Raw genomic sequence first — 72,089 nt, 5'->3', positions numbered from 1 at the left:
AAAGACTGAAGAGGCATTTCCTCCTTTCATTCCAAGTTCTCAGGCATCCCTACATGAGTGGGGGCCTCATGGAGGTGTCTGGGATCAATCCCTAAGATGTGCAGTGGCCTCACAGGGAACTCTTGTAACTGTAATATAAATCTTGCTCCACAGGGGATGTAAAAAATAAAGGGTGTATAGCCAGGGGAGACACCCAGGCACATATTGAGTTAGAAATGACCAAAGGTGTAACAGCCTTTGGGAGCCCCACTCACAAATGTACACTTTTGACCCACCACATGGATTCCTTAGTCTTTTCTGCCTCTAAACCTGACCAAGAGAGAAATAAGTTTAAATCATTGGACTGTTGTAAGCTTGCAGCATCTCCCTCTGCCCCAGGCACCTCCAGCAACTTAATCTGCATTTGAATACCCTTTGCCCCTTGGGCATGGACAGGCTCACCCTAGACACATCTATACCTCTTATTTGGCATGAACTTTTTTATTATTGTTTTTCAAGTTTATTGGGGTGACAATTGTTAGTAAAATTAAATAGATTTCAGGTGTACAATTCTGTATTACATCATCTATAAATCCCACTGTGTGTTCACCACCCAGAGTCAGTTCTCCTTCCATCACCAAATGGCATGAACTTTTTATTTCCTCCCAGATTCTTAGCGTTCCCAAGGAGACTTGCAGCCAGAAGGGCAGTGGGCAGCAGCAGCTGGACCTAGGCTTACCCCCTGATACTCTTTAGGGACCCCCTTTTCTTTCTCTGACTTCCAGGTGAGTGAGAAGCAGCCCCGCCTACGCTCTCTCCTGTTACTTTCTCCACCTTAAGTCTTTTCTTGGTTTCACTGTCCCCAGAGGCAATCACACTCCCACCCCTGTGGCACATCCCAAACAGGTTTAGTTCAACAGAGACGGAGGCAAGAGTTTAACCTTCAGCAGAGATTCTTGACTTTTTCAGGCCTCTTTCTTTTAACTATGCTTTTTCACTCAAATTTGCCTCACTCGCAAGTCTTCAATCCCTTTCCTGACTACTCTATTTACATGTCTACCACCCCCATGTCTATCTTGCTACAGAGTAATTGCCATGTTTGTTTTCAAGCTGAGCAGCAATCTGATCCCCTAAGGCCATGATTGTTTTGAATACTATTGTCCAACAGTAAGCTAATACCAGCAGACCAGGATATGGAGGAACAAAGGGACAACTGCTTTAACAAGGGCTTGAGTACTTCCTTCTGGGTAGAATAATAAAAACAGTACCCTGGCCGTTCCCTGTTAGCCCTCTATAATTTCCCACTCCTCACTGAGCCTTCTTCAACTCCCAGAAAAATGTGGGAACTACCAGGACTCTTTCTCAACTCCCAGAAATCCAGAAAAGGGGTGGGGCAGTCTTGCCACTGTCTTGAGGGGCAGTCCTGCCACTGCCCATTCCCTGGGGTGACTTGCCTCACCCCAGTGAATCATGTGGTGTTTTTCCTCTTCTAGATAGGGAATTAAGAGTTTATTTCTACTGGCACACTCTTGAGATGTATCCTAATTGGTCACAATTTGATTCTCAAAATTTAAAAGAAAGCCAACTAATCTTTTTCTTGTAACACAGCTTGGCCCCAATACCAACTAGGAGAAAGGGAGGTTTTTCCCCTTAGTGGGACTCTAAACTATAACACAATTCTACAACTCAGCCTCTTTTCTTTTCTAATTGGAGAATATTGGGGGACAGTGTATTTTTCCAGGACCCATCAGCTCCAAGTCAACTCGTTTTCCTTCAGTCTAGTTGTGGAGGGCAAGCTCAGCTCCAAGTCCAGTTGCGGTTTTTCAATCTAGTTGCAGTGAGTGAAGCCCACCATCCCATGTGGGAATTGAACTGGGAATCGTGTTGTTAACAGCTCGCACTCTAAACAACTGAGCCATCCAGCCACCCCACCAGCAGCTCAGTGGCAGCTCATTGTCTTCGATATAGTTGTGGAGGGTGCAGCTCACTGGCCCATGTGGGAATCGAACCAGCAACCCTGTTGTTCAGAGCTCGTGCTCTAACCAATTGAGCCATCTGGCCGCCCCCTCAGCCTCTTTTATAAATGTCTTGGAAAATGGTTAGAGATTCCTTATATACAAGTATTTTTGAAATTTTATTTGAGGTGCTGTAGAGATGTATGTAAAAAGTGTAAACTTAGCCCTGCTAATGAGGTAGTTATTGATCACCAAATGCTCACTTAACCAACCCTAACCACACGGACCCAAGAGAAGACCCTTTCATTGTCTTCTTCACTACCCAGGATCCCCAGGACAACTGCTGGGCCCTGCTTCTCTTGGCCCTATACTTCTCCAACAGCTAAGCTCTTACCCCTGATAGAAATAACAGGATAATTCCACCCCCAACTAATACACAGATCCTTCTCCCTCATTGAGCTCAGGCAAATTAAAGCTGACCTTGGTGTGGGGACAGAGCCCCAGAAAGCAGTTTCCAGGCTCTTGGCCTCATGTGGAAAGGTGCTGGCTCAGGTAGTAGATGGCCATCAGCTGTGGCTGGTTGGCCGTCAGCTGTAACCATTGAGCCATTGGCCACTAATATAACTGCCGCGGCTACGGAGGGAAGTCGAGGAGAGAGGAGGAGAGAGGAGGAGACTGAAGGAGAGTGGAGGAGAGTGGAGGAGAGTCGGTCGGTTGGCTGCAAAGTGGACAGCAGGTCGCACGTCGTGTAAACCCAGCCTCCAGTGAGACCATAGTGGTATGACTTCCCTACCTATGGCTCCGTGGGTGTTCCTTTTTGGCCTAGCCATATCCTCCGTTCTTGTGTGGGAAGCGGGACCAGAGACCCTGCCTGACACCCCGCATTACACATGGCGCAGCGAGCAGGGTACGGTGCCGGCCAAAGCTCTCCGAAGGGAGGTGGAGCAGTTTGTACGTGTGAGAGCCCAGCTTCAGGAGGCCCGTGAGGAGCGACACCGGGAACGGGAGGCACGGTCTGCCTGGGAGACTCAAGCCTCCAGCTGGCACACCACCTTCTTGGCCATGGAAGGCGTTGCCTTAATTTTGATGATCTGCTGCGGCCTTACGATCCGATGGTTGTGGACATCTTATAAGGAGGCCTCCACCCACTCAGGCACCTGTCACGGTGAGCAAGATTCCGACCAGGTAGGAATGGAGTCTGACTCTGGGCAGGAGGACGTGTGGCCCCCACACAGTGTGTGGTGTCCGGTGGCCACTGTTCTCAGGAGTTGGACCCCCAAGGAGAGGTGGGAGGACATGGATGGCTCTCCAGCCAGCGTAGAGAGTGCCCTGAAGGCTCTGGCTGAGCGGTTGCTGGAGGAGGAGAAGGCTACAGCCGGCCGCGTGGGCTGGCTGTTCCTCACGGCCTTGAGTCTCAATACGGAAAATGCGCTTCATGAAATGGCCCAGGTGCTGGACCAGGTATCCCGGTTTGAAGCACTGGAAGCTCGGGTCCGCTTGTTGGAAGTGGGGCCCCACAGTGGAGACTCAGGGGCAGAGGCAGAGGAAGCCAGTGGAGACAATGTAGCTCCCAACCCCCAAGCCTGGCCAATCTTGAAGCAAAGAGTAAAACGTGAGCAACCTTTGGGCCCCGGGGGTGTTGTTGCAGGCAACCCAGCTGTGACTGAGTTCACAACCTACACCCCTTACACTCCCACTGAGTTGCAGGAGCTGGGGAGGCAGTACAGACAGAGCCCTGGAGAGCCAGTCTCGGCTTGGCTATTACGTTTATGGGATGAGGGGGCAGACAGCATTCTCTGCTCCCTGGGCGAGATGGAAAAGCTAGCCTTTGTGACAGTGCATCCATCCCTGCAACAAAGGTTACAGAACTGCCATAGGTTGGCCCACGGCCAGGGCAACCATTCTCTAATGGAGTGTCTCACTGCTGCGGTACGCACAGTATGGGGACAGGCTGGCGAGCTGCCAGACACTGTGAGTCAATGGCAGTAATATATGGAACTTACGCAAATCATCCGTGAAATGGGTATGAGACATGCTATTTTTAACCTTAACATGCAGGGGCCGGATGACGAGCTTTTTACAGCCAGCATGAGAGATCTGGTTTTGGATACTGCACCTGCGAGTGCTTTTGGATCCTTGGATGCTATTCTTACACCTTATGTAGGGCGACGGATCCATGAAGTTACAACTGCCATGGCCACCCTAGGGGATGTTGAAAGCCAGAGGCGAAGGAAATTAAGACAGGAGGTTTGCACAGTTGAGACCTGGAAGCCCAAACCAAAGGTAAAGGGGCGAGGTCGCAGACCTCAGAGAGTAACATGCGCACAGATGTGGCGTGATCTTGTGGCAGCAGGGGTCGATCGGGAGAAAATAGACGGAAAACCCAATGCACTCCTGCTGGAACTTTGGAAACAGTTGCGTCCGGAACAACAATTCCGGAGAAGCATAAAGGAGACGTCTGGGCAAGCGTGACCCGTGTCCCTCCAGGACTTCATGCAGCCACTTGAGGACAACTCCTTTCAGCTTGATTAGAGATGGGGCCAAGGTACGCGGTCAGAGGGGATGAGCAGGAACCGGAGGCCCCATATGGAACTATCCATACATTGGTCCCCTTCTACTGTGCAGAGGGTTTTTTGGAAATAGTTGCATCCGGAACAACAATTCCGGAGAAGCATAAAGGAGACGTCTGGGCAAGCGCGACCCGTGTCCCTCCAGGACTTCATGCAGCCACTTGAGGACAACTCCTTTCAGCTTGATTAGAGATGGGGCCAAGGTACGCGGTCAGAGGGGATGAGAAGGGACCGGAGGCCCCATATGGAACTATCCATACATTGGTCCCCTTCTACTGTGCAGAGGGTTTTAGCCCTAGTTGACACTGGCACAAACTGCAGTCTTGTTTATGGGAACCCAGAACTGTTCCCTGGACCAGCAATCTGCATTGATGGCTACGGGAGAAAGACTGTGACTGTGAAAGCCATTTCCTTACCACTGGGTATAGAAAGGCTTCCCCCTCGTACCTACAAGGTTTATGTCTCCCCCGTTCCGGAGTATATTCTAGGGGTGGACGTGCTACATGGCCTCAGCTTACAGACAACGGTAGGAGAGTTCCGTCTCCGGATCCGGGTGGTGAAAGCGGTGACACGCGGGCATGCTCACCACTCTCCTCAAGTGTTGCCAAAGCCCTGGCACGTGGTTACAGTGCGACAGTACCGCCTGCCAGGAGGGCAGGAGGAGATTGGTCGTACAATATTGGAACTGGAGAAGGCACATATTGTGAGGCCAACGCACAGTCCCTTTAACTCCCCAGTATGGCCTGTCAAGAAGCCAGATGGGACCTGGCGAATGACTGTGGACTATAGGGAGTTAAATAAGGTGACGCCACCCTTGCACGCTGCAGTGCCTTCAATACATGATTTAATGGATCGTCTGTCCGCCTGGGGACATATCACTATGTAGTGGACTTGGCCAATGCTTTTTTCTCCATTGACATTGCACCCGAGTGTCAAGAGCAGTTTGCTTTTACTTGGGATGGGCGGCAGTGAACTTTTCAAGTCCTTCCGCAAGGATACTTGCACAGCCCCACTATCTGCCACGGGCTCGTGGCCCAGGATTTGGCACAGTGTTATCGCCCATCCTCTGTGGCCTTGTTTCATTATGTCGATGATATTCTGTTAACATCAGATTCTCTTTCTGATTTAGAGCAAGCAGCTCCCTCTCTTCTCCGCCACCTGAAGTCACGCGGCTGGGCGGTGAATGAGGAAAAAGTCCAAGGCCCTGGCTTATCCGTCAAGTTTTTGGGTGTTGTGTGGTCGGGTAAGACAAAGGTTATACCTGAGGCAATCATTGATAAGATACAAGCCTTTCCCCGGCCGACCAAGGTCTCCCAACTGCAGACATATTTGGGTCTGCTAGGATATTGGCGGGCATTTGTACCCCATTTAGCACAAATGGCAAGGCCCTTGTACAATATGATAAAGAAGGGGGCCTCATGGGATTGGACAGAGGCTGTAGAGCAACCTTCGTTGCCACAAAACGGGCAGTGCAGCAGGCACAGGCTCTGCAAGTAGTGGACCCCGGCCGCCCATTTGAACTTGATGTTCACGTAACCCAAGAGGGGTACGGATGGGGCCTCTGGCAACGGCAGGAGCGTCTCCGGTTGCCAGTGGGATTTTGGTCCCAATTATGGAAAGGAGCAGAGGTCCGCTACTCACTAATAGAGAAACAGCTGGCCGCTGCGTATGCAGCCCTAGTGGCCACAGAAGCCATCACAGGAATGGCACGGGTGTTGATTCGAACAACCTATCCTGTCCAGGGGTAGGTCCGTACGTGGACCCAGGGACCCAAAACGGGGGTGGCACAGATCACCACCCTCGCCAAGTGGGGTGCCTACTTGGAGCAACGTAGCACCCTTAGTTCAAGCCCTATGAGGACAGAGCTACAACAGGTCCTGGGGCCTGTGGAGCTTGTAGCCCAGGCTGAGCCAAGTGCTCTGCCTAGAGGGGAAGACTTGGAGCCCTCGCCCTATAAAGAAGGACAGTCCCCAGTACCTGAGGATGCCTGGTTTACCGATGGTTCTAGCCGAGGGGCTGCAGCTGTTTGGACGGCTATTGTTGTGCAGCCCAAAACAGACACCATTTGGTTTGATACTGGGGTGGGCCAGAGTAGCCAGTGGGCTGAGCTACGGGCTGTGTGGATGGTAATCAGCCACGAGCCCGGGCCCCTAGTTATTTGTACTGACAGCTGGGCGGTGTTCCGGAGCCTAACGCTGTGGCTCCCTACGTGGAAACACCAAAACTGGTTGGTAGGACACCGTCCACTGTGGGGTCAAGCCATGTGGCAGGACCTTTGGGACCTAAGGCAGAGAAAAGAGGTGACCCTAATGCATGTCACAGGTCACTTCCCCTTAGTGTCCCCAGGTAATGATGAAGCAGATGCCCTAGCACGGGTCCGATGGTTAGAACAGGCTCCTGCCACTGATGTGGCCCATTGGCTGCATAGGAAATTGCAGCACGCCGGAAGCCGAACCATGTGTTAGGTGAGCAGACGCTGGGGTCTGCCTTTGAAATGGCAGGAGATAGCAGATGCCTGTTATGACTGTGCCATCTGTGCCCAGGACAACCCCCAAAGGCGGAGGCTCCCCTGGGAGACACAGCAGATCACGTGAGGGAGGGTGCCCCTCACTCGCTGGCAAGTGGATTACATTGGACCCCTGCCTAAGGCCCGCAATGCGATATACGCATTTACAGCAGTGGACACTGCTACGGGATTGATGTTTGCTTGGCCGTGTCCAGCTGCGGATCAGCGGCATACAGTGGTCGCTCTTACACGGCTGTGCGCCCTCTATGGGCGCCCCCAAATCATTGAAAGTGACAGGGGTACCCATTTTACGGGGCAAGAAGTGCAGCACTGGGCTGCCAGGATGGACGTGCAATGGTTGTTTCATGCTCCGTATAACCCACAAGCAGCTGGCATGATTGAACGCTATAACGGCCTTTTGAAGCAAGGTCTCCGGGTGTCAAAATACCCTCCCACAATGCTTGACTGGGCCTCGCGTTTATGGGATGTCCTGAGAGTCCTGAATGAGAGACCACGGAAGGGAGGGCCCGCACCAGTAGAAGCTCTGCTACATCGAACAGCTGCTCCCATTCAGTTACAAGTTACCACCAGTGAGACTCTGTTAAAGCCAGGCTACGGCAGGAATGGAAACATTTTTCTGCCAGCCCCCACATGCTTGAAAGCAGGGGAACGGCAGCAATGGACTTGGCCCTGGCAGGTCAAAAGCGCCCACTGTCGCTGGTTGGGCCTGATAGCCCCATGGGGGGCCGGTTTGACTCATGATTTGCAAGTGACGCCAGGGGTGGTGGCTGAGTGGCCACCGTAAGTGACTGTAGTATACGAAGGTCCCGATACCGGGATGATTTTGCGGGGAGACTATGTGCTCTCACTATGGCCTATTATGGGGTCCCCTGTTCTGTTACATGTTGAAACTATGCAAGGGACCCCAAGCACTGCCATAAAGGTTTGGTACCATAAACCGGGAAAGGTGCCAGTGGCAGCAACCCTCCTTTCCCAGGACAGAAAGCTAGCGTGTATCCTCCCAGATGGAAGGGATTTGCCACTGTTGGTTCCTAAGACTACCGTTTCTTTTCGTCTGTAGGTTTCAATAGGCTAATATGGCACAGGGACCCTCGCAGAAGACGCTTGTCGCGTAGATTATGAGGCGAGAACCTGTAGGGGTGGAGTGTGGGGACAGAGCCCCAGAAAGCAGTTTTCAGGCTCTCGGCCTCATGTGGAAAGGTGCTGGCTCAGGTAGTAGATGGCCATCAGCTGTGGCTGGTTGGCCGTCAGCTGTAACCATTGAGCCATTGGCCACTAATATAACTGCCGCGGCTACGGAGGGAAGTCGAGGAGAGAGGAGGAGAGAGGAGGAGACTGAAGGAGAGTGGAGGAGAGTGGAGGAGAGTCGGTCGGTTGGCTGCAAAGTGGACAGCAGGTCGCACGTCGTGTAAACCCAGCCTCCAGTGAGACCATAGTGGTATGACTTCCCTACCTATGGCTCCGTGGGTGTTCCTTTTTGGCCTAGCCATATCCTGCGTTCTTGTGTGGGGAGTGGGACCAGAGACCCTGCCTGACACCCCGCACGACACATGGCGTAGTCGGCAGGATCCCCCGCAGGCTGCCCCGCATGATACTTGGGAACTATTCAAACAATCTGGACAAATATATAGATGCTTTCCAACACCTTTGTCATACAGGGTGTCATGCGGGTTCTCTGGTCCCTCTCCCCACATAAGGACACAGGATATGGTGAGGCCAAAAAGGAACACCCACGGAGCCATAGGTAGGGGAGTCATACCACTATAGTTTCACTGGAGGCTGGATTCACACGACGACGTGTGACCTGCTGTCCACTTTTCTGCCAACCGACCGACTCCCCATTTGCTAGCTGCAATCTGCCTCTCTGCAATTCGCAATCCACACTCTGCCGCTTGCTAGCTCAGCCACTATCTTCTTGCTAGCCCCCATTTCCTGCTAGCGTAGCCACGACAGTTATATTAGTGGCCAATGGCTCACTGGTTACAGCTGACAGCCAACTAGCCACAGCTGATGGCCAGCCAATCACAGTTGATGGCCATTTACTACCTGAGCCAGCACCTTTCTATGTGAGGCCGAGAGCCTGGAAACTGCTCTCTGGGGCTCTGTCCCCACACCTTATTTTAGCATATGAACTGACCAGGAAAGATATGATGATAGATCTGGGACAAACTTTATCTGACATTGAACAGGAAAAAGTAATTAAGAAGGATAGAAAATTTGCTAACAATTTACATCTGACAACAAATACTCTATAAGAGAAACAGTGGTCCCACCCATGGACTCAGAAAGGGATTATAGTAGCAATTCCCAAAAGTGAGGGAGAAACAATTTGTTACTCTATAAAGGCAGGACACAAGGCAGGCCATCAAAAAGTCATTAGTTTTTCTAAGGTGTCTGCCATTAGCCAGGGCCTGGATGACAATCCTGTTACCTTCTGGGAAAGGTTGAGTAAAGGTCTCATTAAACACACTAACTTAGATCTATAATGTTACAAGGTGCAAGTAATATTAAATGACAAATTTCTAACCCAATCTGCTTCTCACATTAAGGAAAGTTACAAAACATTTTTCCAGGGACCTGGGGTTTTCTTGGGTGAAAGCTGACCATAGCCAATGTGGTGTTTTACAACCATGACTAGGAGAGTGAGGCCAGGGCTCAGAAGAAGGAGGAATGGAAGGAGACTAGGCATACCCAAGTTTTAACCTAGCTTGCAGGACATTCACAGTCATATGCTGTAGGTCCTAAATGGCTTGCTCCAAAAGATACTAAGTGTCATGCAGGGTGTCATGTGGGGTCTCTGACCCCACTCCCCTCATAAGAACGCAGGATATGGTGAGGCCAAAAAGGAACACCAACGGAGCCATAGATATGGTAATCACACTCGCTGGCAGCTGGGTTGGAGACACAGGAAACAGGATCCACATGATCTTCAACCTGCCGTCCAGTTCTCTGCCACCAACCAACCCCACTTGATAGCTGCATTCTGCCCTGCTAACTGCAATCCGCACTTGGTAGCTGAAGCACCATCTGCTACTAGCATAGCCACAGCAGTTATATTAGTGGCTAATGGCTCATTGGTTACAGCTGACAGCCAAATAGCCACAGCTGATGGCCATCCGATCACAGTTGATGGCCATTTACTACCCGAGCCAGCACCTTTCCACGTGAGGCCAAGAGCTTGGAAACTGCACTTTTGGCTCTATCCCCACACTAAGTGTCATGAGTGCTGAGAGGCGGGGCATTGGGCCAAGGAGTATTCTAATGGTAATAAGCCTACTCACAAGCCCAACTATAAATGCAGGATTGCAGGCCATTGGACAGCCCTCTGTCCCTTGGGCTGAAGGGCCCCCAGGCCTGAGGCTGTGACTGCCATGCATATAGTAACTCAGCACTGAAGCTGTCTGCCCCAGTCAGCCCCACCTCAAGAGGTCACCATTACTGGACTGGACCTAGGGTATGCATGGATGTGCAGGTAGGACAATAACCTTTTTATTGGATACTGGGGCCATCTACTCTGTCATTGCCTTCTCCAGACCACTTTCTTCCCAAACTTGCATTGTTCTGGGTGTGGCAGGAAACCCCAACACTAAGAATTTCACTTCTCTTTTGGGATGTCTTTGGGATGGATAGTATTTCATTCATTCTTTTCTTGTAATCACTGAATGCCCAACTCCCCTCCTCAGGAAGGACCTCGAATTGTTAGGAACCAAAATAGTTATAAGAGAAAATCCTGCCCTAAGACCTCCCCTACACAAACTGAAGACCATCTGAATAATCTCACCCCTAATTGGGAGAGTCAAATTGACCCAGTGGCCTGGGACACTGGGATTCCTGGTCAGGCTAAAAATGCTACTCCAGTCCTCATTAGTCTAAAAAATATCTCACAGTTTCCCCACCAGAAGCAGTAACCTCTAAAACCTGAGGCAAGGGCTGGACTTCAGCTTATAATTTCTAACTTTCTTTCACATGGGCTATTTAAACCCACTAGTTCTCCTTGTAACACTCCTCTATTGGCAGTCAGGAAAAAATGACAGCTCCTATAGACTAGTCCAAGATGTAAGAATCATTAATGAGGTGGTAGTTCCACTGCACCCTGTTGTCTCCAAACCATACACCCTTTGGGGGGACAATTCCTGCAGATTCTGCATGGATTACTGTGTTAGATCTCAATGATGTATTCTTTTGCATCCCACTGGACACAAAGTCCATACATTTCGGACTAAACACAGCAACTTACTAATTTTTTTCTTTTCTAGAATAGGCATTATAAAGCTACAAATGATCATCATGAACAACCATGGAATCCTGGGACCCCAGGCTCCAGAAATCTATCATAGTCCAATAGATGGACAGACACTTCCCTCCACCTCCTGCAATCAATAGTTAGCAAACAGACAGAACCCAAAGAAGTCTCGACGTCTCTCTACAGCAGGGAGCAGCCAGAATGGTTGTTGCCCCAAAGTCCCCAAAGATTTGGGTTCCTAATGGTTGAGGGGGGAAAATGTTAGGTAGAAGTGAGAAAATGTATTATAGGAGAAGGAAGAGGGATGGGAGGGGATCCATAGTGCCTACAGGTAAAGCTCATAAATAGCTTTGATAAACTGACTCCAGTCATGTATCTCTTTTTACAACAGATGAGAAGAGGTGGTCTAGAGCAAGATAAGGATCTGAGTTAACAGACCTCCTCCCATCTTAGGAGGTCATGGAAGAGCATCCACCACCTTTTCCTGCCAAATCAATATCTAACTCCCTCACCTCGGGACAAGGCACTCCCCCTCTCTCTCCCTGCACCTCACATAGGCCTCTCTCTCCCACTTCAGCTAGGCCTGTCTATTCTCTTCCCTGAGAACATATCACTGATAAACCTTGCTTGCATACTAATCAGCTTGCTGACCTTTGATTCTTCACTGTTTTGACAAGAAGAAACAAGACTCCCGTAACATATCAATTTCCTTTGCCAAGTTAGGGAAGTTTTCTGTCGTTATTACTTCAAATACATTTTCAATTCCTTGCTCTCTCTCCTCCTTCTGGTATCTCTATGATGTGAATGTTGGTAAACCTGATGTTGTTCCAGAGATCTCTCAGATATTTTTGTGTGTTGCACAGGCAATCCTTTATTGAATTGTATCTGTTCAACTTGTAAATTCAAGGAAATAAATCAAGGAGGGCCCCTCACACTGCCATGTTTCTGACATCTTTTAATTAGTTTATTCATTTATTCATTGAATTAGTCAACAAATATACCTACATATATTCTATGTAAAGTGGAAAGAAACTTATTACAAAGATTAAGTAGAGTAAGAGAATAGAAACAGCATTTGTTTGTAGTAGGGAGGAATTCTATTTTCTGTAGGGTGATTGTAGAAGTGTTCTCTAATATATAGTCAATTGATCTTTAATAAAGTGTAAAGAGTATTCAATGCAGAAAGGAAAGCCTTTTTAGCAACAAATGGTGTTGAACACTCACGTGCAAAACAAATAGAATTTAGAAACTGACTTACACAAGTCACAAAATCTAAATGAAAATGGACAATAGAACAGAAGGCAAAACACTATGCCATGAAACTTCCAGAAATAACATGAGGATTTTAGTTAACCTGTGTTTGGCACTAAGTGTTTGTAGATACAACATCGAAAACATAATAAAATTGGTAATGTGGACTTCATTAAAATGTGTACGGCGTTGAAGTCACTATTAAGAGAATGGAAAGCCAAACCACACATTGGCAGAAAATATTTGCAAATATTTGTTAATAGGATTTGTATCTAAAATATATCAATAAATCTTAAAACTTAAAGATCAGAAAATAACCTAGTTAAAAAATGGAATGGGCAAAAGATCTGAAAAACATTTCCTCAAAGAAGATATACAAATGGCAAAGGGAAAAAAATCTTCAGCTTCCTATGCCACTATGGAATTTCAAATTAAAACAACAATAAGATACCACTACAACAATTAGTATGGTCAAAATCCATCACTATATATTTGACCTTAGTACACACACAAACACACAAGCACCAACACACACAGAAGGTGCCAAAGAAAAAACAACACATGTATACACAGTTTAACAAAGAAAAAACGTGTATTAAAATTACACTGATGGTAACCACTTTGCACCTCTTGTAGTTACAGAAGTCAAACCTGACTTCTATTCATCTTTTGTTGTCAGTATATATTGAGTATAAAAATTTTAATACATTTTTTTTGTTTCTTAAAATGTATGTATATATTTTTGGCACCCTATGTATATATGAATTAAAGCACAATATTTTATATTGGTTTAAATTTATACTATTTTCCAGGTCTGGTACTACAGTGTAAATGAAAGGAAAATTGTACTTTATTTTGTTCAGCACTTTACCAAGAATTGTTCAACAATCATGCCCCAACAGCAGTGGAGTTTGTGGTATTTGATGTGGCAATTCAAAATATTTCTTTTCTTTTTTTGAAAAAAACAAAGTTTATTGGGATTACAATTGTTAGTAAAGTTACATAGGTTTCAGGTGTACAATTCTGCAATACGTCATCTATATATCACATTGTGTGTTCACCATCCAGAATTAGTTCTCCTTCCATCGCCATATATTTGATCTCTTGTACCCTCATCTACCACCCTCCTCCCTCTCCACCTTCTGGTAACCACTAAACTATCATGTGTGTCTATGAGTTTTTGTTTCTTAATTTGTTTGTCTTGTTCCTTTATTGTTTTCAGTTTTATATCCCACATATCAGTGAAATCATATGGTTCTCTACATTTTCTGTCTGACTTATTTTGCTTATCCCAATAATCTCAAGATTTGTTTTTAAAGAAATAATAAGGAAAAAAAAATTGACACATTTTAAAGAAGGATTTAAGCATTCTACTTGAAAGGACCTATCAAGTGTCAAGCAGCATAATTTTTGCATTTGCATGTTCTTATTTTTCCCTCACTTGTTCTGTGAATATATAAAAACTGTATTAAAATTACGCTGATGGTAACCACTTTGAGCATCTCTTGTAATTGCAGAAGTCAAATGAGACTTATATTCATCTTTTGCTATCAATATATATTTAGTATTAATTTTTTTTTCTATTAGTTTCTGGTGCACAAAACAATGTAATAGACATTTATCATTTATATCACTCACACTGTGTCAACCACCCTCCCCCATCCACTATCCCTCTGACATTGCAAACAGCCATTGCATTTCCACTGTCTCTATTCCTAATGCTGTACTCTGCTTCTTGTAACTATATACATACATACACATAAACACACACACACACACACACACACACACACACACACACATATAAACTTGTAGTTGACATTCATTATTGTTCAGCTTCACCTTCAGGCTTACAGTGCGTGATCAGGCATCTATATCTTCCCTGAGATGGTCTCCCTAAGGAAACAAGTGTCCATCGGATACCCTACAAAATCTTTACAACATTATTGATTACATTCCCCAAATTAACTTTCGTTATCCCCTGGCAATCTTGTGGTTACTGACTGTGCTTTCTAATCCCTTCACCTTCCCCCTCTCATCTAGCAACCCTCAGATTTTCCTCTATGTCTCTGAAACTGTTTCTGATTAGTTCATTCATTTATTCTCTTCTTTAGATTCCACATCATATGGTATTTGTATTTCTCTGTCTGACTTATTTCACTTAACATAATGTTCTCTAGGTCCATCCATGTTGTTGCAAATGGTAAAATTTATTTCTTCTTTATGGCTGCATAATACTCCATTGTATAAATGTACCACAGTTTCTTAATCCAGTCATCTACCAATGGGCATTTCGATTGTTTCCATGTCTTGGCTATTGTGTATAGTGCTGCAATAAAGATAGGGGTGCATAATTTCTTTTGAATTAGAGTTTTGGATTTCTCCGGATAGATACCTAGGAGTGGAATTGTTGGATCATAGGGTAGTTCCATTTTCAGATTTTTGAGATACCCCCACACTGTTTTTCATAGTGGCTGCACCAATCTGCAATCCCACCAACAGTGCACAAGGGTTCCCTTTTCTCCACATCCTCGCCAGAACTTGATGTTTGTTGATTTATTGATGAAAGCCATTTTGACTGGGGTGAGGTGGTATCTCATTGTGGTTTTTATTTGCATTGCTCTGATGGTCAGTGCGGTTGAGCATTTTTTCATATGTCTGTTTGCCATCTGTATGTCCTTTTTAGAAAAATGTCTCTTCATGCCCTCTGCCCATTTTTTTATTTGGTTGTTTGTTTTTTTGAAATTGAGTTGAGTGAGGTTTTTATAAATTTGTGATATTAACCCCTTATTGGATATATCATTGGCATATCTTTTCCTATTCAGTAGGATCCCTTTTTTTTTAATTGATGGTTTCCTTTGCTAGCAAAAAACTTTTCAGTTTGATGTAATTCCACATGTTTATTTTTTCTCTTACTTCCCTGGTCCGAGGGGATATATCAGTAAAAATCATACTTCGCGTAATGTCTGTAAAGTTTCTTCCTATATTTTCTTCTAGGAATTTTATGATTTCAGGTCTTACATTTAAGTCTTTAAGCCATTTTGAATTTATTTTTCTATATGTTGTAAGGAGGTGGTCCAGCTTCATTGTTTTGCATGTTTCTGTCCAGGTTTCCCAGCACCATTTATTGAATAGACTGTCTTTACCCCATCGTACATTCTTGCTTCCATTGTCGTAGATTAAATGACCATATAGGCATGGATTTATTTCTGGGCTCTCTATTCTGTTCCATTGATCTATGTGTCTGTTTTTATACCAGTACCATGCTGTTTCTGTTACTGTAGCCTTGTAGTATAATTTGATGTGAGGTATCTTTATACCTCTCACTTTGTTCTTATTTTTCAAGATTGCTGAGGCTATCCGGGGTCTTTTATGGTTCCACGTAAATTTTAGGGTTATATGTTCTATTTCTGTGAAAAATTGTCATTGGTTGTTTGATAGGAATTGTGTTGAATCTGTATATTGCCTTAGGCAATATGGATATTTTAACTAAATTAATTCTTCCTACCCATGAACATGGTATGTGTTTCCATCTATTTGTATCTTCTATCATTTCTTTCTTCAGTGTCTTATAATTTTCTGAGTACAGATCATTTAATTCTTTGATTAAATTCATTCTCAGGTATTTTATAGTCTTTGGAGCAATTGTAAATGGGATTGTTTTTTTAATTTCTCCTTCTGATGTTTTATTATTGGTATATACAAATGCAACTGATTTCTGAATATTAATTTTGTATCCTGCTACTTTACTAAATTCATTCACCAGCTCTAAGAGTTTCTTGGTGGAGTCTTTAGGGTTCCCTATATATAGTATCATGTCATCTTCATATAATGACAATTTTACTTCCTCTTTACCCATTTGGATGCCTTTTATTTATTTTTCTTGTCTGATTGCTGTGGCATAAACTTCCAGCAGTATGTTGAATAGAAGTGGAGAAAGTAGACAATCTTGCCTTGTTCCTGATCTTAAGGGGAATGGTTTTACCTTTTCACCATTGAGTATGATCTTAGCTGTGGGTTTATCATATATGGCCTTTATTATGTTTAGATACGATCCCTCTGTTCCCACTTTCTTAAGGGTTTTTATCATAAATGGCTGCTGGATTTTATCAAATGCTTTTTCTGCATCTATTGATATGATCATGTGTTTTATTTTTCATTTTTTAATGTGGTGTATCACATTAATTGATTTGCGAATGTTGAACCACACTTGCATACCAGGGATGAATCCCACTTGATCATTGTATGTGATCTTTTTAATGTATTGCTGAATTCTGTTTGCTAATATTTTGCTGATGATATTTAAATCTGTGTTCATTTGAGATATCGGCCTGTAGTTTTAAATATATATATATAGTAGTTTTATATATATATATATATATATATATAGTAGTTTTATATATATATATATATATATAGTAGTTTTATATATATATATATAGTAGTTATATATATATATATATATATATATATATATATATATATATATATACATATATATAGTGTCTTTGCCTGATTTTGGGATCAGGGTGATTGTGACCTCATAAAAAGTGTTTGGGAGACTTCCCTCCTTCTGGATTTTTTGGAACAGCTTCAGGAGAATAGGTGATAATTCTTTTTTGAACGTTTTGTAAAATTCACCTGTAAAGCCATCCGGTCCAGCGCTTTTGTTCATTGGGTGCTTGTTGATTACTGATTCAATTTCCCTGATGGTAATCAGTCTATTCAGGTTTTCAATTTCTTCTTGAGTTAGCCTTGGAAGGTTGTATTCTTCTAGAAAATTGTCCATTTGTTCCAGATTGTTTAATTTGTCGGCATATAGTTGCTCGTAGTAATTTCTTAATTTTTTTTTTTTTGTATTTCTGTGCTATCTGTTGTCACTGCTCCTCTTTCATATCTGATTTTATTAATTTGGGTTCTCAATCTCTTTTTTTTAATGAGTCTGGCTAAAGGTTTGTCGATATTGTTTATTTTCTCTAAAAAGCAACTCTTGGATTCATTGATCTTTTATGTTTTTCTGGTTTCTATTTCATTCATTTCCAGTCTGATCTTTATTATCTCCTTCCTTGTACTTCCTTTGGGTTTATTTTGCTGTTCTTTTTCCAGATCCCTCAAGTCTGAAGATAAATGGTTGGTTAGTGATTTTTCTTATTTCCTTACGTAGACCTTCAGTGCTATGAATTTCCCTCTTAGGACTGCTTTCGCTGCATCCCATAGATTTCGGGTCATTGTGTTTTCATTTTCGTTTTTCTCGAGATGTCTTTTGATTTCTTCCTTGATCTCATGCTTGACCCATTCATTATTTAGTAACATGGTATTCAGTCTCCATGAATTGGTATGTCTTCCAGTTTTTTTCCTGTGTTTCATTTCTAATTTCATAGCACTGTGGTCAGAGAAGACAACTGGTATGATTTCAATTTTCTTAAATTTATCAAGACTTGTTTTGTGGCCTAACATAGTCTATCTTGGAAAATGTTCTATGTGCGCTTGAGAAGAACGTTTATTCTGCATCTTTGGGGTGAAATGCTCTGAAAATGTTGATTAAATCCATGTGTTCCAATGTGTCATTTAAGGCCCTTGTTTCCATTGATTTTCTGTCTGGAAGACCTGTCCCTTGTTGTCAGAGGTGTGTTGAAGTCCCCTTCTAAGATAGTGTTACTGTTGATCTCTGTCTTTATGTCAGTCAATATCTATTTTATATATTTAGGTGTTCCTATGTTGGGTGACTAGATGTTTAGTACGGTTATGTCCTCTTGTTGGATCAGTCCCTTTATTATTATATAGTGCCATGTAAGTATTGCAACTCCAGCATTTTTCTCATTTCCATTTGCATGAAATATCTTACTCCAACCCTTCACTTTCAGCCTATTTGTGTCTTTTGATCTGAGGTGTGTCTCTTGCATACAGCATGTACAAGGGTCTTTCTTTCTTTTCCATTCAGCCACCTTATGTCTTTTGATTGGATCATTTAATCCATTTACATTTAAAGTGATTATTGATAGGTACATAGTTATTGCCTTTTTTTAAAATTGTAGTTAGAGTATTTTCATCTTTCTTCTGTTTACAGAAGCCCTTTTAATATTTCCTGCAATGTTGGCTTGGTGGTAATAAATTCTTTTAGCTTATTCTTTTCTGGGAGCCTCTTTATCTCTCCTTCAATTTTAAATGATAGCCTTGCTGGATAAAGCAATCTAGGTTGTAGGCCTTTGTTTTCCATCACTTTGAGTATTTCCTGCCACTCCCTCTGGCCTTCAATGTTTCTGTAGTAAAGTCATTTGATGGTCTTATGGGAGTTCCCTTGTATGTAACCCTCTTTCTCTTGCTGCTTTTAGGATTCTCTCTTTGTCTTTAACCTTCGCCATTTTAGCTATAATGTGTCTTGGTGTGGACCTGTTTGGATTTATCCTGGTAGGAACTCCTGACATTTCTTGGGTTTGTATGTCAGTTTCCTTCACCAGGTTAGGGAAGTTTTCGGACATTATTACTTCAAATATATTCTCAATCCCTTGCTTCCTCTGTTCACCTTCTGGTATTCCCATAATGCTCACATTGTGCTTGATGTTATCCCAGAGGTCTCTTAAACCATCATATTGTTTTTTATTCTTTTTTTCTTTTTTTTTTATGTTTGCGTGATCTCTGCTAACTTTTCTTCTAAGTCGCTGATTCAGTCCTCTGCTTCATCTAACCTACTTGTAATTCCTTCAAGTGTGTTCTTTATTTCAATTATTATATTCTTTAGTTCTAGCTGCTTGTTCATTATGATTTGTCTATCCTTCTTTATGTCTTTTCTAAGCTCCTTAAACATTCTTATCATCAGTGTTCTGAACTCTGTCTCTGATAGGTTGGTTACCTCTATTTCATTTGGTTCCAATTCAGGAGGTTTCTTCTGTTCTTTTATTTGGTACATGTTTCTATTTTCCCCCATTCTGGCTGACTCTCTGTGTTTGCTTCGATGTATTAGGTAGATCCCCTAGGGTTTTCAGTTTTTGCTGGGTTATCTTATGTTGTATGTGTCCTTTATATTTGACTTGCACCACTTCCTTCTTCTCCTCTGCGTGTGCTCCAAAGTGACTCTTGTGTTGTGTATATTGTCCTTTTAAAGTTGATCTTTAATTGCTTTTAGCTTGTGAGTAGGTGGGATTGACTCCTAGGCTGACTAGTTGTGAGAGTTGGCTTTGCCCACAGCAGGATATTCTACTGTGTGAGGGTTGACTGCTTAAATGAAGTTTGGCCTTTATGGGCTCTTTTGTCTGTAGAGACATCCCTCTTGGTGTGTCACTTGTAGGTCAAACCCGGTACTACTCTGGTTTGGTCTGGAGTTGGCCTCTGGGTGTGTTGAATCTTGTGCCTCTTAACCTGGGCCCTGGTGTAGGGCAATTTCAGAACAAAGGAAATCGCCATGCATAACAACAACAATAACAAAGAAAAAAACACAAACAAATACATACACATGTAAAAACAACCGATAACCCACACTAGACATAGGCAAAAATATCAAAGATATAAAGCAATACAAAACAAAAAAAGTAGTGCCAGTCTTGGCTTAAGTCCACCAAGTAATCTCCAGTTTGTCCTCTGCTATACCAAAGAGTCCTCTAAATATTGTGCAGTCTGAGCTGATCAACTGATGCTCTGAGTGACATTGGGACTGCAGATTTAGATGAGTGGGGCTGAGGGGTCTGGATGATAGTTTCTACAAAGTCAGTGCAGTTTCTGCTCTTGCCTGCACATATGCACACTGGGAATAGCACCACCATCCCTGTGCCCAGTTCTCCTAAATCTCAGGGCACTTCTTCTGTGTGTGTGTGTGTGTGTGTCTGTGTGTGTGTGTGTGTACGTGGTGGGCAGGATATTTCTGAGCTGCTGAAAGCCCAGAGCTGCATCTGCTACCTACTGCTGATCCCTGGGAGCATCTATGCACTTGTAATTGTCCTGTCCTAGGCAGGCCAGAAAGGGTGGGGGCTGGGGATGGAGGGATCTTCTCTCTCCCAGCCCACCCGTGTCGCACTCTTCCCAAAGGCTAGAAAAGGTGGTGGCTGGGGGTGGAGGAGTCTCTTCTCTCCTAGCCCAGCAATATCACACTCTTCCAGCCTCTTCCCTGGGTCAGAGCTACAGGCTGGTTTTCCCAGATCCTGAACACTAAGGCTCCTCTGTAATCTGACACTACTCCTCAGTTCAGGGGCCAGCTTAATTCTCTGGAAGGGCAGAGGTAGGATAGGGAGAGTGGGGGAGGGGCCACGTATGGAGTTTATGTCCTTCATCAGACCTAGGGCCCAGCTGGAGGTCTCAGCTAAGGTTATTGCCTCAAAGGCTGGATATGCTGCCCCCTCGGTGGGAGAGATGAGCTGTGGGACGCAGGGAAAGAGCCCACCTCCTGGCTTTTGTGGTCTCTGTTCCATCCTGGGATCCCCTGTGTCTCTGCAGCAGTGGATGAGGGCCACGTCTCCACTCCGCTCCCTTCCCTCTTCCCCTGCTCGCCCAATTTGCCCACCTTCAAGTAATCCTCATAGGAGTCTCTTAACAGTTCTGTGCGATGAGCATGAGTCCTTTAATGGGTTATAGATGTTCAGTTTGTGGTAAGATCCTGAGTTGAACTCAAGAAGTCTGGCTCGCTGCCACCATTCCTATGACGTCACTGAGTATTAAAATTTCAATAAAGTTTTCTTTTCTCAAAATGTGTATACATTTTTTGGTACCCTCTGTGTATATTATATATTACACGTTACACATTATATGTTACACGTATGTTATATGTTGTATGTTATGTTTTACATTTTATATGCATATGTTTGCATATGTGTGTATAATATGTGTATATATGCACATACACATACCGTACTCACATACATACAAGGCCTTACAGTTACATTCATGAACTTGTTACAATGACGTTGCTAAACTTTTTTGACATCAGAGGTATTATTCATTATGAATTCGAACCAACTGGACAAACAGTTCACCAAGTTTACTATTTGGAAGTGCTGAAAAGGGTGTGTGAAAAAGTTAGACGAAAATGACCTGAACTTTTCATCAACAATTCATGTCTCTTGCATTACAAAATGTACTAGCTCACATGATACTCTCTGTGAGGGAGATTTTAGCCAGTAAACAAATAACTGTATTGGAACACCTTCTCTACTCACCTTATCTTGCCCCCAATGAATTCTTTCTTTACCTGAAGATAAAGGAAATATTAAAAGGAAGATATTTTCATGACATTCAGGACATCAAGGGTCAAACGATGATAGCTCTGATAACATTCCAGAAAAGGAGTTCCAAAATTTATTTGAAGGGTGGACTAGGCACTGGCATCAATGAGTAGCTTCCCAAGGGGAGTACTTTGAATGTGACCATAGTGATATTCAGCAATGAGGCACGTAGACTTTTTCTAGGATGAGTTCTCAAACTTAATTTGTTTGACCTATGTAATCCCTTATGACAAGAAAAAAGAAAAAAAGGACAAAGGGAGAAAAGGAGTTAAGTTTCCAAGTTTTCTAATTTCCTCTTATTATACACTAGGGAGAAAATAAAAAAAATTATGTATGTGCAAAGTAGGGGAATAATGAAGTAGTGCATAACAAGTATAGGTATAATACCCTGTATTTGTGTTAAAAGTTAAATTGAGAAGTAGAGATATAATGGATAAATGATTGTTTTATTCAGAATAAAGGATATACTCACCAGAATAACTGAAAACCCAATTATTTAAAAGTGTTTTCATATGAAGAGTAGGACTGGAGCCAGAGCAAAAGACTTTTCGTTTCCACTTCACAATAATGTTTTGTTTTGTTTTTTGTTTTTACTTTATGTATGTACTTGCATAGCTTTAAGATAATCATAAGATTAAAATGAAAGGCAGATAAGCCATTTGAAAATAAATGAATACATAAAATTAATGAAGATAATCTGAGCTTCTCCCTACCACTCTCAAAAGGCTTCTGAAATTTTTCCTCAGCCCCTCTTCTGCAGTTCTTTTCAAAGGTTTTGCTTGGATCCAAGGTGGCAGATCAGGTAAATACTATGACCATTGCATCCCTGGATCACACCAAAATTACAAATAAATTATAGAACAATCAACCTCAAGATTCATCTGCACTCTAGTTGAACAAACCACTGTAATTAAGGATATAAAGAAGAGACCACATTGAGAATGATAGGGGGGGGGGGATACAAATTGGTCTACCCCAAACCCATGCGTGGTGGTTGAATGCCAGGAGGCACACCTTGGTGGCAGACGTCATTGCTGAAGAGGGAGAGGTCCAGCCCCATGCTGAGCTTCTCAGCCGAGGAGTGCTGTGCCAAGAAGAAGACTTCCCATGGCTTCTTGCAGTGAAAATCAGTGAGGACTCTGTCTGCATGTCTCAGTGAGGTGGTGGGTGGCTGGAAACCCATATGCCTTCTTATAGAGGCTACATACAGACTCACTTGCTGACAAACACTCACCTGGTCTCTGGTGGAAGATCGGCAACTCAGGAGGCCCAGGAACCTGTAGGGAAGGACTGAGATGTGTGAGAGATGGAGGGAAAGGAGCTATTGTTGTACTTGTGTAGAGCCTGACATGTGTGTGGCTTATACGATGGCACCATCTTTTCAGTGTTAAGCTTGCCCCCAAAGGCAAAGTCTGGGACTGCATTGGTCTTGAGGAATCTGTGCATGGGTACCACCTTGGTGATGCCCCAGGTCTCCACACACCTCCCACACCCAGCACAGCTGGTGCTACATTGCCTGGCACACTCTTCACTGCTGTGCATCTGGCTTCATTCCACAGGTTGCAGAAGACTTTTTGCCACAGCTGTGGGCCCATTGCAGCCTGGGTAATGTTTGCTGCTGGGAATTAACCCAAGACCTGTGTCTCAGCATCTCTGGGGCACCTCTCGGTAACCTGTAAGCCTGAGACAGGCAATGACCAGCTGTGGTGTTCTCAGGGCATTTCTGTGGGGTGGTTGTGGGCCCAGCACCAGTGTGTGAGACAAGACCACACTGACTTTGTAGAAACCGGTGACCCCATCCCTAAACTGCCCAGAAACCTGCCCCACCCATCTAGAGCTGCATTGCCATGGGTGTTCTAAGCACATGAGTGGCCAGCCCCACTCTACAAGCTTTGGAGGCCTTTTGCAGGAGTTGAGGTCCGGCAACAGCCAGGGGAAATTTTGGTGGTGGACTGTGACCCAAAAACTGCACCCCAGCCATTGTTGGGCACCTTTCAGAAATTTGTGAGTCTGAGGCAAGCAGTAGCTGGGTGCACTCTTCTAAGGCCATTGCACTAAGTTGTCATAGGCCAGGCACTGCCCTGAGGCTAATGGGGGCTGGCTGCACTGTTCTTGGGGCACTGTGTGAAGTAGTCACTGGCTGGGCACTGGCAAGAACCAAATCTGCATTAAATTTGTAAAAACCATTGGCCACATCTGGTAACTCCCTGGGACTCTGCTCCACTCAGCTAGTGCTACATTGCTGAGGGCACTCTCAACACTGGGTCAACCAGCCTGGCTCAGGCACCTAAGAAGTCTCCTTCAACAGCTGGGTCTTATGGGCAGCCTACCAGTGGAAATGATAGGCCTAGGAGGCCCTGAGCCTTTTGCTAACCTGCCTCTGTCCCACTATGGGTGGCAGCTGGTCTTGGTTCACAGTGAGGTAACACCCACATGCCCCAGGTCCAGCACAGGCAGCAGCTAATTGCATATAGCTTTGTGGCTTTTATCAGGTAGACATGGGCTGATAACAGGCACAGCTGAAATTAGCCTGCACAGAAGCCCCTCCCAAGAGAAACCAGAAACAACACACATAGAGGCCACCTTCAGACCACATCAGAGCAACACCTGGCTATCCCCACAAGCAGAAAAACCAAAACGTGGGTCTCAAAAGGCATAAATGCCCTTATGGGTTAATCATCTTTTGAAGGGTGTGCTCCCACATAGTGGCTCATACATTGTGGGTGGAGCCCATCAATGCAGTCAGTTAGCATGGGAGTCAATCCCATCCACTGATGCACCAAAAGCAATCAAGGTTCAACCACAACAGGAGAACACAAAAAGCACACTCAAAGGACACTCCTGGAACATACATACAGGAGATCAGAGAGACTGTGCCATTGGACCACACAGGACACATACTACATAAGGCCAATCAGCAAATACTGAGAGACATAGGGGATCTAACTATTACATAGAAACAAACACAGAGATACAGCAGAATGAGGAAACAAAGAAACATGTGCACCCCCACCAAAAAAAGGAAAGAAACCACCAGAAATAGTACTAAGTGAAATGGAGGCAACCAACATACCAGAGACAGGCTTTAAAACACTGGTTATAAGAATGCTTAAGGAAGTTAGTGAGAACTTCCACAAAAAGAGAACAAGCATAAAAAAGTATGTAAAAAACATTTAAAAAGTTCCAGTCAGAAATAAAGAATACAATAATTGAAATGAAGAGTACACTAGAAGGAGTCAACAGCAGACTAGTTAATGCAGAGGATCAAATCAGTGATTTAGAAGACAAGGTAGAAAAATACACCCAATTGGGACAACAGCAACAACAAAAAATAATTTTAAAAAATAAAGATAGTTTAAGAGACCTGTTTTACAACATAAAGCATGAGAACATTTGCATCATAGATGTACCAGAAGGAGAAGAGAGTGAGCAAGTGATTGAGAAACAATTTAAAGAAATAAAGACTGAAAACTTCCCTAACCTGGTGAAGGAAGTAGACATAAGGCCCATGAAATGCAGAGAGTCTGAAACAATATGAACTCAAACAGAACTTAAGAAGACATATCATAATTAAAATGGCAAAGGTTAAAAATAGAAAGAGAATCTTAAAAGCAGCAAGAGAAAGACAACAAGTTACTTAGAAGGGAACTCCCATAAGACTATTGGCTGATTTCTCAACAAAAACTTTGCATGCCATAAAGGAGTGGCATGAAATATTCATAGTGATGAAACCTAAGGATGTAAAACCAAGGCTACTCTATCCAGCAAGGCTATCATTTGAAACTCAAGGGGAAATAAAGAGCTTCCCAGACAAGAAAAAGCTAAAAGAATTTAACATCACAAAGCCAGAATTACAAGAAATGTTCAAAGAACATTTTAAGCAGAAAAGGGAGAAAACAAACAAACAAATAAAGATAAAAAAAATACGAATAGAATTGCAATAACTATGTGCCTATCACAAATCACCTTAAAGGTAAATGGAGTAAACAATACAATCAAGAAACATAGGGTAGCTGAGTAGATAAAGAAACAAGACCCACACATATGCTGTGTACAGGAGACCCACCTCAGGTTGAAAGACACAGACAGACTGAAAGTTAAGTGATGGAAAAAATATTTCATGCAAATGGAAATGAGAATAAAGCTGGGTTACCAATCTTATATCAGGAAAAATAGACTTTACAATAAAGACTATAATAGGAGACATAAAAGGACATTACATAGTAATAAAGGGATCAGTCCAACAACAGGACATCACCCTAGTAATCATTTATGCACCTAGCATAGGAGAAACTATATATATAAACGTAATACACCATGTTAATAACATATATATATTGACTGACATAAAGACAAAGATGAACAGTAACACAATCATACTAGGGGATTTTAACATCCCTCTGACATGAATGGACAGTTCTTCCAGACAGAAACAGCAGGCTAAAATGACATACTAGACCAAATGGATTTAATTGATGCTCTTAGAATATTTTACTCCAAAGCAGCAGGATATACATTCCTTTTAAGTGCACATGGAACATTTTCCAAGATAGACCACATGGTAGGTGAAAAAACATCTCAATAAATTTAAGAAGATTGAAATCAGAGAAAAGGTCTTTGGCCACGGTGGTATGAAACTAGAAATCAAGGACAAGAAAATAAATGAAAAATCAACAAACAAATGGAAAGAGAATAACATGCTCTTAAACAATCAATGGATCAACAATGAGATCAAAGAAGAAATCAAAAGATATATTGAGACAAATGAAAATGAAAACACAACGATCCAAACCTAAGGGACACAGCAAAACAGTCATAAGAGGGAAATTCATAGCAATGCAGGACTACCTAAAGTATAAGGAAAATCTCAAATCAACTGTCTATCATTACACCTAAGGGAACTGGAAAAAAGAAAAGCAAACAAAGCCTGAAGTGTATACAAGGAAAACAAAATAATAAAAATAGTATACAAAAGATCAAGGTAACCAAGAGCTATTTTTTGAAAAGATAAACAAAATTGACAAAATTTTAATGAGAATCATCAAGTAAAAAGATAAAATAGACAAATAAATAAATAAATAACAAATGAAGGAGAAGTGACAATTGACATCACAAAAATACAAATTTTTTTTCGAGAAAGTACTGAGAGCAACTATATGCCAACAAATTGGACAAGCTAGAGGAAATGTATATATTCCTAGAAGCATATAATCTTCCAAGGCTGAATCAAGGAGAAACAGAAAATCTGAACTGACCAATTAATGCAAATAAAATTAAACACACAATGTGATTTAAGATGATGTAATACAGAATTGTATACCTGAAATTTATGTAACTTTACTAACAATTGTCACCCCAATAAACTTTAATTAAAAAAAAAGAAAAGAAAGCAAATAAATAAATAAATAAATAAATAAATAAATAAACAAACAAACAGTAATGAACAAGCTCCCAACAATCAAAAGTCCTGAACCAGGTGGGTTCACAGGTAAATTTTATAAAATATTCAAAAAAGAATTAACATCTATTATCGTCAAAATATTCCAAAAAGTCAAAGAGGAGGGAAGGCACCAAAATTCACTTTATGAGGCCACCATTACCCTGATTCCAAAATCAGACAGACATTAATAAAAAAGAAACTTACAGGCCTATATCTCTAGTACACATAGATGCAAAATTCCTCAGCAAAATCTTAAAAAATGAGTTAAGCAATACATTAAGAAGATCATACACCATGATCAAGTGGTATTCATTACTGGTATGCAAGTTTGCTTCAATATCCGCAAATCAACTAACGTGATACACCATGTTAACAAAGTGAAAAATAAAAATCATGTGGCCATATAAACAGATGCAGAAAAGGCATTTGACAACCCAGCATCTGTTACTAATAAAAATTCTCAGCAATGTTGGACTAGAGGGAACATATTTCAACATAATAAAGGCCATATATGACAAACCGACAGCTAATATAATACTCAATGAGGAAAAGCTAAAAGCATTCCCCTTAAGATCAGGAACAAGACAAGGATGCTCACTTTCACTTCTTCTATTCAACATAGTACTGGAAGTTCTAGTTAGAGTAGTCAGACAAGAAATAGAAATAAAAGGCATCCAAATGGAAAAGAAAGAAATAAAATTGTCCTTATTTTTAGGTAACAAGATACTATACATAAAGAACACCAAAGATTCCACCAAAAAGCTATTAGAAGTGATAAATTAATTTAGTAATGTAGCTGGATACAAAATTAATATTCAGAAATCAGTTGCATTTCTATACACCAATAATGAATTCTCAAAAAGTAAAATAAAATAAAAATCCCATTTACTGTTGCATAAAAGAAAATACTTAGAAATAGATTTAAACAAGGAAGAAAAAAATCTTATACTCAGAAAAGTATGACATTGAAGAGAGAAATTAAAGAAGATACAAATAAATGGAAACATATACCATGTTCATGGATAGAAAGAATTAATATAGTTAAAATGTCCATACTACCTAAGGCAATACACAAATTCAACGCAATCCACACAAATTACAAATGATGATTTTTCACAGGAGAACACATAATCCTAAAATTTATATGGAACCATAGAAGACTGCAAATAGCCTTTTGGCAATGTTGAGAAATAAAAATGAAGTGGGAAGTATCACACTACTTGACATCAAATCATACTACAAAGCTATAGTAAATAAAACAGCATGATATTTGCATAAAATAGAAACATAGATCAATGGATGAGAATAGAGAGCCCAGAAATAAATCCAGGTCTCTATGGTAATTTAATCTATTGCAATGGAAGCAAGAATTTATGTTGGGGTAAAGACAGTCAATTTAATAAATGGTACTGGGGAAATTGAACAGACCCATGCAAAAAGATGAAACTGGACCACCTCCTTATGCCATAGACAAAAATAAATTCAAAATGGATTAAAGACTTAAAGGTAAGACCTGGAAACGAAAAACTCCTAGAAGAAAATATAGGAAGTGAATTCACAGACATTACCCTTAGTAATGTTTTTATTGATATATCCCCTCTGGCAAGGGAAGGAAAAGAAAAAAATAAACATGTGGGACTACATCAAACTAAAAAAAAATTTTTTTTTTTTCAGAAAAGGAAACCATCAATAAAACACAAAGGCATCCTAGTGAATGGGGGAAGATATTTGCCAATGATACATCTCACAGGGTGTTAATATTCAAAATTTATTTAAAATAAACTCATGCAACTCAACATCAAGAAACAAACAAAAAAAAACAATTAAAAATGGGCAAAGGACATGAAGAGACATTTCTCTAAAGAGGACATACAGAAGGCCAACAGACATATGAAAAAATGCTTAATATCACTAATTGTTAGAAAAATGCAAATAAAAACCACAGTGAGATACCACCTCACTCTGGTCAGAATGGCTATCATCAATAAATCAACAAACAATGAGTGCTGCTGAGGATGTGGAGAAAAGGGAACCCTCATGCATTGTTGGTCAGATAGCAGATTGGTGCAGCCACTATGGAAAACAGTGTGTAGGTATCTCAAAAAAATTGAAAATATAACTACTTTATGACCCAGCAGTTCCACTCCTGGGTATCTATCCAAAGAAATCCAAAACACTGATTTGAAAAAAAATATATGCATTACTATGTTTATTGCAGCACTATTCACAATAACTAAGATATGGAAACGACAAAAATGCCCATCCATAGATGATTGGATAAACTGTTGTATATTTATACAGTGGAGTATTACTTGGCTGTAAAAAAGAATGAAATATTGCCATTTGCAACGACATGGACAGGCCTAGAGAGTATTATGCTAAGTGAAATAAGTCGGATGGAAAAAGGCAAATATCACATGATCTCACTTATATGTGGAATCTAAAGAACAGAAAAACGAACAAAGAAAACAGAAATAGACTCAGAAATACAGGGGGAAAATACTGAGGGTTGCTAGATGGGAAAGGGGTGGGGATTGTGGAGAAGATAAATGGATTAGAAAGTACAAATTAGTAGTCACAATATAGTCACAAAAATATGAAATACAGTTTGAGGAATGTAATCAATAATGTAAAGATTTTGTAGGGTTTCAGATGGGCACTTGTCTTATTAGGGACACCACTTCATGGACTGTGTAGATGTCTGACCACTGTGCGGTACACCTGAAGTTGAATAATATTGAATGCCAAATATAATTAAATATATATGTGTATATATGTATATATATATATATACATATATATGTACGTATATACATATACACATATATATGTATACATATGTACATATATATGTACGTATATACATATATACGTATGTGTATATACATATATATGTCTAAATATATATGTATATATATTTATATATATTTATATTTAATTCTATATATATAATTAAATACATAATTACATATATATATATATATATATATATATATATATATATATATACACAGAGAGAGAGAACATGTATACACATTTTAAGAAAGGAAAAAGCTATTAAAAATTGTAGTACTCAATATATATCAATAACAAAAAATGAATACAAGTCATGTTTGATTTCTGCAATCACAAGAGGTGTGCAGAATGGTTACCATCAGCTTCCAGAAACTTCTGATTAGGGCGAACTACTGTTTGAGCAATGTTGACCTAAGTGTCCACTTGTACACATTTTCTTGGCACCACCAGTGTACAGAATAAATGTATACACATTTTAAGAAAGGAAAAAACTGTATTAAAATTATGCTGATGGTAACTACTTTGAGTGCCTCTTGTAATTGTAGAAGTCAAATGTGACTTGTATTCATCTTTTGTTATAGGTACATATTGAGTATTACAATTTTAATAGTTTTTTTCCTTTCTTAAAATATGTATACATGTTTTGGTACCTTCTGTATATATACGGGATGTAAAGTACAACATAGAAAACATAGTCAATGGTATTGTAATGGCTATGGATGATGTCAGATCACTAGTAGACTTGATAGGGTTCTCACTTTGAGGGGTGAAAATATCTAATTATTATGTTGTTTTGTACATCTGAAACTGATAAAAAAAGGATTTGCTTAACACAAAAACTACATAAATGCTCTTCACTATAGAAACAGTTAACAGTATTATGGCACACACATAAAATGGAAATTATGCAGCCATGAAAAATGATCTTATGAAAACTTTTATAGTATATCGAACAGTATTAGTAATTAGCAATTATAATGGGTTTTGGAATCACACATGTATGGGTCTAAATTCAGTCTTCCATTTACTACCTATGCAGCTTGAGCAAGTTTACTTATCCTTGAAGTACCATTTTTCCCATTGGCATAATTGGGATAGATAACATCTACTCCCTAATGTTATTGAGATAATTAATTGGGATAAAACAAATGAAACAATTTTCACAGTGCCTGACATAAATATTTGAAAGTTAGTAGTGTAATAGTAGTACTAGTAGTATGTAAGGTAGAAGAAAACTTAGAGTACAACTGTGAAAACAGTACAAGTTCATCTATGTAAAGAGAAAAGCATGAATAGATAGTTAAAACAAACATCTGAAAGTGAAGGTGATAATTATAGTTATGTATAAATGGTGGGATCATGGGTGATTTTTTTCTTCTTTATCTTTTGGTGTAGATTACATATTATCTACAATAATTGTGTTATTGTTATAATAAAAAATAAAAGAAAAATTCTAGATCATGAAATCAACAAGATGTTATCACTAATGTCAGTCAATAATATAAAGCTATTTTTCAATGAATCTTATTACTAGCTATTATTTGGGCTTATAGAAAAGTAGAATCCTTTGCTTGTATTACCTATGTTTTTTGTCTGTATACTGCAATAAATATTTCTGTCACTGTTTTTATGGAATCAAATGAGTAGACAGGTGGAATCTGAACTCATCCAATTATCTCTCTTCTGTCTCCTCATTTCTAAATTTAAAAGCCCAGAGTATAAGATACAGTTTCTGTGAGATATAGGACACAGAATTTGAATAATTGTGAACAAAATCCATCTCTCCCTTATTGAATTGTGATTGAATTACCAAACTGCATAATTTGTGTAGGAAGAGGAGATATGAAAATAGCTTTTGTATTTTCCTCTCTTCAGTGCCCCTTTCACTGCCTTTTCATGACTGGAAGAGACAAGGGAGTCATTGAGGATTGGTAATAGAAAATTATTTAGAGTTTGAGATGAAAACAAAAACTTGACTGGGAGTGAATTAATATACAGTGGTAACCACTGCTAGAGAAATTGGATGGAAATACTAATGTCTGGTCAGCACAGACTGTGCTAGATCATCACCAAAGCAATACACTCTCAGATAATAGAATGTGACAGATGGATGAAATAGACACCTGTGTTTGCAGAACTTAAATGAAATACAGTATGTGGAAAACCAAGGTTATTACTGATTGAAAAGTACTAATGGGCTATTTGCTAGTGGACTGCATCAACTGAGTAAGGAATCAGTATGGGCCTAATGACAATTGGGTGATGCATAGAAAATAAATCTCATTTGTTTTGCCTTTATTTTTCTGTTTGTACATTTCTTGGGAATTCACATTAATGACGAAATCCCAAAACCATCTCTAGATATCTATACGTCAATGATGTTAGATTTAGCTTCTTGTGAAGTTTATGTATCTCTTACCATACTTAGTGTAATGGATTATTTTGATTTCTCCACCTATTACTTCACTATATACATGTACTAAATCTGCTCAATTTGAGTTAGAATTGTTATGGGGACTACATTCCCATTCTATATACAAGATAGCCTATACAACAAAATTACACTGAGAAAATTTTAAAATTCTAAGAGTAATTTACTGATGATTGAGATACATGTAAAAGTATTACAGCTTAGTTTCCTTGGGAAGCAAATTCTAAACTGGAGCTTTGCCTGCAGAGATTTTATTTCAGTATGCTCTCTGGAACAACACATATCAAGGAGTAAAGGAAGCAGGATTTGGAGAGAGAGAAAACAATGAAGCACTTACAATAAAGGGCTCAGATGATCCCGTGGGGGACTTTGGAATTGGTATGGCTTCTCAGAATTGTCCTGAATTGAGAAGAGGGAAACAAGACTTTAATACCCTTTCATCAACCAGCTGCTGAATGTGAGCTGCCTCCTGGAAACGGGAGTGACCATAAGTATGGAAGCTCTTTTTAGTCTAGAGTAAGTTCTGGAAAGGAATACAGTTCAGAGCCATTGGACACCAATACTCAGAACAGCTAGAAGAATAAATGTTTCAGTTCTAGAAGAAGGGAGGAGGCTAGGGGCAGCAAACCGCAGCATTCACTACAAGATGTGTGCCCATATAGGTGTTCTGCATGTATTCTGAATAGTTTTTTTAGGGGGTATTTTGTTTTTTCAGAAAAGTACCAGAATATTCTGATTGATGTAGATGTGCTTCTTATGTAAGGGCAGGTACTATAGAAAATAAGCACATTTAGAAAGGCTTCAAATATGAGTAAAGGTATTACAAACTTTCAGACCAAACTATGCTTGCAAATATAATAACTAAATTCTTACAAAACAAAGTCAAGTTTTATTATAATGTTTATAAGTTGGACATTGAGGAAAATCTCCTAAACAGAGTCAACAAAAGTAGACATTTTAAGAGTATTATTGTAAGACAGATCCAAGATGACAAAGTAGATAAACACTGTGTGTGCTTCCTTCCATGAACACATTAAAGTTGCAGCTAAATTATAGAACAATCAACCTGGAGAACCATCTGAAGTCTGGCTGAACAGCAGTTTTGTAATTAAGAATATAAAGAAGAAGCCATGTAGAGACTGGCAGGCTGGGTGGAGACCTGGAATGGGCTGGTCTCAAACCTCTGTGTGGTGGTTCAGAATCACGGGAGATATCTCAGCCATGGAGATTTGCTCCAGAGGAGTGAGGGACCCTACCCCTACACCAGGCTCTCCCACCCAGAGTACTGGTTCCAGGAAGAGGAGCCCCCACAAAATTTGGCTGTGAAAAGCAGGTGGTATTCCAACCATCTGAGTGACATGGAAGGTAAAGAGAAAAAAAGATGTCCTCTTAAATGGCCCATACACAGACTTTCTCACTCTCAGGCACTCTGGGCTCTCACTCTGGGCTCTCGAAGTGGGAAAGTGACTCAGGAGGTGTTAAAGGCATACAGTGGGGGGCAGGACAGACTGAACTGTGTGACCTTGGATAGGGAGGCTGGAGAACCCTTGCCATTTACCCTGGGTGAGGTCCTTCTCCCATGCAACAGGCAGGTGGGTTCCATCATTTCTGTGTTGAGATCTACCCCCATGCTTACAGCCGAATCTGAATCTGAATTAATTGGACAGGTGAGCTCTTCTGGGACCCTGCTCCACCCAGTTCCCTCAACACCAGAGCCAGTTTATCGCAAGAGCCAGCCTCGTCCACATTTCACCTTTTCTTGGAAAACTATCAGAGTCTGTGTGCCCCAGGCAGGTGGCAACTGGCTTCGGTGTGCTCTGAGACATTTGTTGAGTACTCCAGGCTCAGCACTGACGCTTAATTAGAGTCTGCATTGACCTAATGACAAAAATTCTTCCCACTCTCGTCACTCCAAGAACCTGCCTCACCCAATTTGCATACCACATCAGGCTTTATCATTGGCTGAAACTTAAGGGAGCTGGCATGTGGCAACAGGCCTTGGGGTTTCCTGGCTATAGGCAGAGTTACCCTATGCTTGGTACTTGTGGCAGCCATCTTCGGTTTGTATCGTGGTATTTCCCATGTGCCTCAAACTTTAGCAAAGGCAGCAAAAAACTGCAATCACTTTGTAACTTCTACCAGATGGCCCTGGCCAGTCCCAGGCAGTCAGTGAACTGGACCTGTACCAAAGCTCTTCCCAAGAGACCCTAGAACCAATTCATTGGGAGGTTGGCTTCAGAACATCAGAGCACCTCCCAATTAGCCCTACAAGTGGCACACAAAAGGGACAGTCTCAACAGGCACTAGAGTCCACTTGGGTGAATTAGAATCAGTTGAGTAAGCCCTTTGAATAGCAGCCTATAAGCTGTGCACATAGCCAAACCCCACAACCAATCAACCTGAGGGCCAATGCCACCCACTGATGTTCTAATAGCAATCAAGTCTCAATTATAACAGGAGGGCACACACTAACCACACAAAGGACACTCCTGGAGCACCCAGAGAAGGTGATAAGGGAGATTGTGCCAAGGCCGCATAGGGTACACCCTACATAAGTCCACCAAACCAAAACTGGGAGATAAAGCAGATCTACCAAATACAAAGAAATAAACACAGAGACAGCCAAAATGATGAAAAAAAAATATGTCCCAAATGAAAGAAGAAAACTCCAGAAAAAAAGAAATAAATGAAACGGAGGAAAGCAATTTATCAGAGACACAATTCAAAACAATATTTTTAAGGATCCTCAAGAAACTTAGTGAGAACTTCCAAAGAGAGATAGCCAGCATAGACAATTACATAGAAACCACAAGAAAGAACCACTCAGAAGTGAAAAATAGAATAATTGAAATGAATAGTGCACTAGAAGGAATCACCAGCAGAATAGATGAAGCACTGCATTGAATCAGCGATTTGGAAGACAAGGTAATAGAAAATACCCAATTAAAACAGCAAAGAGAAATAATAATAATAAAAAAAGACAATAGTTTAAGAGACCTCTGGGACAACTCAAGCATAACAACATTCACATCATAAGGGTACCAAAAGGAGAAGAGAGAATGCAAGGGATGAGAACCTATTTAAAGAAATAATGAGTGAAAAGAATGGTGAAAGAAGTAGACATACAAGTCCAGGAAACTCAGAGAGTTCCAAACAGGATGAACCCAAATAGGCTCACACCAAAACACATTATAATTAAAATGATAAAGGTTAAAGACAAAGAGAGAATCCTAAAAAGCCACAAGAGAAAAGCAACTAGAAACTATAAGGGAGCTCCCATAAGATTGTCAGCTGATTTTTTAACTTAAACTTTGCAGGCCAGAAGGGATTAGCACAAAATACTCAATGTGATGAACATCAAGGACCTATACCCAAGGGTACACTTCCCAGCAAGCCTATTATTTAAAATTGAAGGACAGGTAAAGAGCTTCCCATATAAGAAAACACTAAAGGAGTTCATCATCACCAAGCTAGTATTACAAAGAATGTTAGAGGGACCTCTTTAAGACAGAGAAAAATAAAAATTATGAATAAAAAAATGGCAATAGCTACATATCTATCAAAAATTACTTTAAATGAAAATGGATTAAAAAACATAGGAGGACTCAATGGATAAGAAAACAAAATCCATACACATGCTATCTACAAGAGACTCACTTGAGATTGAAAGACACACAAATGGAAAGAAAAAGCGTGGAAAAAGATATTTTATGAAAATAAAACCAAACAAATGAAACAAAACAAAACAAAATCTGAGGTAACAATACTTATAGCAGACAAAATAAACTTTCAAAGAAAGGCTATAACAAGACACAGAAGGACACAGTAATCCTACTTCAGTGTATTTATCTGAAGAAAGCCAAATGCTACTTTGAGGGGACATATGCATCCATATGTCCATTGCAGCATTGTTTACAATGGCCAAGATGTGGAGGCAGCCTGGTGTCAATGAAAGAATGGATAGAGAGCATGTATTACATATATATAATGGAAAAGGAATGGGCTCTTGCCATCTGTGGCTGCGTGGATGGACCTGGAAGGTACTGTGCTGAATGGAGTGTCAGACAGAGAAAGGCAGAGGCAATGTGATTTCTCTTACATATGTAATCCTAAGAACAAAATAAACAAACAAACAAACAAACAAAACAGAAAGAAACTCACAGATACAGAAAAAATGTTTATGGTTGCCAGATAGGAAGGGCATTGGGTGGTAGGTGAAAAAAGGGGAAGGGATTATTAAGTACAAATTGGTTGTTACAAACAGTTATGGTATTTCATAAGGAATATAATCAATAATACTGTAATAACAATGTATGGTGTCAGATGTGTACTAGATCTATTGGGGTGATAGATGGGAGGGGGTTTGGGGGCACAGTGTAAAGGATGAAGGGATTTAGAAGTACAAATTGGCAGTTACAGAATAGTCGTGGGATTTAAAGTAAAACACAGGGAATATCAATGATATAGTAATAACTACATATAGTGCCATGTGAGTACTAAACTAGTCAGGGGGAGCACTTCTTAAATTATATAAATGTCTAACCACTATGCTGTACATCTGAAATTAGTATAAAATAATATTGAATGCCATCTGTAATTGAAAAATTTAAAAAGAGACAAAAAGTTGAAGGGGAATAAGAGGTCCAAATTTCTAAGAATAAAACAAATAAGTCATGGATATGTAATATAGAGAATATAGTCAATAATATTGTCATAGCACAGTATGGTATCACATGGACTTATCATGGTGATCACTTCTTTAGGTATATAAACGTTGAATAATTATTGTCTACCCCTGAAACTAATGTAATATTGAATGTTAGCTATATTTTTTAATAAAAATCTTAAAACAAATACATTTAAAATAAATAAATGCATAAATAAAAATAACAAAAGAATATTATTGTTAAATGGTTTGTATAACAACATACAGCTTGGAAAATTTAAAATTTGTAGCATTGCCTTATTGAATAATGAACAAAAGTATGTTGAACTTATTCTTAACTTCTTGTCTGAAAGTCTAACTTCCTAAACTATTTACTCAATTTATACATCAACTAGCACCTATTTTTATATTGTATGAAATAGAACTCACTTGTTTGACTTCTAGCTATAGTCAAAACATGTGTACCTAATTATGATCTTCATTTATTTACAGTTACTAATTAATTTAACTACCTCTTTATTTTTTTAAATGAATATGCTCTGGGGATTTACTGTAAAGCTTGGTGATTACAGTTGACCATATTATTATATTGTATACTTGAAAGTTGCTAAGAGAGTAGATTTTTAAATCAAAATTGATTGGGGTGACAATGGTTAGTAAAATTACATAGGTTTCAAGTGCACAATTCTGTAATACATCATCTCTATATCATATTATCGTTTCAAGGGTTCAATTATTCCAGCAAACACTTATGAAGTTCTTACTTTTAGACTGGCATTATGTTAGCTACTGGGGCTGAAAATATGAACATGACATACTCTCTGTTTTCAAGGGTTTTAGTCTAGTATACCTGATTTTCATGGTATGCATCTATACATTACCTTCTGAATTGGATGGTGTAATCGACAGAATTCTAAATGTGGCCAAGCAAGATCCTATGCCCATATGATATTCCTCTCATGATTAGGTTATTATATCTGTAGATAACTATATCTATGTTACAGTTAAGATATGGAAATTATGACGGTAGGCCTAATCTAATAATTTGAGCACACAGATTTGTAAGGCTTGTAGAAAAATATGAACACAGAGCTTCAAAACTGAAGGGGAATTTAACTTGTAATAGGGAGCTTAAAAAAATGGATTAACCATGTGCCAAGCCATGTTGACAGTCTTTAGTTGCTGAGAGAGGCTTCTTCCTGACAGCCAGCTATAAAACAGGAATAATGGACCTACAATCACAAAGAATTGAATTCAGCCAGTTCTTGAATAACTCAGAAGTGGATTATCCCCCAGAGACACCAAATAAGAGCACATTCCAGCCAAAACCTTTGTTTTGGCCTTGTGAGACTCTAAGCTGAGAACCCAGTTGAGCCATGCCAAATCCAACATGTAGAACTATGATATATTACACTGTTGTTGCTGTAAAACACTATATTTGTGGTAATTTGTTATATAGCAAGAGAAAACTAATACATTAGAGATATAATAATTAATATGGGAGCTGAATATTATGCTCTAAAGTACTAAAGTACTCTGGGTGAGGAGTAAAATACAGATGCCAGGTGACATCATTAGGAATGGCAGAGTAAGGAACTCTGAAAATCCTCTACTCCATACCAGGAAGAACACTTTTTTTCAGAATTCGGGTAATTAACAAAACCCAATTGAGGGAATATTTATTCAAGATAAACAGTAAAATATCAGTAATAAAAATATGCTTTATAGCATTTTACTTTTCCTTATCCCTACCTCTATTTCCCAAGATACATGCTAATTTGAAAACCAATAGCCTAGCAAGAAGTAGAAGAATCAGAGTGAGATTGGAGCTCTTTTAAGGGCCCATTTTCAAAGAATTGCTATTATTGGGCCTATCTGGCAATTCCCTGGGAAACTCTACTCACAATGCTTATTTATTTGACCTGACTCAGAGCTCACCAAATGTGAACAACTTTTTTTTTCCCTAAGCATGTTTATAAAACATATCAGTGGCAATTGTTTAATATCACCACTGCCTGAAACGGAGATAATAGTTGGGGCAAACAACAACAAAAAAAAAAAAGAAAGAAAAAAGAAAATAAAAGCTGGAGAATGAGATGTCTATAGGGACCTTTGAAAAGTTTTAAAATATTCCTGGGAAACTAGAAGACCATATATAGGCATAGGGCTATGTACATGCTCAGGGTTCTGGGCATACCCAGGATAGACCTGAGACTTCCCTGAAAATCTTAATCCTGGCTAATTCCAAGGCTCTGTTCAAGCAAGAAATGATGACTATGGCATAGTTTTTAATTAGCACTGACAGTTAACCAAAGGTTGCAATAGCCTGCAGAAAAATTTATTCATGAAATATAGCTGAATGTCAAAAAAAAAAAAAAAAAAAAAAAAAAAAAAAAAAAAAAGAAAACACACACACACAAAAAAACAAACAGTAAGAACACTCAGCCTTGGGAGTGGTGAAGGTGTTTTCCAACATGAACACAGAGCATATCAGCAAAGAATGGGAGAGAGATTGGTTCCAGGCACTTAATGAAATAGGAGGTCTGACAATTAAGTTCATGTACTCATCATAGAAAATGCTACATACCTCATTGCTGAATATCACTAAGGTCACCTTTGAAGTACTCACCTTGGGAAGCTATGCACTGACACCAGTGCCTAGTCCACCCTTCAAAGCAATTTTGGAACTCTTTTTCTGGAAAGGTCATCTGAGCTTCTGTTGTATAACTCTTGATGTCCTGAATGTCACCAAAATGTCTTCCTTTCAATATTTGCTTTGTATTCAGGTAAAGAAAGAAGTAATAAGGGACCGGATCAGGTTAGTAGGGAGGGTTTTCTAATACAGTTATTTGTTTACTGGCTAAAAACTCCCCCAGAGACAGTGCCATATGAGCTGGTGCATTGTTCTGATACAAGAGCGATGAATTGCTGGCGGAAAGTTCAGGTCTAACTTTTTCACGCAGCCTTTTCAGCACTTCCAAATAGTAAACTTGGTTAACTGTCCAGTTGGTACAAATTCATAATGAATAATCCCTCTGATATCTAAAAAGGTTAGCAACATCATTGCAACAAGTTCTCAAACTTAATTGTCATACCTCATATTTGCCCAATCATTAGCTGATCATTAAAGTATTTGAATAATGATTTAATTGGTCACACAAGACAAATAATAAAAAAGTATTTAATAAGTTCAGCAAGGTCACTAAATAGACGAGTAGTAAAATCAACAAACAGCTGAAAGAACAAAGCCTGAGGAGGCAGAGAATCTGATTTTCAGTGTTGCTATGTTATATAAAATGTACAGTTATCAACACAAATTATAAGACATGAAAGAAACAAGAACTAGAATTACTAAATGAAAACTCTAAATAATCCATTTTAAATATGTTTTGGAACAAAAGTAAACTACGTCTAAAGAACTGAAAGAAAATATGAGAACAATGTCTCCTCAAATAGAGAGTATAGAGAAATAGAAATTATAATAAAAGAGACATATAAATTTTGAATTAGGAAAATACAGTAACATATTAAAAATACTTAACAAGAACATAAATCAGGTATTCTATACCTAAAATATTATCTTTCAAAAATGAAAAATTAATATCTTTTCAGATAAACAAGAACTGAGAAAATTTGTTGTTATATCTACCCTATAAGTAATACTACATTGTATATTTCAGGTTGAAATGAAAGGACACTAGATAGTAAAAATAATCCATACAAAGATAAAGTATCAGTATAGGTAACTACATAGGTAAATTTAAATGGCAATATAAATGCATTTTTGTTAACACATTTTTCTGTTATTTGCAATAAATGACATATACATAGAGCAAAAATTATAAGTCTGTGCTAATGAGAACAAAATATAAAAATGTACAAGAAACTCACTTCAGCTTTAAGGACATACATAGACTCAAAGTGAAGGGCTGGAAAAAGTTTAGCCATGCAAATTGAAACTATAACTGTGCAGGAGTAGCTATACTTATATCAAACAAAACAGACCGTAAGCCAAACATGGTAACAAGAGAAAAAGAAGGTAATTACATAATGATAAAGGGGTCGATTCATCAAGAAGATATAATAATAATAAATAGACATGCTCCCAATATTAGAACACTTAAATATATTGAACAAGTAGTAACATCTGAAAAGATAAATAGAAATAAAATAACAAAAAAGGGACTTCAATACCCCACTTTAAGCAATGGATAGGTTATCCATACAGAAAATCTTATAGTTTTTTCCTCCTTAAAATCTATATGTGAAAAATGTCTCTAAAAAGAAGAGGGAATCAGGTAATAACAATGTACTATATCTCTTCATTTATGAAAAAAATGATATTAACACATTTCGCTTAACTTTGGCATGCTTAGAGGTTCTGTGGCACAGTCAGACGTATTTAAAGAAATAATGGACTAATTTTTCTTTACTCATATAGATTTAATTGTTTTCTATGATTGTGAAGAATCATCTAAAATGTACCTATGAACAAAGCAAAGAATTTATGAAATTTTGACATATCTTGTACATGGACAGGTTGTCTGAATCACTCTTATAAAAAAGAAAGTTTGGCAAAGTTTATATACTTTTCAGAGTGCTTTTTGTAATGAGAAGATACTATATGCTTCTATTTATTCAAAGTATTTTTGAACAGTACATTTATATATAAACAACACACATAGTTCATTATGTTTCTATTTTGTGCACTTTGGGAACTTCGAAGACTGCTGCTCCATTCATATCCTTTGATCACATTTGCCATATATGCCAGATACTTGCTTTTTCAAAGGCAATGCATGGCCACAATATTTTGATTATTCACTACATAAAATGTTGACAAGATTTAGTGACAGTGTTGAGAAAGAGCAATCTAAGATATACCTAATTATCATGATTGTCTTTGGCTTGTTATCTACATAAAACAATGCCTTAGCTTGATAATTCAGTGAATACTAATAAAGTCTGAGATCCATTTCAGATGCATTGAGCAAATTATTGTTTTTTATTGTGTGATATATTGAATAAAAGAGTGTACTAAGTCAGTAAACTGGGGAAGGTTTTCTTTTTCATCCTGGAAGATTTTTAGTTCTAATAAATTAGCTTTAAATTTTTTGAGGAAAGGAGTAAAAGTTTATATTTTTCATGTGTAGAATGTGTAAGTCCCATAATATTCTGACTCCTAAAGCACCATCGAGATACTCAATAAATATTAATTGCTTCATTGATAACAAAAACCTATGTTGTGTCATCTATCCAGGCCTCATTGATATTTTCAGGGAGCTATCAGTCATGTAATTATCTATCTGCACATTCAGTAGCATAGTAAGTCGGATCGTGAAAAAAACAGAAGATATGGTGAGATTAGTGAGATTATTTAGTAGGGAAATGCTTCTTAATTTGCTGATGTCAGAAAGTTTCACATGTTTCCATAGTGCATGATTTGTTACCATTACCTTCAACATAGACTAAGGAAAGCACAGTGTAGCTTTCCAGTTCTCCTATTCTGCCTGTTTAATTGGGAGAAGAAAAGAAATAATATTTCTCACTACTCAGAAGATAGAGAAAGTCAGGGTTACAACTGTGGATGTTTAATGTCCATAAACTAAAATCATGTACTTGCTTATGTATTCATGATAAATGCTTGGTTGAATGTGAAAGTAATCTTACAAACATGGTGCATACGTTTTTTCCCCCAGAATTCAGTAATATCATATATTCTTATTTTGCCATTCTATTTTTTTTTACTTTGTGAAATAGAAGTGCATTTGGAAATTTACCAACTGAATATATTACAGTATTTAGGTATATACACAGGATTAGGAAATTGCCCTCACTATGTCATAACTCTCTAGGTCCCTCATTTTGCTAAAATCTAGTTATTCAGAAATCACATTAGAGGCACAGATTACTTTGGGTCTTCTATGGATCAATGTGCACAAAATATATCAAACTCCAAGAGGGAAAACTCTACCATGTATCAGTCAGTTCACCTGATTAATTATATCACTTGAGAACTGTGAGCATAAGATTTAAATTAAGTGAATAAATTCTGTCCCTAGTTTAGCAGTTGCACAAAAGTATGACCAGAGCCAGCAATTCATTGACTATTAATGATGGTTTTAATAATCCACTGGCTAGGCTGTCCATTTAACTATCAAAATATGACCTTTAAATGGATACTATCCCTTCAAGTAGTTTTATCTTGTATTTTCATAGCACTGTGTTCTTTTTTTCTTAAATTAAATTTATTGGCATGACAATGGTTAGTAGAATTAAACAGGTTTCAGGTTTACAATTCTATAATACATCATCTATATATCACATTATGTGCTTTCCACTCACAGTCAGTTCTCTTTTTTATCATGATATATTTGACTCCCTTTACCCACTTCTACCATTCTCCTGTCCCCCATACGCTCTCTTAAACACTAAACTGTTGTCTATGTCTATGAATTTTTGTTCCTTTATTTGTTTTTATTGTTCCTTTGTTGCTGTCAGTTTTAGATCCCAAATATGAGTGAAGTCATATGGTTCCCGACTATTTCTGTCTGACTTATATCACTTAGCATAATAATCTCAAGATCCATCCATGTTGTCACAAATGACAGTATTTCATCTTTCCTTGTGGCAGAGAAGTATTCCATTCTGTATATATACCACACCTTCTTTATCTAATCACCTGTCAAAGGACATGTTTGTTGTTTCCATGTCTTGACCACCGTAAGTAAAGCTGCAATGAACATCAGAATACATATATCTTTATGGATAAATGTTTTCAGATTTTTTGAATAGATACCTAGGAGAGGCATTGCTGGGTCATATGGTAATTCCATTCTTGATTTTTTGAGGAACATTTACACTGCCTGCCACAGCAGCTGCACCAATCTACATTCCCACCAAAGTGTATAAGGGTTCCTTTTTCTCCACAGCCTCTCCAACACTTGTTATTATTTGTCTTGATGATAGCCATTTTAACAGGTGTGAGGTGATATCTCATTGTGGTTTTGACTTGCATTTCCCTAATAGCTAGTGAAGTTGAGCATTTTTTCATATATCTATAGACTGTTTGCATGTCTTATTGGGAGAAGTTTCTATTTGGGTCTTCTGCCCATTTTTTAATTGGATTGTTTGTCTTTTTGTTGTTGGGTTGTGTGAGTTCCTTATATATATTTGGATACTAACCCTTTATCAGAGACATTGTTTGCAAATATCTTCTAACATTTGGTTGGTTGTCTCTATGTTTTGCTAATTTTTTTTTTTTTTTTTTTTTTTACTGTGCAGAAGCTTTTTTAGTTTGATATAAACACATTTATTGATTTTTTTGCTTTTACTTCCCTTGGCTTTGAGGTCAAATTCATAAAATCCTCTTTGAACCCAAGGTCCATAAGTTTAGTACCTATGCTTTCTTATATGCAGTTTACTGTTTCAAGTCTTATGTGTAGGTCTTTGATCTATTTTGAGTAAATTTTGTTATATGGTGACAGATAGCAGTCCAGTTTCATTCTTTTGCACGTGGCTTTCCAATTTTCCTAGCAAGATTTATTGAAGAGGCTTCTTTTCTCCATTGTATTTTTTGGCACCATTGTCAAATTCTGTCCGTATTTATGTGGGTTTATTTTTGGTTTTTCAATTGTATACCATTGGTATATGTGACTGTTTTTCAGCCAAATCCACACTGTTTTGATTATTTTTGCCCTGTAATACAAGCTGAAGTCAGGGAGCATGATAGCTCCAGCCTTCTTTTTTCTTAGGATGACTTTGTCTATTTGGGGTCTTTGTGATTTCATACCAATCTGATGATTTTTTGTTGTTGTTGTTCTATTTCTTTAAAATATGTCATTGGGATTTTGATGGGGATTACATTAAATCTGTATATTGCTTTGGGTAATATGGCTATGTTAACTATGTTCATTCTTCCAATCCATGAACACGGAATATCTTTCCTGTTCTTTGTGCCTTCTTCAATTTCTTTTTAAAATGTCTTATAGTTTTTGGTGTATAGGTCCTTCACATCCTTGTTTAAGTTTATTTCTAAGTATTTTTTGTTGTTGTTGCAGTTGAAAAAGGATTTTTTTCCATTTCTTTTTCTGAAATTTTATTGTTAGTATATAAGAATGCAATGGATTTTTATATGTTGATTTTGTAGCTGGCAACTTTACTGTATTCATTTATTGTTTCTAGTAGCTTTTTGTTGGAGTGTTTGGGTTTTGTACATAAAGAATCTTGTCGTCTGCAAAAAGTGACAATTTAACTTCTTCATTCCCAATTCAGATGTATTTTATTTCTTTCTCTTGCCTGATGCTCTGGCTAGGACTTCCAATGCTATATTGAATAACAGTGGTGATCAAAGACAACCTTGTCTTGCTTTTTTGGCACATAAAGTACTTTCTTAGTTTTGAAAAGTGCACATACATTTCCTGGAATACAATAATAAAATACACAATTAATTTCAGTTTAATTGAACCAAAAAAAATATGAACCATAGTCATTAAATATCTTGATTGCTGGATTTATTTTATTTTTCTCATTAAGAAAGAGTCCAGCAAAGGTCTCAATTAGCTTTAAGTGGCATTACCACGGTTTAATAAAGTGTGTGTTTTAATTGCCTGAGATTAGGCTAAGTTGTAACCCTAGTTTGCTGTTGATAGAAATGAGATTTTGATCAAGATGTACAAAATAGTTTTCTAAGAGAAATTGTGAAACTGGTCACCTATGGAGAAGAGCATTGGTTTGTCTATATAAAAATGTATTTATTAACATAATCTTCAAAAATAAATGAAGAAAACTGGTCACTAAGTAAACATTGTAGAACAAGTTTTCCAATACAGATGCTGCTCCAGATACAGCAGGTGGTGTATACAAACACCCATCTGCCATCTCATTGTTTGTGACTTTATAGTCCAAGGCTCTTAATATCTGTGTCATTGATCACAAGCAGTATAATTTAAAAGCTGTTCAAAATTGCATTCTTGTAGCCTTCAATCATTAAACCAGCTGGTCAAACGTTTTGGTGGGATGAAGACGTTTCTTTTTCAAAATGGTATTAGGTAAATTATGTTTTATTTTGAGAGGTTTTCAGCTTGGTTCAGCTTGGTCCGTTAAGATGAAAGTTGTGATGAATAGATTCATCCCTAGTGCTATTAGCTAAATAAAACTGATTAAGCATTTTAGGCATTTTGGGAAGCTCAACCCCCACAAACTGTAGAAAAATAAAACTACCTATTGAGAGGAATCCTACTTCATTCTCATTAGATTAACATACTAACTATTAAATAATTAATTTCAATGAAAAGAAGACATACCTCTTAGAAAGCCACTTAGGAAAGTTTTATTTAAAAAAAAATCATGAGTTTTCACTTCTAAATATATGTTATTTAAAATTATCTTGAAATATCCAATATCGTTACCTCAGTTGTTTAGAACACAGTGATGATGAAGCTGGTGTTGTCTTTGTACGTGTTTGTGCACACATGTGTGTTTGGGGTGTGATGGGTAATTTTATGTGTGAAGGAGGCCAGGGTATGGTGACCAATTGTTTGGTCAAACAGTTTTCAAAATATTACTGTGAAATCATTTTTTATGTGATAAAAATTTACAGTCGACATTAAAGTAGATTACAGTCCACAATATGGGTGGACCACATTTAATCAGTTAAAGCAAAGACTGAGGTTTTCCAAAGAAGGAATTCTCCTTCAAGACAGCAGCATAAAAATCAAGCCCGAGTTTCCATTCTGCTGCCCTGTCTTGTGGATTTCAGACTCAAAACTGCAACATAATGTGTACCTGAAGCTAATACAATATTGTACTTCAACTGTAATTGAAAAACATAAATTATTAAAAAAGAATCAAAACAACAACAACAAAACCTGTAACATCAGCTTTTACTTGAGTTGTCATTCTGCCAGCCTGCTCTACAAATTTCAGACTTGCCAGCCTCGACAAACATTTGATCATGTGATCCAGTTCTTTAAAAGAAATTAATCTCCCTTGATAGACAGACATACAGATAGGTGTAGATATAGATATAGATGGAGATGGAGATGTACATCATATGGGTTCTGCTTCTCAGGGAACTCTTACTGATACATGGGTCATGCTAAATTTGTCCTAGATATACAAGGAATGATCAAGCAATATGATGAATGTTTAAATAAATAAAAAAGCATTTATTACAATAAAAGGCACGATACCATTAATCCCCCTCAGTTTTTACAAATTTATTCACTATTTTCCCCATAGTGTACCTTACATCCTATGACTACTTTGGAACTGCTACTTTGTGCTTAATCTCTTCACCTTTTTCACTTAGCCTCTAAATTGCCATCCCATTAGTAGCCATCAGTTTGTACTCTGTATCTATAGGTATTTATTTATTTATTTATTTTGTTCTTTACATTCCATATATAAGTGAGATCATATGGTATTTGTCTTTCTCAGTCTGACTTCTTTCATATCGTCTAAATCCATCCATATTGTTGTAAATAGTATGATTTCATAAATTTTTATGGCAAAGTAATATACTATTACATATATGTATCATTATTTTTTTTTCAAAATGCTCACGACCTATTTTTTTCTTAGTTTCAGGTGTACAAAACAGTGTATAAAACATTTATACCCCTCACAATAATGACCCCCCCCCAATCTCCCTTCATCCTGTGACATTGTATAGAGCTATTACTATTCCACTGACTCTGTTCCCTATGTTGTATTTCACATCCTGTCACACACACACACACACACACACACACACACACACACACACACACACAATTACAGTTGACATTCATTATTATTTAGCTTCAGCTTCAGGTATACACTGCAGTGATCAGGCATCTACACCAGCCATGAAGTGGACTCCCTAATCATACAAATGTCCATTGGATATCCTACAAAATCTTTAGAAGATTATTGATTATATTCCCCAAACTGTCTTTCCTATCCCCGTGGCAATCTTGTGGTTACCAACTTGTGCTTTCTAATCCTCTCACCAATTCCCTCATCCCCACCTAGCAACCCTCAGTTTTTTCTCTATATCTCTGAGAATGTTTCTGATTAGTTTGTTCATTTATTCTATTCTTTAGATTCCACATATAAGTGAGAGCATATGATATTTGTCTTTCTCCATCGGACTTATTTCACTTAGTGTAATGTTCTCTAGGTCCTTCCATGTTGACGCAAATGGTGAGATTCCATTTTTCTTTATAGCCGAGTAATACTCCATTGTATAAATGTACCACAGCTTCTTAATCGAGTCATCTATGGATGGGCATATCGCTTGTTTCCATGTCTTTGCTATTTGGATTTTTTTAGACTGGAATTGCTGGGTCTTAAGGTAGTTCCACATCCAGTTTTTTGAGATTCTTCCATACTGAATTCCACAGTGGCCGCACCAGTCTGCAATCCCACCAACAATACACAAGGGTTCCCTTTTTCCCACATCCTCACTAGCATTTTTTGTTTGTTAATTTATCGGTGAAAGACATTCTGACTGGAGTGAGGTGGTATCTCATTGTGGTTTTTATTTGCATTTCTCTAATGACTAATGAGGTTGAGCATTTTTTCATGTCTATTGGCCATCTGTATGTACTCTTTAGAAAAATGTCTCTTCAAGTCCTCTGACCATTTTTTAATTAGGTTGTTTGTTTTTTTGGTGTTGAGTTGAACAAGATTTTTATAAATTTTGGATATTAACCCTTTATCAGATAGATCATTGACACATATCTTCTCCCATTCAGGAGGATGCCTTTTTGCTTTATTGATGGTTTCCTTTGCTATTAAAAAACATTTTAGTTTGATATAACCCCATATGTTTATTTTTTCTCTTACTGCCCTTGCCTGAGGGGCTATATCAGTAAAATATTACTAAATGTAATGTCTACAAATTTACTTCCCATATTTTCTTTTAGGAGTTTTATGATTTCAGAACTTACATTTAAGTCGTTAATCTATTTTGAGTTTATTCTTGTATATGGCATAAGGAGATGGTGCAGCTTCAGTCTTTTTCCATGTGTTTGTCCAAATTTCCCAGCACCATTTATTGAATCACTGTCTTTACCCCAATGTAAATTCTTTCTTCCATTGTCGTAGATTAAATGAACATATAGGTATGGATTTATTTCTGGGTTCTCCATTCTGTTCCATTGATCTGTATGTCTGTTTTTATGCCAGCACCATGCTGTTTTGATTACTATAGCCTTGTATTATGATTTCATGTCAGGTAGTGTGACCTCTCACTTTGTTCTTATTTCTCATGATTGCCATGGCTATTTGGGGTCTTTTATGGTTCAATATAAATTTTAGTATTATATGTTGCATTTCTGTGAAAAATGTCCTCGGTAGTTTGATATGAATTGCATTGAATCTATAAATTGCCTTAGGAAATACGGAATTTTTACTATAATAATTCTTCCTATCCATGAGCAAGACATGTGTTTCCATTTATTTGTATCTTCTTTAATTTCTCTCTTCAATGTCATAATTTTCTGAGTACAGGTTTTTTTAATTCTTTGGTTAAATTTATTCCTAAGTATTTTATAGCTTTTGAAGCAATTGTAAATGGGATTGTTTTCTCAATTTCTCCTTTCGACAGTTTATTATTGGTGTGTACAAATGCAACTGATATCTGAATATTATTTTTATCCTGTTACTTTAATAAATTCATTTATCAATTCTAATACATTTTGGGGGAGTCTTTGGAGTTCTCTGTACATAGTATCATGTCATCTGCATATGATGACGATTTTACTTCCTACTTACCAATTTGGATGCCTTTTATTTCTTTTTCTCCTCTGATTGCAGTAGCTAGAACTTCCAGCACTGTGTTGAATAAAAGTGGAGAAACTGGAAAACCTTGTCTTCCTCCTGATCTTAATAGGAATGGTCTTAGCTTTTCCCCATTGAGTATGATGTTAGCTTTGGGTTTATCATATGTAGCCTTTATTATGTTGAGATATAATCCCTTTATTTCTGCTTTGCTAACAGTTTTTATCATACATGGCTACTGGATTTTGTCAAATGCATTTTCTGAACCTATTGATATGACCTTATTATTTTTTTTATTTTTCATTTTGTTAATGTGCTGTATCACATTAATTGATTTGCAGATATTGAACCACACTTGCATACCAGGAATGAATCCCACTTGATCATAGTGTATGATCTTCTGAATGTATTTCTGAATTCTGTTTGCTAATATTTTGTTAAAGATTTTTGCATCTATGTTCTTTAACTGTATCAATCTGTTTTTTCCTTCTTCTTCTTCTTCTTTTTTTCTAAAGTCTTTGTCTGATTTTGGGATCAGGGTGATAGTGGCCTCGTTAAAAGTTTGGAAGACTTGCCTCCTTCTGGATTTTTTGGAATAGTTTGAGGAGAACAGGTGATAATATTTTTTTGAATGTTTGGTAAAATTCACCTGTAAAGACATCTGGTCCAGGGCTTTTGTTGGGAGCTTGTTGATTACTGATTTAATTTCACTGGTAGTAATCAATTTATTCAGATTTTCTGTTTCTTTTTCAGTTAGTCTTGGAAGATTGTATGCTTCTAGAAATTTATCTATTTCTTCCAGATTGTCTAATTTGTTAGCTATAGTTGCTCGTAGTATTTTCTTAACTCCTTTTGTATTTCTGTTGTGTCTGTTGTCACTTTTCTTTCATTACTGATTTTATTAATTTGGGTCCTCTCTTTTTTTTGTTGTTTTTGTTTGTTTGTTTGTTTGTTTTGTTTGTTTTTGATGAGTCTGGCTAAAGATTTGTCGATTTTGTTTATATTCTCAAAAAACCAGCTCTTGGTCTCATTGATGTTTTGTATTTTTTTTTTTTTGGTCTCTATTTTGTTTATTTCTGCTCTGATCTTTATTGTCTCCTTTCTTTTACTCCCTTTGGTATTGTTTTGCTGTTCTTTTTCCAGTTATCTTAGGTTTAAGAATAAACTCTTGATTGGGGACTTTTCTTGTTTCTTTAGGTAGGCCTGCATTGCTATGAATTTCTCTCTTAGGAGTGCCTTTGCTGCATCCCACATATTTTGGGCTATTGTGTTTTCATTATCGTTTGTCATGAGTTAACTTTTGATTTCTTCCTTGATCTCATTGCTGACCCATTCATTATTTAGTAACACGTTACTCAGCCTCCATGTATTTGTGTGTTTTCCAGTTTTTTCTTGTAATTGATTTTTAATTTCATAGCACTGTGGTCAGAAAAAATGCTTGATATGATTTCAATTTTCTTAAATTTACTGAGACTCATTTAGTGGCCCAAAATGTGGTCTATCTCGGAAAATGTTCCGTGTGCTCTCGAGAAGAATGTATATTCTGCATCTTTGAGGTGAAATGCTTTAAAAGTACCAATTAAATCCAACTTGTCTAATGTGTCATTTAAGGCTGCTGTTTCTTTATTGATTTTCTGTCTGTAGAACTTGTCCCTTGTTGTCAATGGTGTGTTGAATTCCCCTACTATGATAGTGTTGCTGTTGATCTCTGTCTTTATGTTGGTCAACATCTGTTATATATATTTAGGTGTTCCTATGTTGGATGCTTAGATGTTTACTAGGGTTATGCCCTCTCGTTGGATCAATCCCTTTATTATTATGTAGTGCCCTTCTTTGTCTTTTATCATATTCTTCTAATTTTAAAGTCTATTTTGTCAGATATAAGTATTGCTACTCCAGTTTTTTCTCATTTCCATTTGCATGAAATATCTCACTCCATCCCTTTACTTTCAGCCTATGTGTGTGTTTTGATCTGAGATGAGTCTCTTGTATACAGCATATGCAAGGGTCTTGTTTCCTTATCCACTCAGCCTCCCTATGTCTATTGCTTGTAGCATTTAATCCATTTACATTTAAAGTGATTATTGATAGGAACATAGTTATTGCCATTTTATTATTTGTATGTCTGGTCTTCATTAGTTAGATTATTTTCATTTTTCTTCTGCTAAAAGAAGCCGTTTTAACATTCCCTGTGATGCTGAATTTGTGGTAATGAATTGCTTTAGCTTACTCTTTTCTGGGAAGCTCTTTATCTCTCCTTCAATTTTAAATGATAGCTTTGCTGGATTCAGTAGTCTAGATTGTAGGCCTTTGTTTTCCATCACTTTGAGTATCTCCTGCCATTCCCTCCTGGCCTTCAATGTTTCTGTAGAAAAGTCATTTGATAGTCTTATGGGAGCACCCTTGTAATTAACTTGCTGTCTGTCTCTTGCTGCTTAAGGATTCTCGTTGTCTTTAACCTTTGCCATTTTAACCATAATGTGTCTTGGTGTGGGATCATTTGAGATCATCTTTGTTGGAACTCTCTGCACTTCCTTGGGTTGAATGTCAATTTCCTTCACTGGGTTAAGAAAGTTTTCAGTCATTATTTTTTCAAATACATTCTTGATCCCTTGCTCCCTCTCTCCTTTTTCTGGTATTCCTATAATGCCCATGTTGTTGCACTTGATGTCATCCCACAGTTCTCTTAAACTGTTTTCATTCTTTTTTCTTTTTGTTGTTCCGCTTGGGTGATCTCTGCTATCTTGTCTTCTAAATTGTTGATTCGATCCTCCGCTTCATTTAATCTGCTGGTAACACCTTTATGTTTGTTCTTTATTTCAGTTATTTTATTCTTTAGTTATAACTAGTTGTTTTCTTTATTATTTCTGTATCCTTCTTTATGTTCTCACTAAACTCTTTAAAAGTTTTTATAATTGGTGTTCTTAACTCTGTTTCTGATAGGTTGGTTACCTCTTTTTCATTTAGTTCTACTCCTGGAGGTTTCTTCTGCTCTTTTATTTGGGACATGTTTCCTCATTCTGGCTGACTCTCAGTGTTTGCTTCTATGTATTATGTAGATCCCCTTAGTCTCTCAGTCTTTGCTGGGTGGATTTGTAGTATGTGTCCTTTATATTTGAATTGCACAGTCTCCCTATTCTCATGTGCCTGTGTTCCAGAGATGTCCCTTGTGTTGTGTGTATTCTTCTGTTAAAGTTGAGCTTTAATTGCTTTTGCCTTGTTAGTGGGTTGGATTGACTCCCAGGCTGACTAGCTGTGACAATTGGCTATGTACACAGTGTATGAGCTGCTGTGTGAGGTTTATCCACTAAGATGAGGCTTGGCTCCTATGGGTTCTTCTGCCTGTAGAGAATTCCCTTTGGGTGTGTCACTTGTAGGTCAAACCTGGCAATGCTCTGGTTTGGTCTGGCGTTGGCCTCTGGGTGTGTTGATCCTTGTGCCACTTGTGCTGGGCCCTCATGCAGGGCAATTTCAGAACAAAACAAACCAACAAACACAACAACAACAACAAAAAAAACACACTCACGTGTCAAAACAACCAACTACCAACACTCAACATAAACAAAAATATCAAAAATACAAAAAAAACACAAAAACAAACAAAAAATAGCAACACCCAAAGAAAAATCAATACATAAAAATGGAAAGAAGGATAATAATTAAAGCAAGGCAAAGAAAAAGGAAAAGAAGAGAGACAGAAAGGGGGAAAAAAGAATGGGAAAAATATATATATAACTAAAAATGATAGTAATAGTAATAATAAAAAAAAAAAAAAAAAAAAAAACAAACAAGAAAACTGTGCCAGTATTGGCTTAAGTCCACCAAGCTATCTCCAGGTTGCCCTCTGCTGTAGAAAAACATCTCTGCATCTTGTGGTGGCAGAGTTGGCTACCTCACCCCCAGAATCACCCTGGCAATGCAGTTCTAGATAGGTGGGGCTATGGGGTGTGTTTGGTAGTTTTTACTAAGTCAGGGCAGTTTCTGTTATCCTCTGCACAAATGTGAGCTGAGAGCGCCACAGCCAGCCACCGGGAGTTGGGCTTCTCACCTGTGCACAGGTCTCCTGGGTCTTAGGGTACTTCTTCTGTTGGGTGTTGTGGATGGCATGAGTTTTCTGAACTTCTGAAAGCTCAGGGTTGCCTCTGCCACCCAATACTGACAACTGCATTTGTCTCAGAAGCTCTAATTGCCCTGCCTGGAGCTGCCCAGAAAAGGTGCGGGCTGGGTAGTCAGGTGCCTTTGTCTCCCTCGCCAGCCCAGCAGTGTCACACTCATCGTAGCCACTTCCAGTCACAGCTGAAAACCAGCTTTTCCCAGTTCTTGATGGCTGCAACTCCTCTGTAATCTGACACTACTCCCTTCTGTTCAAGGACTAGCTTAAGTGTCTGGAAGTGTGGCGCTAGGAGAGCTGTGGGAGAATGGTGGGAGAGGTCCAGGTATGGTGCTTTCTTTGCTTTATGCCTGATCTTGAGAGCCCAGCTGCTGTTCTCAGCTGAGTTCTCTGCCTCGAATGCTGGGCATTGACGTCTTATATGCTGATCCCTTGGCAGGACTAGGGGGTGCAGGGAAATAGCCCACAACCTGGCTGTTGTGATCTCCAGTCTGAGTTCTTGGGCCCTGTATCTCTGTGGCTGCGGTCTGCATCTCCACACTTCCCTATTCCCCCTCTTGCTTGCTTTACCCACCTTCAGGTAATCCTTGTGTGTGTTTCTTAGCTGTTCTGTGTGATGAGCAGAGAATCCTTTGATGGGTTATAGATGTTCGATTTGTGGTAACTTCCAGGGGACAACTCAAGAAACCCACCTCATGCTGCCATTTCTATGACACCACTCCTTGTATCACTTCTTTATAAAATTGTCTATTGATGGACATTTCAGTTGTTTCCATATCATGGTTATTATAAATAGTGCTACAGTGAACATAGGGGTGCATACATCTTTTTGAGTGAGTGTTTTGGATTTCTTTGGATAAATAACCAGAAGTAGAATTGCTGGGTTATATTGTAGTTCTATTTTTAATTTTTTGAGGAAACCGATACTGTTTTCTATAGTGGCTGAACAAATTTGCAGTCCCATCAACAGTGCACAGGAGTTCCCTTTTCTCCACATCCTCACCAACACTTGTTGTTTGTTGATTCATTACATAATGATGGTCATTCTGACAGTGGTAAGGTGATATTTCATTGTAGTTTTTATGTGAATTTCTCTGACAATTAATGACATTGAGCATTTTTTCATATGTCTTTTGGCCATCTGTATGTCCTCTTTGGAGAAAAGCCTATTCAGTTCCTCAGCCCTTTTGTTAATTGGATTATTTGTTTGTTTTTCGTTTTGAGTTATATCAGTTTTTTATAGATTTTGGATATTATCCCTTTACCAGATGTATCATTGGTAAATATCTTCTCCCATTCAGAAGGATGTCTTTTTGTTTTATTGATGGTTTCCTTTGCAGTGCAAAAACATTTTGATTTGATGTAGTAGTATTTGTTTATTTTCTTCTTTTGTTTCCCTTCCCTAAGGAGATATATCAATAAATAAAGGTATCACTAAGGGTAATGTCTGAGAGTTTATTGCCTATATTTTCTTGTAGGAGTTTTATGATTTTCTGTCTTATATTTATGTCATAATTCATTTTACATTTATTCTTGTATATAGTGTAAGAAGGTGGTCCAGTTTCTTTTTTTTTTTTTTTTTTGGCGTGTATCTGTCCAGTTTCCCCAGCACCATATGTTGAATAGACTGTCTTTACCACAGTGTATATTCTTGTTTCATTTGTCATGGATTAACTGACCACATATACATGGATTTATTTCTGGGTTCTCTATTCTCTTCGACTGATCTATATGTCTGAATTTATGCCAATGCCGTGCTGTTTTGATTACAATGGCTTTGTGATATAGTTTCATATCAGGTATCGTGATACCTCCATCTTCATGCTTTTTTCTCATGATTATCATAGCTATTTGGGATCTTTTGTATTTCCATGTAAATTTGAGCATTATTTGTTCTAGCTATGTCAAAAATGTCATTGGTATGTTTTTAAAAAGTTTATTGGGTGGCAATGCTTAGTAAATTACATAGGTTTCAGGTGCATAATTCGGTAATACATCATCTATATATCACATTGTGTGTTCACAACCAGAAGTCAGTTCTCCTTCCATCACTGTATACTTGATCCCATTTGCCCTCATCTACCATCCCCTCCCCCGTTACCCTCTGGTGACCATTAAACTATTGTCTATGTCTATCAGTTTTTGTTTCTTCACTTGTTTGTCTTGTTCCTTTGTTGTTTTCAGTTTTATATACCACATATCACTGAAATCATATGGTTCTTGACTTTTTCTGTCTGATGAAAAGATGCACAACATCACTAATCATCAGAGAAATGCAAATAAAAACCACAATGAGATAATCACTTCACCCCAGTCAGAATGGCTATCATCAACAAGACAAATAGTAACAAGTGTTGGAGAGGCTGTAGAGAAAAAGGAACCCTCATACACTGTTGGTGGGATTGCAGATTGGTGCAGCCGCTATGGAAAGCAGTGTGGAGGTTCCTCAAAATATTAAGAATAGAATTACCATATGACCCAGCAATCCCGCTCTGGGGTATCTTCCCAAAAAATCTGAAAACATTTATCCATAAAGATATATGTGCTCCAATGTTCAGTGCAGCTTTATTGATGGTGGCCAAGTCATGGGAAAAATGAAAGTTTCCTTGGATATGACTGAATAAAGAAGATGTGGTATACATACACAATGGAATACTATTCTGCCATAAGGAAAGATGAATTAGTGCCATTTGCGACAATATGGATGAATCTTGAGAGTATTATGCTAAGTGAAATGGTATTTTTATAGGAATTGCATTGAATCTGTAGATTCCTTTGGATGGTATATAAATTTTAAATATGTGATTTCATCCTATCCATGATCATGGTATATGGTACCATTTAGTCATATCTTCTTTAATTTCTCTCTTCAATGTCTTATAGTTTTCTGAGTACAGGTGTTTTATTTCCTTGATTCAATATATTCCTATATATATATATATATATATATATATATATATATATATATATATATATATATATATATATTATTGTAAAGGGGATTGTTTTCTTAATTTGTCTTTCTAATTCTTCATTATTGGTGTATAAAATTCAATCACTTTCTGAATATTAATTTGTATTCTATATTCTAAATAATTTGTAATTGTATTCTGCTACTTTACTAAATTCATTTACCTCTTCTAAAACTTTTTTTGTGGAATCTTTGGGGTTCTCTCTATGTAGTATCATGTCATCTGAAAATAATGACAGTTCTAGTTTTTGCTTTCCAACTTGGATTTCTTTTATTTATTTATTTATTTATTTATTTATTTATTTATTTATTTATTTATATTTTCTGATTTCTGTGCCTAGGACGTCCAATACTATGTTTAATTATTGAGGTGAAAATGGACATTTATGTCTTCTTTCTGATGGTAAAAAAATATTTTTAGCTTTTCCTCATTGAATATGATGTTAGCTGTGGGTTTGTCATATATGCTCTTTATTATTTTGAGGTATGTTCCCTTTATGCCCACTTTGTCAAAAGTTTTTATCATAAAAGTGAGCTGAGTTTGTTAAATATTTTTTCGGCATCCACTTGTATGATTACATGATTTTTATCTTTCATTTTCTTTCTGTGTTGTATCATGTTAATTGATTTGTAGATATTGAACCAAACTTGCATGCCAGGAATAAATTCCACTTGATCTTCAGGTATGATTTTTTTTAAATGTATAGCTGAATTTGGTTTATAAATATTTTGTTAATGAGTTTTGCATCTATGTTGATCAGGGATATTACTCTATATTTCATTTTGTAATGTATTTACCTATTTTTTGGATTCAGGGTATTGGTGGGTTTGTAAAATGAGTTTCAGAGCATTTTCTCTTGTTGAATGCTTTGGAAGAATTTAAGAAGGATTGGTGTTAATTTTTTTTTTCTTTAATGTTTGGTAAAATTCACCTATGAAACCATCTGTTCCAGGATTTTTGTTTGGTGGGAGTATTTTAATGACTGATTTTATTTATTTGGGTTCAGTCTCTTTTTTTCTTGATGAGTCTGATTAAAGATTAGTCAATTTTGTATATCTTTTCAAAGAACCAAATCTCACTTTCATTGATAATTTCTATTGTTGTTTTAGACTCTATTTCATTTATTTTCACTCTGTTCTTTATTATTTCCTTCCTTCACTCACTTTGAAATTCGTTTGCTGTTCTTTTTCTAGTTCCTTTAGGTGTAAAGTTAGACTGTTTAAGATTTTTCTTGTTTCTTGAGGTACGCCTCTATTGATATGAATTTCCCTGTTAAGATTGCTTTCAAAGTATCCCATAGATTTTGGTTCATTGTGTTTTCATTTTTGATTTTCTCAAGATAGTTTTTTATTTCTTCCATGATCTCATTGCTAACCCATTCATTGTTTTGTAGCATGTTATTCAGCTTCCATGTGTTTGTATATTTTTCAGTTTTCCTCCTGTAATTGATTTCCACTTTCATTACAGTGGTCAGAGAAGGCACTTGATATGATTTCAATCTTCCTAAATTTATTGAGACTTACTCTGTAGCAAAGCATGTTGTCCGTCTTAGAAAACGTTCCATGTGCACTTGAAGAGAAAGTATCCTCTGCAGCTTTGGGGAGAAATGCTCTAAAAATATCAATTAAATCAGTGTGGTCTAGAGTGCATTTCAAGCCACAGTTTCCTTGTTGATTTTCTGTCTGAATTATCTGTCTATTGGTGTCAATGAGCTCTTAAAGTCCTACACTATCACGTTGTTACTGTTGATATATCCCATTATGTCCATCTATATCAGCTTCATATATATATATATATATATATATATATATATATATATATATATATATAGAGAGAGAGAGAGAGAGAGAGAGAGACAGACAGAGAGAGAGAGAGACAGAGAGAGAGAGACAGAGAGAGAGAGACAGAGAGAGAGAGAGTCCATAAAGGTTTACAAGGCTTGTATCCCATTTTTTTAAATAAAGGCTATTGGGGCAACAATAGTTAGTAAAGTTGCACAGATTTCAGGTGTACAATTCTGTAATACGTCATCTATACATCACATTGTGTGTTCACCACCCAGAGTGAGTTCTCTTTCCATCACCATATATTCGATCCCCTTTACCCTCATCTACCATCCCTCTCCCCTTTTACCCTCTGGTAACGACTAAACTTTGTCTCTGTCTATGAGTTTTTGTGTCTTCATTTGTTTGCCTTGTTCTTTGCTGTTTTCAGTTTTATATGTCATATCAGTGAAATCATATGGTTCTTGACTTTTTCTGTCTGACTTATTTTTCATAGCATTATAATCTCAAGATCTATCCACGTAGTAAAAAATGGTACCATTTCATTTTTTATGGCAGAATAGTATTCCATTGTGTATATATACCACATCTTCTTTATTTCATCATCTATCCAAGAACACTTTTGTTGTTTCCATGTCTTGCCCATCATAAATAAAGTTGCAATGAACATAGGAGAACATATAACTCTCCAGATAAATATTTTCAGATTTTTTGTATAGATACCCAGCTGAGAGAATGCTGGGTTATATGGTAATTCTATTAATTTTTTGAGGAACCTCCACACTGCCTTCCATAGTGGCTGCACCAATCTGTGTTCCCACCAACAGTGTGTGAGGGTTCCTTTTTCTCCACAGCCTCTCCAATACATATTACTCTTTGTCTTGTTGATGATACTCATGGTCACTGGTGTGAGGTAATATCTCATTGTGGTTTTTATTTGCATTTCTCTGATGATTAGTGATGTTGAGCATTTTTTCGTATGTCCATTGGCCATTTGTATATCCTCTTTGGAGAAATTTCTTTTCAGGTCCTCTGCCGAGTTTTTTAATTGGATTGTTACTTTTTTTTATAATTGTTGAATTGTATGAGTTCCTTATATATATTGGATATTAGCTCCACTTCGGAGGCATTGTTTGCAAAAAATGTTCTCCCATTCAGTTTGTTGCCTCTTTATTTTGTCGATGATTTCTTTTGCTGTGCAGAAGCTTTTAAGTTTGATATAGTCCCATTCACGTCTTTTAGCTTTTACTTCCCTTGCCTTTGGGGTCAAACTCATAAAATGCTCTTTGAACCGACGGTCCATAAGCTTAATACCTATGTTTTCTTCTATGAATTTTATTGTTTCACATTTAAGGTTAGGTCTTTGATCCATTTTGAATTAATTAATTTTGGTACATGGTGACAGATAGCAGTCCAGTTTCATTCTTCTGCATGTGGCTTTCCAATTCTCCGAGAACCATTTATTGAAGAGGCTGTCTTTCTCCATTGTATGTTTTTGGTTTCTTTGTTGAAAATTCTGTTCAAAATTCTTTGTTGAAAATGAGTTTATTTCTGGGTTCTCAATTCTATTCCATTGGTCTGTGTGCCTCTTTTTCTGTCAATATCATATTGTTCTGATTATTGTTGCTCTGTAGTACAGACTGAAGCCAGGGAGTGTGATGCCTCCAGCATTGTTCTTTTTACTTGGGATTGCTTTGACTATTTGGGGTCTTTTGTGGTTCCATATAAATCTGGTGATTTTTAATTTTATGTCTTTAAAAAATGCCACTGGGATATTGATGGGGATTGCATTAAATCTGTATATTGCTTTGGGTAATATGGTCTTTTTAACTATGTTGATTCTTCCAATCCATAAACATGGAATGTCTATCCATTTCTTTGTGTCTTCTTCAATTTCATTTAAAAATGTCTTATAGTTTTCAGCATATAGGTCTTTCACGTCCTTGGTTAAGTTTGTTCTTAGGTATTTTTCTCTTATTGTTGCAATTGAAAAACGAATTGCTTTTTTGTTGTTTTTCATTTCTTTTTCTGAGATTTCATTGTTAGTATATAGGAATGTAATGGACGTTTTTACATTGATATTGTGCCAGCAACTTCCCAATAATTGTTTATTGTTTATAATAGCTTTTTGGTGAAGTCATTAGGGTTTTCTGTATATAGCATCATGTCATATGCAAAAAGTGACAATTTAACTCTTCATTCCATATTTGGATGCCTTTCATTCCTTTCTCTTGCATGATTTCTCTGGCGAGGACTTCCTATACTATGTTGAAAATCAGAGGTGAAGGGGATAGGCATGTGGTGTTCCTGAACATACAGCAAAAAGCTTCAGTTTATCACCACTAATTATAAAATTAGCTCAGGTTTTGTCATATATGTCCTTTATTATGATAAGTTATTTTCCTTCTATACCCATTTTATTAAGTTTCCAGTCATAAGTTATGTTGTATCTTGTCAAATGTCTTTTCCTGCATATGTTGATACAATCATATGATTTTTGTCCTTTATTTTCATTATTTGGTGTATGACATTGATTGATTTGCATATGTTGAACCTTCCTTGTTCCCTTGTGATAAACCCCACTTATTCGTAGTGTATAATATTGTTAATGCATTGTTTCATTTGATTTGCTAGAATTTGTTTAGGATTGTTCCATCTCTATTCATCAGAGTTATTGGTGTTTCATTTTCTTTTTTTGTGTGTTATCCGTACCAGGTTTTGGTATCAGGGTAATTTTGGAATCCTGAAATGTGTTAGCGAGTATTGTCTCTCCTTCAATTTGTTGGAAGAGTTTGAGTAGAACAGATATTAGATCCTTAGTGAATGTTTGGTAGAATTCACTAGTGAAGCCATCTGGTCCCGGACTTTTGCTTTTGGGTAGGTTTCAGATGACTCATTCAATTTCCTTACTGGTGGTGGGACAATTTAGATTTTCCAGTTCTTCATGATTCATCCTAGGAAGGGTGTAGGCTTATTGAGTTTGATGGCATATAGTCCTTAATAGTATTCTTGGATAATCCTTTGTATTTCTGTGGCATGCGTGATAAATTCCCCTTTTTCATTTCTGATTTTGTTTATTAGTGTCTTTTCTCTTTTTATCTTAGTGACTGTAGCTAAGGATTTGTCAATTTTATTAATCTTTTCAAAGAACCAGCTCTTTGTCACATAAATTTTTTCTATTTTTTTTGTTTGTTTTTGTTCGCTATTTCATTTAGTTCTGCTTTGATTTTTATTATTCCCTTTCTCCTGACATTGGGTTTCATTTGTTCTTCTTTTTCTGGTTTTTTAAGGTGTAACATGAGGTTGTTTATCTGGGATTTTTCTTCTTAATTGAGATAGGCCTGTAACGATATATATTTCGCTCTTAAACCTGCTTTTGCTGCATCCCCAAAATTTTGGTAAGATGCATTTTCATTGTCATTTGTTTCTATGTATCTTTTGATCTCTCCTCTTATTTCTTCTTTGACCCAGTCCTTCTTTAAAAGTATCTGGTCTTATCTCCACACATTTTTGATTTTCCTGCTTTCTTTTTGCAGTTAATGTGTAATTCCAAAGTATTGTGATAACAGAATATGCTTGGTATGATTTCAGTCTTCTTAAATTTGCTGAGGTTAGTTTTATATCCCAATATATGGTCTATCCTTGAGAATGTTCTGTGTGCACTGGAAAAATAAATGCATAGTATGATGTTCTAGGATGAAGTGCTCTATAAATGTAAATTTTGTCAATTTCATCTAATGTGTCATTTAGGGCTGGTATTTCTTCATTTATTTGCCGTTTGGATGATCTCTGCACTGCTTTCAATGATGGATTTGGGTCCCCTACTGTAGTTGTGTTTTCATCAATTTCTCCCTTTAGTTCTGTTAGTACTTGCTGGGCATATTTCGGTGCTCTCTGATGGGGGACATTGATGTTGATGACTGTTATAACTTCTTGTTGTATAATCCCCTTTATCATTATGAAATGTCCATCATTTCTCTTGTAACCTTGTTTATCCTGAAGTCTGTTTCATCTGGTATCACTATGGCTACACCTGATTTTTCTTGGGATACCATTTGCTTGGAGTGTCAATTTCCACCCTTTCACTTTGAGTCTATGTTTGTCCCTGTGGCTGAGAGGTGTCTGTTTAAGGCAGCATATGGTTTGGTTTTGGTTTTTGATTCAGTCTGCTACTCTGTGCCTTTTTATTGGTGAGTTCAGTCCATTTATGTTTAAGATGATTATTGATATGTGAGGATTTCCTATCATTCTATCTTTAGTTTTCTGGTAAGGCTGTGTCTCCATTGTTTCTTTGCCTTTTTGTTTCTGTCTATTATTTATGTGTGGTGGAATTCTATGATTTTTCCCTCTGTTTCTTCTTTTATTACATTATGTATTTCACTTCTGGATTTTCTTTTGCATGGTTACCATTAAGTGTATGTAAAAGTAAGTTTCATATTTAGAGTATTGCAGTTTCTTCAGCATGCTTACTTTCTCCATTCCCACATTTAGGTTCAAGCCTTTACTCTTCCGTATTTTATGTTTTGGTGGTCACAAATTATCCCTATTTATGCAGGTTGAATAACCTTCCTCAGTATTTCTTATAGTGGATGTCGCGTGTTAGAAAATTCCCTCAGCTTCCATATGTCAGGAAAGGTCTTTATTTCTCCTTCATATCTAAAAGATATCTATGCTGGATATATTATTCTTGGCTCATAATTTCTCTCTTTCAATAGTTTCAATATTTGACTCCACTCCCTCCTGGCTTGTGGAGTTTCTGCTGAGAAATCTGATGATAATCTAATGGGCTTTCCTTTGTAGGTTACCATCTTCTTTTCACCAGCTGCCTTGAAGATTCTTTCTTGGTCATTAATTTTTGACAGCTTCAATAAAATGTGGCTTGGAGAAGGCCCATTGGGGTTGAGGTAATTAGGTGTTCTATTTGCTTCTTGAATTCAAGGATCCAGTTCTTTCCACCAGTTTGGGAAGTTCTCATTGACTATTTGTTTGAATATACTCTTTGTCCCCTTCTTTCTTTCTTCTTCTTCTGCTATGCCCATTATTCTTATATTGGTCTTTCTGATGAAGTCAGAAAGTTCTTGTAGAGTTCTTTCATTTCTTTTGAGTCTCGAGTCTCTTGCTTGTTCCATCCATGTCATTTCCAAATTTCTATCTTCAATGTCACTGATTTTTCCTCCATTTGGTCAACTCTACTACCTAAGCTGGCCATTTCATTCTTCATTTCTTTTATTGAGTTCTTAATCTCCAGAAATTCTATTTGGTTCTCTTTAAAATTTCAGTCTCTTTGGTAAATTGTTTATTTTGTTCTTTGATTGTGTTCCTGAGTTCCTTAAACTGCCTGTCTGTGTTTTCTTGCATCACTTTGAGTATTTTCAGAAGTGCAATCTTGAATTCTCTGTCATATAAGTCCCATATTTCCATGTCTTTAACTTCATTTTCTGGAGACTTTTCATTTTCTTTCGGAAATGCCTTGTTACCTTGATTATTCACGGTGATTAATGAATATTATGTCTCTTTCTATGCATCTATGGGAGTGGATTCTGCAACAGGTTGATAGGGAGAGGTTACTATTTTGCATTCCAATAGTTGTTTTAGAATGTTTTATTTTCTCTTCGACTGCAGCCTTTTATTATCTCTCATGCTGCATTGTTTTATTTTTTTCTGTATTGCTCTGGTTTCTCACACAATGGGGCGATTTCCTGGAAGGTGGATTTCTCTTTTTTGAGCAGGTCACCTGGGTCTCTGGGCACCACCTCTGTAGGGTGTTGTGAGAACTTCTGAAGCTTTTATTATCTTCCTGCACCAGATTCAGAGCTTGTGTGTTGTAGTGGCTCTGTTTACCACAGCAGGGATCCACCCAGATAGGTAGTGGCAGGGGCAGGTTGGGTTGTGAGAGTCAGCTCTGAGCAATGGAAGGGACCACCAGAATAGTCAATCCTGCACTAAAGGGTCTCTCCTCTTCACTGGAACTAGCTTGGCCATGAGTACGTGGTTTCGCGCAGCAGTTCTGGGAACTGCAAATATTCTGTTGTTTTGATCTAACACTGCTACCATTTATCTTCTAGCACTGGGAATGTGATGGGGGGACTCTGGGAGCATGAGGATGGGTCAGCTAGGCTCTGTGCCTATGCCTTCTGTTGTCTGCTTGGCAGTGAGGGCTTAAATCAACATTGTAACACTTCTTTCCTCAGTCTTTGCTCCGAGGTCTCTTCTGTGATCGTAGGGTTCAGCAGTGTTATATGCTGACCCCTCAGGCAGGACTGTGGGCAATAAGGAGAGTGCTAGCAATCTGAATTTTTCCCTCCCCCATGACTGTGTTAGCTTTGAAATGCAGGGAGCTGGTAGAAGCAGTCTGCATGCTGCAGCCCAAGTGGCCCGAGCCAATGCTCTTCCCCTTTTCTCCTTCGGAACTCGTCCAATTTGCCCACTTTTAGATTATTTCAATTGAGTGTCTCAGTCTTGCCTCTCTTCCCTGCAGGGAGTCCTTTGTGGAATTATAGCTGTGCAATTTGTTGTAAATTCCAGGTAAGATTCAAGAGGCTCACCACACGCTGCCATTTCTATGATGCAATCTCACATTCTTCATTTCTGGCTTCTTGTTTTTCATGATTTCTATGTCCTTTTTTTTTTTTTTTGAATTTATTGGGTGACAATTGTTAGTAAAATTACATAGATTTCAGGTGTACAATTGTGTATTACATCATCTATAAATCCCATTCTGTGTTCACTCCCCAGAGTCAGTTCTCCTTCCATTACCATATATTTGAACACCCTTACCCTCATCTCCCACCCCCCCACCCCCCTTACGCTCTGGTAACCACTAAACTATTGTCTGTGTCTATGAGTTCTTGTTTCTCATTTGTTTGTCTTGTTCTCTTGTTGTTTTTGGTTTATATACCACATATCAGTGAAATCATATGGTTCTCTGCTTTTTCTGTCTCATTTATTTCGCTTAGCATTGTACTCTCAAGATCCATCCATGTTGTCACAAAAGTTTCTATCTCATCTTTACTTACCGCCGAATAATATACCATTGTGTATATATACCACAGCTTCTTTATTCATTCATCTATCAAAGGACATTGTGGTTGTTTCCATGCCTTGGCCACCGTAAACAAAGCTGCAATGAACATTGGAGCATACGTGTCTTTATGGATTAATGTTTTCAGATTTTTTGGGTAGATACCCAGGAGAGGGATTGCTGGGTCATATGGTAATTTTATTCGTAATTTTTTGAAGAACCTCCACACTGCGGTCCATAAAGGCTGCACCAGTCTGCATTCCCACCAACAGTGTATGAGTGATCCTTTTTTATCCACAGCCTCTCCAACACTTGTTACTACTTGCCTTGTTGATGATAGCCATTCTGACTGGGGTGAGGTGATATCTCATTCTGGTTTTTATTTGCATTTCTCTGATGATTAATGATGTTGAGCATTTTTTCATATGTCTATTTGCCATTTGTATGTCCTCTTTGGAGAAGTGTGTCTTCACTTCCTCTGCCCATTTCCAATTGGGTTGTTTGTTTTTTTGTTTTTGAGTTTCATGAGTTCCTTGTATATTTTGGATATTAGCCCCTTATCGGAGGCATTGTTTGCAAAAATCTTCTCCCATTCATTTGGTTGCCTCTTTATTTTGTCGATGGTTTCTTTTGCTGTGCAGAAGCTTTTAAGTTTCATATAGTCCCATTTGTTTATTGTAGCTTTTACTTCCATTGCCTTTGGAGTCAAATTCATAAAATGCTCTTTGAACCCAAGGTCCATAAGTTTAGTACTATGTTTGCTTCTATGCAGTTTATTGTGTCAGGTCTTAGGCTTAAATCTTTGATCCATTTTGCGTTAAGTTTGGTACATGGTAACAGATAGCAGTCCAGTTTCATTCTTTTGCACGTGGTTTTCCAATTCTCCCAGCATCATTTATTGAAGAGGCTGTCTTCCCTCCATTGTATGTTTTTTGCTTCTTTGTCAAAACTTATCTGTCCATATTTGTATGATTTTATTGCTGAGTACTCTATTCTATTACATTGGTCTATGTGTCTGTTTTTCTGCCAATACCATGCTGTTTTGATTATTGTAGCCCTGTAGTACAAGCTAAAGTCAAGGAGTGTGATACCTCCAGTATTGTCCTTTATTCTTAAAATTGCTTTGGCTCTTCGGGGTCTTTTGTGGTTCCAAACAAATCTGATGAGTTTTTGTTCTATTTCTTTAAAAAATGACATTGGGATTTTGATGGGGATTGCATTAAATCTGTATATTGCTTTGGGTAATATGGCCATTTTAACTATGTTGATTCTTCCAATCCATGTGTGCAGAATGTCTTTCCATTTCTTTGTGTCTTCTTCATTATCTTTCAAAATGTCTTATAGTTTTCAGCATATAGATCCTTCACATCCTTGGTTAAGTTTATTCCTAGATATTGTATTCTTTTTGCTGCAACTGCAGAAGGAATTGTTTTCTGTATTTCTTTTTCTGAGATTTCATTGTTAGTATATAGGAATGCAATGGACATTTGTACTTTAATTTTGGAGCCAGCAACTTTACTGTATTCGTTGATTGTTTCTAATAGCTTTTTGGTGGAGTTGTTAGGGTTTTCTATATATATCATCATGTCATCTGCAAAGAGTGATAGTTTAACTTCTTCATTCCCAATGTGGATGCCTTTTATTTCTTTCTCTTGCCTCAATGCTCTGGCAAGGACTTCCAACACTGTGTTGAAAAGGAGAGTTGATAGAGGTCAGTGCTGTGGTGTTCCTGAACGTAGAGCAAAGGGTTTCAGTTTTTCACCATTAATTATGAGATTAGCTGAGGGCCTTTATTATGTTAAGGTATTTTCCTTCTATACCTATTTTGTTAAGCGTTGTAATCATAAATGGATGTTGTATGTTGTCAAATGCTTTTTCTGCATTAATTGATATAATCATATGACTTTTGTCCTTATTTTGTTTATGTGATGTATCACATTGATGGACTTGCAGACGTTGAACCATCCTTGTGCACTGGGGATGAACCCCACTTGGTCGTGATGAATGATCTTTTTAATGCATTATTGTTTTCCACTTGCTAGAATTTTGTTTAGGATTTTTGCATCTGTATTCATCAGAGATAATTGTCTGTACTTTTCTTTTTTTGTGTTGTCCTTACCAGGTTTTGGAATCAGGGTAATGTTGGCCTCATAAAATGAGTTAGGGAGTACTGTCACTTCTTCAGTTTTTATGGAAGAGTTTCAGCAGACTTGGTATTAGATCCTCTTTGAAGGTTTGGTAGAATTCATTAGTGAAACCATCTGGTCCCGAACTTTTGCTTTTGGGAAGGTTTTGGATGACTGATTCAATTTCGTTACTGGTCATCGGTCTGTTTAGATTTTCCAAATCTTCATGGTTCAGTCTAGGAACTCTATATGTTTTAAGAAATTTTCCATTTCTTCTAGGTTATTGAATTTGGTGGCATATAGTCCTTCATAGTATTCTTGGATGATCCTTTGTATTTCTGTGGTGTCCGTGATAACTAGCCCTTTTTCATTTCTGATTTTGTTTATTAGTGTCTTCTCTCTTTTTATCTTAGTGAGTCTAGCCAAGGGTTTGTCAATTTTGTTAGTCTTTTCAAAGAAACAGCTCTTTGTCACGTTATTTTTTTCTATTGTCTTTTTGTTCTCTATTTCATTTAGTTCTGCTCTGATTTTTGTTATTTCCTTTCTTCTGCTGATGTTGGGTTTCACTTGTTCTTCTTTTTCTAGTTCTTTAAGGTTAACATGAGGGTATTTATTTAGGATTTTTCTTGTGTCTTGTGATAGGCCTGTAATGATATAAATTTCCCTCTTCAAACTGCTTTCGCTGCATCACAAAAATTTTGGTAGGATGTTATTTTCATTGTCATTTGTTTCTGTGTATATTTTGATCTCTCCTCTAATTTCTCCTTTCACCCAGTCATTCTTTAAAAGTATGTTGTTTAATTTCCATGTATTTGTTTTTTTTCCTGCTTTATTTTTGCAGTTGATATCCTATTTCAAAGCCTTGCGATCAGAGAATATGCTTGGTATGATTTCAATCTTCTTAGATTTGCTGAGTCTGATTTTATGTCCCAATATATGGTCTATCCGTGAGAATGTTCCATGTACACTAGAAAAGATTGTATAGTCTGATGTTTTAGGATGAAGTACTCTATATATGCCAATTATGTCCATTTTATCTTATGTGTCATTTAGGGCTGCTATTTCGTTATTTATTTTCTGTTTGGATGATCTATCCATAGCTGTCAGTGATGTGTTTAGGTCCCCTAGTATTATTGTGTTTTGGTCAATTTCTCCCTTTAGTTTTGTTAGTAGTTGCTTGGTATATTTCGGTGCTCCCTGACTGGGGCATAAATATTGATGACTGTTATGTCTTCTTGTTGTATAGTCCCCTTTACCATTATGAAATGTCCATCTTTATAGCTTGTTATCTTTTTCACCCTGAAGTCTGTTTCATCTGGTATCATTATGGCTACACCTGATTTTCTCTGGGTACCATTAGCTTGGAGTGTCAAATTCCACTCTTTCACTTTGAGTCTATGCTTGTACTTGTAGCTGAGAGGTGTCTGTTGAAGGTAGCATATGGTTTGGTTTTGGTTTTTGATTCAATCTGCTACTCTGTGTCTTTTTATTGGTGAGTTCAGTCCATTTATGTTTAGGGAGAGTATTGATATGTGAGGATTTCCAATCATTCTATCTTTAGTTTTCTGGTAAGCCTGTGTCTCCATTGTTTCTTTGCCTTTTTGTTGTTGTCTATTATTTCTGTATGGTGGTATTCTATGATGTTTCCCTCTGTTTCTTCTTTTATTACAGTATGTATTTCAGTTCTGGATATTTCTTGAGTTGTTACCATTAAGTTTAATTAAAAGAAAGTTTGATATTTAGAGTATTCCATTTTCTTTAGCACGCTTACTTTCTCCATTCCCATAACCGGTTCAGGCATTTACTCTCCCCCTTTTTATGTTTTGGTTGCCACATATTTTCCCTGTTGATGGTGGTCGAATAGCCTCCTTTAGTATTTCTTGTAGTGCAGGTCTTGTATTAGAAAATTCCCTCAGCTTCTGTATGTCTGGAAAGGTCTTTATTCCTCCTTCATATCTAAAGGATATCTTTGCCGGATACATTATCCTTGGCTCATAATTTCTCTCTTTCAATAGTTTGAATATTTGTTTCCACTCCTCCTGGCTTGTAGAGTTTCTGTTGAAAAATCTGATGATAATCTAATCGGCTTTCCTTTGTAGGTTAATGTCTTCTTTTCCCTGGCTTCCTTGAGGATTCTTTCTTTGTTGTTGATTTTAGACAGCTTCAATACAATGTGCTTTGGAGAAGGCCTGTTGGGATTCAGGTAATTAGGTGTTGTATTTCCTCTTGGATTCGAGGAAGCAATTCTTTCCACAAGTTTGGGAAGTTCTCATCAACAATTTGTTTGAATATATTCTGTGTTCTCTTCTCTCTTTCTTCTCCATCTGGTATGCCCATTATTCTTATATTGCTCTTTCTGATGGAGTTAGAAAGTTCTTGTAGAATTCTTTTACTTCTTTTAAGTCTCAAGTCTCTTTCTTCTTCCATCTGTGTAATTTCCAAGTTTCTATCTTAGATGTCACTGATTCTTTCCTCCGTCTGGTCAACTCTACTACCTAAGCTGGTTATTTCATTCTTAATTTTTTCTATTGAGTTGTTAATCTCCAGAAATTCTATTTGGTTCTTTTTTAAAATTTCAATCTCTTTCGTAAAATGCTCATGTTGTTCTTTGATTGTGTTTCTGAGTTCAGTAATCTGCCTTTCTGTGTTTTCTTGCGTCTCGTTGATTTTTTTCAGAACTACCATCTTGAATTCTCTGTCGTTTAAGTCACATATTTCCATATCTTTAAGTTCCTTTTCTGGAGACTTTTCACTTTCTTTCTGAGCTGTCTTGTTGTCTTGGTTATTCATGGCAATTACTGATTTATTATATCTCTTCCTAGACATCTACATGAGTGGCTTCTGCAACACGTTGGTAGGAAGAGGTCTTTCTTTTGTTTTCCAGTACTTGTTAGTAGAATGTTTTATTTTCTCTCCAACTGCAGCCGGTTTTTTCTCTCACATGGTAGTGCTATGTTTTCTCTGCAGTATTCCAGCTTCTCACACAATAGGGGGATTCCCTGGGAGACGGGCTTCTCCTCTGTTAATAGTTCGCTTGAGTCATAGGGTGCAGTGTCTGTATGGGTACATGGAGAGCTTTTGAAGTTCCAAAGCTCTTCCTGCACCAGATTCAGAGCCCGTATGTTTCAGCAGTGCTGTTTACTCCTGCAGGGATCCGCCCAGATAGGTAGGGCCTGGGGCGGGGTGAGTTGTGAGTGGTGGCCCAGAGCTATGGCAGCGACCACCGCCACAGCCGGTCCTGCTTCCACAGCTCCCTACCCTCTGCCTGAACTAGTTGGGCTGCGAATCTGTGTCTGCGGTCCACAGTTCTCAGAACAGGAAATAATCTGTTCTTTTGATCTGACACTCTACTGTTCTGCTTCTAGCACAGGCCAGGTGGGGGCGGGGCGAGATCTATGAGGGTAGGGAGGTGGCGGCTAGTCTCAGTGCCTAGGGCTTCCGTTCTCTGCTCGGCAGTGAGGGCTCAAACCATCGTTTTCAGCCTTCTTCCGTCAGTCTTTTCTCTGAGGTCTCTGACGTGAGCCTTGGGTTCAGCCATGTTATATACTGCCCTCTTAGCCCTGTGGGCCATAAGCAGAGTCCTATCAGTCCGAATTCTTCCCTCTCCCACAGCTGAAGTAGTTCCGGGATGCAGTGAGCTGGGAGAACTGTGTTCGGTCTTCCTCCTGTGCCCGTGCGGCTCCGTCTCTGCACTTCTCCCTTCCCTCCTCCCCCGCTCATGCAATTCGTCTACCTTTCGGTGAATTCAGTAGTGGGCCTCTTCGTCTTGCCTGTCTGCTGTGCATGGAGTCCTTTGTGGAGTTTTTGTTGTTTAATTAGTTGTAAATTCCAGTGGAGCTTTACAGAGGCTCACCTCACGCCACCATTTTGATCCAAATGCCCCCCTTTTTTTTTTATCATCTCTTTGTTGAAGATCTCACTGAGTTCCTTTAGTATCCTTATAAATAGTGTTTTGAAATCTGTAATTTGTATGTTTATTGCTTGTATTTCATTTAGTTCTTTTTCTGGATTTTTTTCCTGTTCTTTCATTTAGGACTTGTTTTTGTGTTCCTCATTTTGGTTGCCTCTTTATATATATATATATATATATATATATATATATATATATATACACACACACACACACATATATATGTGTGTATATATATATATATATATATATATATATATATATATATATATATATAACATAGAAGTGATACATTTTCCAGTCATGTCTGTGGGGTCTTATATCATAGGT

Source organism: Rhinolophus ferrumequinum, chromosome X (genome assembly GCF_004115265.2).
Source record: "Rhinolophus ferrumequinum isolate MPI-CBG mRhiFer1 chromosome X, mRhiFer1_v1.p, whole genome shotgun sequence".
Classification (NCBI taxonomy): domain Eukaryota; kingdom Metazoa; phylum Chordata; class Mammalia; order Chiroptera; family Rhinolophidae; genus Rhinolophus; species Rhinolophus ferrumequinum.
This window is presented reverse-complemented; position numbering follows the sequence as displayed.